This window comes from Equus caballus, chromosome 15 (assembly GCF_041296265.1).
Source record: "Equus caballus isolate H_3958 breed thoroughbred chromosome 15, TB-T2T, whole genome shotgun sequence".
NCBI lineage: Eukaryota > Metazoa > Chordata > Mammalia > Perissodactyla > Equidae > Equus > Equus caballus.
Genome location: NC_091698.1, coordinates 24,315,406 through 24,375,532, shown reverse-complemented (window position 1 = coordinate 24,375,532; position 60,127 = coordinate 24,315,406). Strand labels below are relative to the sequence as shown.

At 41.5% G+C, this 60,127-nt stretch overlaps 1 protein-coding gene across 1 annotated transcript; it reads left to right on the top strand.

Moving 5' to 3' along the window:
* The first annotated feature begins 29,521 nt into the window (after positions 1-29,521).
* Positions 29,522-40,988, top strand: NMS (neuromedin S). Its single transcript, XM_070235928.1, has 10 exons — positions 29,522-29,688; positions 31,825-31,880; positions 32,180-32,218; positions 35,166-35,189; positions 35,285-35,338; positions 36,954-37,028; positions 38,093-38,128; positions 38,743-38,784; positions 39,898-39,947; positions 40,841-40,988. The coding sequence occupies exons 1-9, from the start codon at positions 29,550-29,552 to the stop codon at positions 39,934-39,936; spliced, it is 504 nt and encodes a 167-aa protein (XP_070092029.1). The 5' UTR covers positions 29,522-29,549; the 3' UTR covers positions 39,937-39,947; positions 40,841-40,988.
* The last annotated feature ends 19,139 nt before the right edge of the window (positions 40,989-60,127 follow it).

Here is a 60,127-nt window from a genome sequence, read left to right as displayed (position 1 = left end):
TGGGGAAGGGCAAAATTGCTTAAGTTTGGGATTTCTCCCAGCATTTTCTAATCAGCCTACCTACGGAAAGCAGGACCTATTCTTTACAGAGCCGCCTTCGGCTGACAGCCTGGGGCATGTAACTTCGTTGTCAAGGTGTAGTTGATTCATAAACTGCTATAGGCCCGAACAGTTTAACTTCTTAACCCTATGGAGTTGTAACTTCTTAACCTGCAAAAGTGGATAAAGCATTAGGATTTTAGAGCCTGGTAGAGAAGTCAATCCCAAAGGTGTTAGGTGTTTTATTGCCCTGGAGAAAGTAAACTAGTTTTCTTTTGATCTAACCTACATGTTTGCTGACTTTCTATCTATATCTCTTTAGCAAACAGGGTAATATAGATATGTGTGTACACACACATACACATGCGCACATAAAAGTTTTGTCAAGCTTTCAAAGAACCAGCTTTTTCTGGTCTCCCCTGTTGGTTCCCTCGTTAATGAGTAAAGTATAATATTGTTGGGGCTCACCACTTTTAACAGGATTTCACTTTTAACAGGATTACTAACCTCCATGGTTCAAGATGGCCAGGTGGTTTACCTGGCCTGCTGGTCGCTCGTTCCAATATTTATGGAGCTGTTTCTTTGGGTGCTGTGGTTGACAAACATTTGCCTTCTCCTTGAGGATCTGAGTGGACACACATCCATGGGAGAAGCACGATAACTAAATTTGGAGCTTAGATTTGACATAGAACATTATGCAGGGTTTAAGGGCTCAAGTTCTGGGAATTAGACCTCATGGGTCCAAATCCTTATTCCATCACGTATAGATGGTGACCCTGTCAAGTTCTGTCATCTCTCTGTGCCCCAATTTCCTCATCTATAAAGTGGGGATATATAGCATTTACCTCGGAGTGTGGTACTAAGGAATAATGGAGATGATGCAGGAAGGTACATAGCACAGTTCTCCGCCAGACGTGAACACTACGAGGAGCATTAATTGCTGTGCATTCCCGAGATGCTCTTCAAATATTAAAAGATACAATTCTTTCTAAGGGCTTACCTACTGGCGACTAAGGTAACTGAGAATTTTTCTTGGGTTTTTCCAAATTATTCTAGTTCTTCTTTTTGTTTCTATAAATGAACTACAGGAAAGTCTTTGTATGTCTTTATAACAGGAGGATAGTTCCTAAAGTAGCAGTTCTCAAAAGTGTGATCTGTGGACCCATGGTGGTCTCCAAGATCCTTTTAGGGGGTCTGCAATGTCAAAACTTTTCACAATAATACTAGGACATTAGTTGCCTTCACTATTTAGACATCTGCTCTGATGGTGTAAAAGTAATGGTGAGTACAACTGACGACACAGCACGAATCCAGGCCATGGAACGAAACTGGATTGTAGTCATTGCATTCATCGCCACCATGCACTTGCAGTAAAAACAAACATACAAACAGAAAGTGTCACTGAAGAATGTCCTCCGTGAAGCAGCCGAGCCCTTTGGAACAGATTGGGACATGCACATAAGCACTCCTGCTGCATACCTTGGTCTCTTGGGCCGTGGTTTGCAACGCAAAACAGCTGGCTGCTTTTTTCCTGGAACACCATTGCTACTTGAAAGAAGAACTGACAGACAAACTGTGGTGACACAGACTTGGGTATTTGGCAGACATTTTCTCCAAAATGAATGAAATGAGCCTGTCACTTCAAGGAAAACAAGTGATAGTATTTGTTGCCAATGATAAAATTCAGGCTTCATGTGAAAATTCAGACTTTCGGAAAACCTGTACCTCCCACTATGAGTTTGACTGCATCCCAATATTTAACGATTTTCCTGATGAAATCAGTGGTCATCCTCACGACCATTTTTTAAATATTGTATACTGATAGACTGATGGTGGCACAATAAGAAATATATATTTGGTCTTTTCCCCTGTTCCCGACACAGAGCTTCTAAAATCTTTGTAATTTACCGAATGATAGGAGTGACAGGAGCATCTTTTGTTCTGATATTTGGCCTTTGTTCCTGGTTGCTGACGCAAAGCTCCTAAATTCCTTGGAATTTTCTGGGTGGCAGGAGGGTCTAGTTTTAATGAGGCAACTCTAGGCAGGCCCCTAGGCAGCTTCAGATAGGGACCAGTAGGACCAAACCTTGGTTAGAAGGCGTGAACTTTCAGCCCCACCTCCTGTCCACCTCTCTCTTTTCGAGTTAGTGTTTTTATTTCATACACCTTTGAAATATATTATCAGAAGTGGAATTGCTGGATCATACTGTAGTTCTATGTTTAGTTTTTTGAGGAACTTCCATGCTATTTTCCATAATGACTGTACCAAATTATAATCCTGACCAACAGTGCACAAGGATTCCCGTTTCTCCACATCCACGCCCGCATTTATCTTTTTGATGATAGCCATTCTAACAGGCATGAGGTGGTGATATCTCATTGTGGTTTGGGTTTGCATTTCCCTAATGACCAGTGATGTTGAAATCTCTTCATGTACCTAGTGGTCATTCATATATCTTCTTTGGAAAAATATCTGTTCAGTTCTTTTGCCCATTTTTTAAATTGGATTATTTGGATTTTTTGCTATTGAGCTGTATGAGTTCTTTATATATTTTGGATATTAACCCCCTATCAGATATATGATTTGCAAATATTTTTTTCCAATCCATAAGCTTTTTCACTTTGTTTATTTCTTTTGCTGTGCAGAAGCTTTTTCATTTGATGTAGTGCCACTTGCTTATTTTTGATTTGTTGCTTGTGCTTTAGGTGTCATAGCCAAAAAATCATTGCCAAGACCCGTGTCAAGGAGCTTTTCCCTATATTTTCTTCTAGGAGTTTCATGGTTTCAGGTCTTATATTTAAGTCTTTAATCCACTTTGAGTTAATTTTTTTTTGAGGATTAGCACCTGAACTAACATCTACTGCCAATCTTTTCCTTTTCCTCTTCTTCCTCTTCCTCCTCCTCTTTGTCGTCTTCTTCTCCCCAAAGCACCCCAGTACATAGTTGTATATTGTAGTTGTAGGTCTTTCTGGTTGTGCTATGTGGGATGCCACCTCAGCATGGCCTGACCAGTGGTGCCATGTCTGTGCCCAGGATCCTAACCAGTGAAGCCCCGGGCTGCTGAAGCAGAGCGCACAAACTTAAATGCTTGGCCATGGGGCCAGCCCCTGAGTTAATTTTTTTGAGTGGTGTAGGATAGGGGTCTAATTTCATTCTTTTACATGTAAATATTCAGTTTTCCCAGCACCATTTACTGAAGAGACTGTCTTTTCTGGCATTGAGTATTCTTGGCTCCTTTGTCAAATATTAGCTGACCAAAACCCGAATTTTTAATGGCAGAAGAAAAATATACCAGGCTCTCTTACCCTTCACAGCTGCCAAGTGTATATTCCTAAAGTCAAGGCTGGAGGTGATACTGGGGAATGACTGAAGTTAACCACTGTTTGAACCCAACCAAGGTCCTTCCTGAAGGTGGACTAATCAGACAGATACATCTAGAGAAACCAGATGCCTCTTACAGGGAGTAGGGGCCACACAGGGCACCACTGTCTCATGCAAGTCGGAATTTGCCAGTTCCTCTGAGCATTCTGTGGTATTAAGTTTTTATAAGTTTCTCTCCAGTTCTTCATTTTGAGTTAAGCATATAGGGACTTGGGGTCCTTTGGTGGTGAGTACTAGAAACTGACATTGTTTCCCTTCTTGCCTGTTTCCCAGTGCCAACACCCAGCCATACCACAGAGAGGCTCCCGCATGCTCCATGCCAGCCAGAGCAGGAGATGGTTCCCACAATATTGGCTTTCCTATTCCTGAACTCTCATCTCAGTATACATAGTGGACGCCAGCCGCTCACAGGCTTCCTTTAAAAGGAATCAGGTTTGGAAATTCTTTCTCAGCCTGTCTGGACTGTAAAGGTAATGGACAATTGCAAACAGAGAATGCACATCCCAGTTCCTTTTCCCCAGCCCACTGAAAAATTGCACTTGGCTCCTGTGGTGAGTATATGAGGAGAAGCTTACCAGGGTTGAAATGAGATTTTGTCCAGGTTAAGGCTTTGGGAGAGCTGTGGTGACTACAAGCAGGCTTCTCTATGTGTAGTTCTGGAACTGTGAAATGTGAGTTAGTTAGACTTCCCCCAGACGTGGAGTTGGAGGCAGGAAATATACAAGCTCACACAAGTTGATTTTCCCTTCCAATCTGTAGATGGCTATGTAATTCAGTTTTGTTTTGTTTTTAGCCAGCAGGTGGCTGAGTGGAACGGGCTGGATTCCGTGCTCTGGCCCTCAGAAACCGCTACTGACTTTGTTATGGTCTTTATGGGGGACTGTTTTGTCTTGTTAGTAACTTCTCCTTAATTAACTAAAATATGATGGGACTTCATATTTGGAGAAATTCTCCAAGAGGATTTATTTCATGTTTTAAGTATAAGAGGCATTTATTTCGTGTTTTAAGTATAAGAGGCATTTTCAAGACCTACATTCTGAATTGTTGAAAATATATTTTAAATGATACTAAAATGAGAAAACTTAAAGAGGTGCAGAACTTTTGAGGTAGAAAGAGACCACAAACACGCCCCACTGTCAGATTAGACTATATTCTCGATGTAATTGGCTAAGGATAGAAAATTATATTGGCAGTAAGATACCTACCTACACAGAGTAGGTGTGGGCCACGGACTGGCGTCTAGCCAGTGATATGTGTGCAGAAGTGATCTAAGCCACCTCTGCGGCTTACCCTGAAGTTATCTTCCCCTGACATGTGCCATGTATTCTAGAAGGCAGACACACAAAATGGAAGCGGCTGTGATCCCTGAGTGACCATCTGGAGGAAAGTGCAGTAGCTGCATAGAATAAGATGAACAAGAAATCAATCAGCCTTCATTGTTTTAAGACAAGGAGAGTTCAGGGCATATGCCTTAGATGCACAGCTTATCCTGACACAACGTTCTGGTTTAGTGATAAGAATGCTGGACTGAAGGTCAGGACGCTTAGGTTCTATGAGGCTGAACTGTAAGAAATTTCTGATAATCCATAGTTTTTGATGTTCAAGAATGGCAATTTCACATGATTTGCCCCAATATTTTCATCTCTGTGACCAGCTAGATATATAGCATTGAATAATCCACTAATCCCATTTGGATCTCATTTTTCTCATCTATAAAAATCAGACCTAATTGGCATCTATGGAACACTCCAATACAGAAGTTCTATATCTATGGAATCATCCAGTAACAGCAGAATACACATTCCTCTCAAGGATACATAAAACGTTCTCTAAGAGATATATGCTATATGCCAAACTGTAAAACAAACATCAGAAAGTTTAAAAGGATTGAGATTATACAAAGTATGTTCTCTAACCACATTGAAATTAAATTAGAATTCAATAACAGCAAGAGATTTGGGAAATTCACACAATTACATTAAATAACACACTCCTAAATAACAAATGGGTCAAAGAAGAAATCACAAGAAATTAGAAAATACTTTAAAATAAATGAAAATGAAAGTATAACATATCCAAACTTATGGAATACATTGAAAGCAGTGCTCAGAAATTAATAGCTATAAATGCGAACATTAAAAAGAGAAAAGATCTCAAATTTAACCTAACTTTTCACCTTAAGAAGCTAGAAAAAGAACAGCAAACTAAACCCAAAGCAAGAAGAAAGAAGGAAAACTTACACTCTGAAAACTGTAAACATTTTTGAAAGAAATTAAAGAACACCTAAATAAATATAGAGACATTCTATGTTCATGTATCAGAAAACCTAATATTGTTAAGACAGCAATACTCTCCAAACTGATCTGCAGATTCATTGCAATCCTCATCAAAATTCCAGCTGGCTTCTTAGCAACATAACCATAATATTCACATGGAAATTCAAGAAACTCAGAGTAGCCAAAACAGTCTTGAAAAATAAGATTGAAGTCAAAGGAATCACACTTCCCAATCTTCGAACTCATTACAAAGCTGCAGTAATCAGGAGAGCATGGTACCAGCATAAGAATAGACATAGAGATGGATAGAATAGAACTGACAGTCAGGAAACAAACCTAAACATTTATGGTCAATTGATTTCTGGCAAGGTTGCTAAGACAGTTACATGAAAAAGGAGAAGTCTTTTCAACAAATGGTGTTGGGGTGACTGGATATCCACATGCAAAAGAATGAATTTAGATACTTTCCTCACACCATATTAAAAAATTAACTGGAAATGGATCATAGATCTAAATACAAGAGGTAAAACTAAAAAATCTAGCAGAAAAACAGGCGTACGTCTTTGTAAACTTGAGTTAGACAATGGCTTCTTAGATATGACACCAGAAGCACAAGCGATAAAAGAAAAATAGATTAATTGGACTTTACCAAGATTAAGATATTTTGTGCTTCAAAGAACACTATCAAGACTCATAGAATAGGAGAAAAATTTTGCAAATCATATATCTGGTAAGGGACTACTATCTAGAATATATACAGAACTGTTACAATTCAATAACAAAAAGACAACCCAATTTAAAAATGGACAAAGGATCTGAATAGACATTTCTCCAAAGAAGATATGCAAAAGGCCAATAAGCATGTGACAAGATGCTTGTCATTAGTCAGTATGGAAATGAAAATCAAAATCGCAATGAAATACCACTTCACACCACTAGAATGGCTAGAATCAAAAAGACACTAACAGGTGTTGACAAGCTGTGGAGAAATGAAACCCTGATATATCACTGGTGAGCATAGAGATGGTGCAATTGCTTTGGAAAACTTCTCGGCAGCTCCTCAGAGTGTTACACATAGAGTTACCATGTAACCCAACAATTCTACTCCTAGGTATATACCCAGGAGGAATGAAAACATATGTCTACACAAAAAGTTGTACATGTATGTTCACAACACCACTATTTATAATAGCCGAAGAATAGAAACAACATAAATGTCCATCAAGTGATGAATGAGTAAGCAAAATGTATTATATCCATGCAGTAGAATATGGCTTGGCAAACAAGGAGTGAAGTACTGATACATCCTACAATACGGATGAACTTGAAAACATTGTGCTAACTGAAAGAAGCCGGACACAAAGGAACACATAGTGAATGGTTCTACTCATGTGCAATGTCCAAAACAGGCAAATCTATACAGATAGAAAGTAGATTAGCGGTTTCCTGGAGCTGGAGTCGGGGTCAGGAACTGGGAATCACTACCAACAGGTACAGGGTTTCTTTTGGGAGTGAGGAAAATATTCTGAAATTAGATTGTTGCAGAACTCTGTGAACATACTAAAAACCATTGAACTGTACACTTTAAATGGGGGAGTTTTAGGGTATCTGAATTATATCTTAATAAAAATGTTAATTAAAAATGTGGATGTGTAGTGATTTAAAAAAATACCCTCCCATATATTACAGTTCACTTCAGTGTGTGTATCTAGTGAGCAGAATGGTGGGTGGAAAGAAAGCTCGCTAACAGGAGGTGTGATTTCCATTCTGGCTTTGATATAGACTCTGGTAAATTACTTAACTTCTGGGCTCTGTTTTCTAATATGAAATCAGTCTGTTATTTTGAATGATTGCTGTGTTCCTTTCCAGCTCTAATAGCCTATTATCCTATGGAAGCTAGACCTGAATATATGCAGAGTTGTTGTAGGAAATAGACATTTTTATCTGGGTTTAAGTTCTGTAACAAAAGTAGCAAAATGTGGAAGGAAAAATGTGGGAAACATTCATCCAAGAAGAAAAAATAAGGAGCAAAAAATAAGAAATGAGTAAGCAGATTTTTTTGTATGTAGCATATAGTTAGATAATTAACCACCCATCCAATTACAATTACTTAGAAATGTAATTACTATTTTCTCTAATCATGCAAGAATGAGACCTATTTTTATGTCTTTTACTTATGATAAAGAGAATGCCAATTAAAATAAAGTTACTATTATCTTTTCTCATACCGGATATGCTGCTCAGAATGCAACAGTGGGGCCATCTCTTATGGTGACATAATGTAATGCTAGGTTGGCACTTTGAAAAATTAGTCCTAACTCTCTTCTAATACTGAGTTCACAGAGTATGGAAAAATGTGTCCTTCTCAGAGAAGACCTGTTAATAATAAGGCGTGAACAGCCTGTAAGTATCGACGAGTAACAGGCTCCTGCTGTCTTATTGCTAAAGATCGTTTTAGGATTGTTATCAGAAAGGCTCTATATCAAGTGGAAAGTTGGAAACTCACTATGCACGTGCTCTGTCTTCTTCCAAATCTTCCCCTGGGAATAAGTTAGTGGCAAAGGAGAGGCTTTGATTCTTCAGGCCACGAGGGAACCACTTGGTTCCCACTGCTATTGATTCTCAAACGTGGCTGATCAGCAGGGGAGTGTGTAAAGAAAGTACGGATCCGTGCTCTGCCCTCTCGAGAGTCTTACCCAATACGTACTAATTTTTAAAAGCTCCTCAGATGATTCCAGTGAGCAGCCAGGTTTGGGAACACTGGCCTAGTCGAGGCCCTGAATTACTGGATATCCTTAGCACTTAGATGCCATGACTGTAAGATACTAGGTTAATTAAGGAACAGCTTTGGTGGGGACAGGGCAGAGAAACACTACATTTAATTGTACTAAAATTCTTTTTACTAAGTGAAAATAGTAATCACGTGTCCATACAATTACATACCCTTTCTTTTTCAGTACCACAGTCAAAGTTTTAGCCTAAGTCCTCTTTGTTTCCAGAGTCTAACGATACCTCTGAATCCCTGGCAATGATGCACAGCATCGTGGAAACATGCTGCGGGTATTGACCTGTGTGCATGATCTCGATTGCTTGAGAACTCCAGAGGCTGAGAGATTCGGAAATTCACCAAAGAATACTTGTGTTTTATTTGTATTTCCCATTTAGTCAAAATCTGTTTTCTTCTCCCTCCTCCCCTTAATTGAATCACTTATGATTGGATGTTCAAAAGCTCTTCAAAGTTGACCAGAAGCTTTCGACAGAGAGTAGTTCAAAGGGTTGGAGTAGACTGTTGCAAAGTATACGTTGGTTACGATAACCTCTCCTAGTGTGGGAAATTCTGTGATTTGAGAGGTCTGATAATTCCCCCTGCCTTTAATTGACTGGCTTTGTATACCCAGAGACCCTGTTTCAATGGTACATCATGGTTGTAAGCCTTTTCTTTGTTAATGAAAATTAGGAATCCAAATTCAAGTTAAGATTCAGCCACATTTGGGGCCACCAAAGTACAGTACCTAACTGAGGTAACAAGGGGGGATCAGACAGATGCCTTGGCTGCATGAGCCAGTTTGTACATGCGCAGCCAATGTAGCTACATTACAGCCTTTTCTTCGATCTGGCAGGCAATTTCTTTTGCTATTGATTGTAAAAGGCAAACATGGATCCAGAGGATACCTAGTTCCCAGAAAGAGTCGAGGTAAAGAATGTCTTAAGGGGGGATGCTACTCCCAGCCCTTATTGAAACTACTCTGTTAAAGGCCACAGATAACCAAATTTATTCTCTTATTCATTTATCAAGTGCTTACTATGTGCCAAGTATCACACAAGTGCTGGAGACACATAGATGAAAAATAGTAGTAACAATAGCAAATATTTATGCAATGACCACGATATGCAAGCAACATTTTTCAAAATGCACATGACCACCTATTAATGGGTCACAAAATCAGTTTCGTGCTTCACAGCCATCGAAGAGAATTGAAATAGTAGAGTGCTTCCCTCCTATTAAGAGTAAGAATTGTTTCATAAAACTTTTATTTCGTACAAGTCTATGTGTACTGGGTCACAATATAAAATATTTCTTACTGTTGTGGTCAAAACAGTTTTAAAACCACTGACCTAGAACATTGTTACAAGAAGTATTAATATGTGTTTTTTCACGTTTTTAACTCTTCTCAAACCAATGTGCATTTCACATTACACGAAAAAAAATTATAGATCAGTATTTGTCAAAAACATGGAAAAATCCTAAGTAAAATAACAACAAATTGAACACAGCACTATATCAAAAGGATAATGCATCATAACCAAGTAGAGTTTATTCTAGAAATGCAAGGTGGGTTTAATATTTGAAAAGCAATCAATATAATTCACCATATTAACAGAATAAGGGAAAGAATAATATATCATCTCAATAGATGCAGAAAACACATTTAATAAAGTTCAATACCCACTGGATAAAATTCTCAGCAAACTAGACATGAAAGAGAATTTCTATAATATGTTAAAAGGTATCTAAAAACAAACAACAAAAATAGAACTAAGGAGGTGGCCTGGTGGTGCAGTGGTTAAGTGTGCACATTCCGCTTCGGCAGCCCAGGGTTCAGCGGTTCGAATCCCGAGTGGGATCGTGGCACCGCTTGGCAAGCCATGCTATGGTAAGCATTCCACATATAAAGCAGAGGAAGATGGGCATGGACGTTAGATCAGGGCCAATCTTCCTCAGCAAAAAGAGGAGGATTGGCAGCAGATGTCAGCTCAGGGCTAATCTTCCTCAAAAAAAAAACAAAAACAAAAAAAGAACTGAAAGTGCTACTGAGACCAGCTAGGCAGCCAGCCGAAGGGGCGGATGGAATTAATAGACAGAACACAATCTATATTATTCAATGGGACGAGGGACCATCAGCCTCAAGGACTGAGGTGAGGTCCCTCGGATCGCCACATGTTTATTTGCAGGTAAAGAATCTCAAGCAAGTACAATAGCCAGAACTCATGCCTGCAGGGATACGCAAGCCAAAGTCCAAAGGTTCTATTCTTCATCCCCCTGAAGCACACCAGCCCATCCCAGGTCATTCACTTAGGGAGTATCTTAAGGACAATCAGCAAGGTCTGCAGATTGTGTTCCATCCCTGCAAGGGCCCAGCGTTCCTAAGCCCCTTGCCTTCATGCTCGATAAGATATTCCCTTCCAGCCTTTGATTCCAGGGTACAAACAATCTGGTATCAGATCACAGATCTCCCAGTTACCCATTTGGAATTTATTTTTCCTAGGATTAAAGCCTAGCAAGAATGCTGCTATGATCTCCTGCAGCATGAAAGCAAATACACAAAGTCTTATAGCTAATGCCATGCTTATTGGGTGAACAAGGCAAAGATATACACTATCACCATTTCTATTCAGTATCGTACTGGAGGTTTTAGTTGAGAGAAAAAAGTACAATTACCTTTATTCACACATGAAATGATTGTGTATAGGAAATCCAAAGGATTACACATATTATTAATTTATTTAATCTGCACAACAATCTTATGAGGTAGGTAGAGATTTTGTAATATTGATATTAGTTCTTGCTGAAATGTTTAGAAGACTTCACTAGGGCAGTGTGTTGCTGGGGTTTTCTTCGTGAGAGAGTGTTTAATTATGGATTCAATTTTCTTAACAGATATAAGGCTGTTAAGAAATTTTTTTTTCTACTTTGTAAGTTTTGCTTGGTTTTGTTTTGGAGGGAAATTTTCCATATCGTTTGTTTTCAAATTTATTTGCGTAAAGTTATTCATATTATCTTATCTTTTTAAAATATCTGTGAAATCGGCATTAATGTCTCTCTTTTCATCCCTGATGTTGGTCATTTTTGTTTTCTCTCTTTTTTTCTTGCCCAGTCTTGCTGATGTTTATAATTTATTAATATTTTTCAAAAAACCAACTTTTGATTTTGACTTTCTCTGTCACATGTTTGCTTTCTATTTTATTGATTTCTGCTTTTTCCTTTATTATTTCCTTCCTCCTCATATTTTTATTTACTTGCTGTTCTGTTTAAGAGAGAAGCCTAGATAATTTATTTTCAACGTTTCTCTTTTTTAATATTTACATTCAAAGCTATAAGTTTCCCTCTAAGTACTACTTTGGCTGCATCCCATAAGTTTTGACATAGAAGTACTCCAGGTGATAACTCAATGCTTGTTCTGTTTAGTTTGGCTAGCTTTTTCTGTCAATGCATAGTGTTTCTTTTCTTTCATCTTGGGGAGTTATGACAGCACAATTTTGTGGTCATTGGAGCAATAATCATGTATTTTCCCAAATCATTTTTACTTAAAAAATATCTAACAAAACATCTTCTGACATTGAGTCTTTTGAAATGGTTTTGACCAGGAGAGCCTGCTTGATCCTTCTCTTCTTCTGTAAGATCTATGAGAAGCAGCATCTCAAAGTGTTTTAAAAATATAAACAATTAAGTGTTGCTTGTTCTTATTCTTGTTGTATTTGGGCAAATAAAGACATGACAATGATCCTTTTTTGTCTTAATTAATAAAGCTCAAAGTATTTAAACTTTCCAGAAAATGGAGATGTTAAATATTATAACCAAGACTGTCGTTACTTTTATAGTAACAACTTCTGAAGTCCAGTTACATTTGCAAGAACAGCTTTATTATGCAAAACAGAACCTGTTTTCTCAGAGATGTGGAGAAAAGATGCTTCCTGAAATATCTTTCACCTACTGTTAGAAGGACCTGCAGTCTCAAGGCTAACCACTGGAATTCCATTACAGTGAGAGAAAAAGGCAGGCCCACGAGACTCAAAACTTCTAGTATGAAAAGGGGGAAGAATAGGATTATTAACAAATGGAAGATGGAGCTAGTAATGTTTTGTCTCTACAATTCTGAGCTATTTTATCGTGTATGGAATGTCCTTTAAAGAAGAGTTTTACCTCTTGATTCAGACATAACTTGACTGATGAGGGATAAATACTGACCTAGTTAATTGCAATACCAGGCTTTCAGAAAGGAGCTGGACACTGTCTTGGTTGTTGGAAGTCAGAAAATTTGCTTTGGAAGTCTTCACGTTTTGCACATCCCTTGAGTCAGCAATTTCATGTCTAGGAGTCTTTTCTAAGGAAATGACAATTTACACGTGTGAAGATTTAACTATAAGGATGACCATCATAATGTTGCTTAGAATTCTATGAAAACTGCAAAAAATCAAACTTTTCTCAATTAGGTAATGTAGATTTATTATATTGGAATATGATGGAGCCAAAGCAATGATGCTGCTGATGAATATTTCATGATATAGAAAACATTCATATGATATTTTTAAGTTAAAATATTATATATGATGTAACTCAATTTTTATTTTTTTAATAAAGGGCTTTTGGTATTTTATATATTGCATGCATCGAAAACATACCAGAATGGATAACCTCCAAGTGCTGACAGTGGTTATCTTTTGGAGTGGGGATTATAGGTGATTTTATCTTCTTTTGGCTTGAACAACAACAATCCACAACATGTGGACAACACGAGGCCTGCATGATGCTTCTGTATCGCTGGTGTGGGTGGGGGCAGAGGGGTCGACATGGAGGGGAGCAGTGGGTACAAGGATAAGTGTGGGACACGAGTGGCCTTAGCTTCACTTTCATGCCCCAAAGCTTGTCTAAGAGTCACTCTTGTGGCCTGCTCTAACTGGCAATGTATAGGAAAGGCAATTCTGAGAATTGTACAGATCTGCCAAGTAGACAGGCTTATTGGGGATTTACTGGTCACAGGCCAGAAGCCCCAGAGGGCAGAGGGAAAAGGCTTTGGAGGGAGGTAGTAGGGTTAGATCAGGGAACATACTGAGTATTATGGAGAAAAGAACCCCAGGGACGAGGGGCTGCTGATAAAGGAGCCTTCAGATCCTGGCAGTGACTGAGGTGAGCGCATGTGTGAGATGTTGAGCTCTGCCTTGGTGGTCTCTAAGTAGAAATTTCAAATGTTTGGTCCTGAGTACTTAGTTTGATGTTATAGGGGACACTCTCCTGTACAGAGGATTATAGGGACTGTCTCCTGCACTGAGGGAGGACGCAGTTACCTGGTGAGGGGTAGGGGAGAGGTGGGGCACTCCTCTGAGGGCAGGTGATGATGCGGAGGCCTCCAAGTGCTCTCCTCGGGAAGAGCATCTCTTGATTCACCTTCAAGGTTTACCACCTTGCTGTTTGTGACATGAAGGAACTAGAGGCAGCCTAAAAGTCCAACCAAGGGGATCTGTTTCATATACTATGGTGCACCCATAAAATGGAATAGCATGAAGCCATTACAGATGATACCACGGAAGAATATTTAAAAACAAAAAATGAAGAGTTCTAAGAATATGGAGGTGTTGGGGGCAGCGCATTTTTTCAGTTTCTCAAGATATCCACATAAAAACATACAGAGCAACATACAGACAGCAAAACCAAAATCCATGAACAACATTTACAACAAAACTGAGTGGTAAGCTATTGTCACAAATCTCAAAATACAAGTGGGCAGGGACAAACCACAGGCTTGTGGATTAGCAGCATCTGTGCAGAAAAAAGCAGAGAGAAGCAACTGGACAGCATCTAGAAAACCAGAGGACAAGAGGAACCCAAAGTTGCACAGTGGACAAGTTTGAGAAAAGCAGCCCAAATGCGGAAGGGTCTCACCCAAGCCAGTAGCAGGTGAGAGGCGAGACTGCAGTACAAATTGAAGGGCTGGAGAGGTCTAGTCCTCGGGACCCTCAAAACTGACCTGCTGGGGCTCCCTTCTAGGACAGGACCCACTCTTAAAAGAAATTGTTAGTTGCAGAATCAAAATTGAGTAGGATGGGCACGACAAGGATGAAGGAAAGGAAGATCTGGACCCAAGTTGGGAGGAGAACAGAGCTGGGAACTAGCAGAAAACAAGCTGCCCTGTTTTGGCATTTTTATTGAGATATAATTGACGTATAACATTACATTAGTTTCAAAAGTACAACAAAATGAATCTATATTTGTATGTGTTGTGAAATGATCACCATAATAAGTCTAGTTAATGTCGATCACCATACATGGTTACAAAATTGTTTTTCTTGTGATGAGAACTTTTAAGATCTACTCTCTTAGCAACTTTCAAATATACAAGACAGTCACCATGCTGTACTATTAATGATAGTCACCATGCTGTGCATTATATCCCCATGACTTATTTATTTTATAACTGAAGTTTGTACCCTTTGACCACCTTCCTTCATTTTGCCACCCTCAACCCCTGCCTCTGGCAACCACCAATCTGTTCTCTGTATCTATGAGCTCAGATTTTGTTTTCTGTTTTTAGATTCCACATATAAGTGAGATCATACGGTGTTTGTCTGTCTTCATCTGACTTATTTCACTCTTCATAATGCCCTTGAGGTCCATTCATACTATTACAAATGGAAGAATTATTTCTTTTTTATGGCTGAATAATGTTCCATTGTATGTATACACCACATTTTCTTTATTCATTCATCCATCGATGGACAGTTAGGTTGTTTCCATGTCTTGGCTATTGAAAATGAACATGGGGGTGCAGATACATTTTTGAGCTAGTGTTTTCACTTTCTTTGGATAAATACCCAGAAGCGGAATTGCTGGATCATATGGTGGTTCTATTTTTAACTTTTTGAGGAACCTCCACGTTGTTTTCCATAGTGGCTGCACTAATTTAAGCAGCCCTGTTTTTGAACATACACAAAAATGACAGAAAGAGGCCAAATTTTGGAGTTAGAAAGGCTTTCCTGAATGCTTTCTTCATTCCAAAAGTTCAGAAAAATTAACTTCCCATAAAAATGAGCCACAGGGAAGGATCAAGGTCAAATCCCATACACAGGTAAAGGGAAAAAGAGAATAAGGAGCATAGTAACATCCCTGCTGACGGTGAAAGCGTGCATAGAAGTCTTCCACAAAATGGAACAAACGCATATGCTTGTATTTCAAAACGTGCGAAAGACATTAGGAAAATCATACAAGATATGAAAGAACAAATCACAATTAGAAAAACTCAGAAATGAGGTGATAGAATTCAGGAAGGAATCAGAAACAAAAGAAAAATGTCACTTCAGAACGAAGAGCAAATTAGAATAAACACAGAATAAATAAATAGTAAACAGAAAGATAAATGGAAGGTAAAAGAAATTCATACTTGATTGGTTTCAAGGCATTGCAGTTCACAGTATTGAAGCTTATACTGTCTTATCTTTGGTCATTTGGAGCCTCCTCAAGCCGGCTCCTGTGTCCTTTAGACATGACCCTGGTAGTCTTCGGGAGCTTCATTGCCATCTGGTGTTATAAGATGTTCCAGGCGCACTCTGTGCATTTCCTGTCTCAGATATGGAGTCATTTCTCAAAGAAGCTCTGGTTTCTTTTAGTGATAAATAGAAAGGTAAGACCGCTATTTGGGATCTAGAGATGCTCACTGCCATTGGGTTACTCGTTGTCTTTTGACCTTTTCAGCAGCACTAAGAAAAAAAAAAATATGTATAATACATATATAAAGATATCAAAAAATACATCTGTATATAATATGTATACTTCATAAATTCATACAGGTCCTTCCAGTTTTAATTTGAGACTAGAACTTTTACTTAGTCTTGTGTGTATTACATCTGAATTTTCTTTCTTCCGTATTGAGAGTCCTGGTTGTCACCTTGAGCTAGGAATATGTATTTGGGTGAGAATACTGTGAAGAAATACAGGGACATGATTACCTTAGAAGTCAGGATAGCAGTAAATTATGTGGAGTGGGGAGGTGTGACTGGGATGGGGCGCAGAGAGGGCTTCGGGGGTCACTACCAAACTTCTACTTCTTGACCTGAGTAGTGTTTGCCTCCTAAGAATTTACTAAGCTATACCTTTGGTTTATGTGGTTTTATATATCCGGTTTTTTTTTTTAAGGTTGGCCCTGAGCTAACATGTGTTGCCAATCTTTTTTTTCCTTCTTCTCTCCAAATCCCCCCAATACGTAGTTGTATATTCTAGTTGTAGGTCCTTCTGGCTGTGCTATGTGGGACGCAGCCTCAGCGTGGCTTGATGAGTGGTGCTAGATCCACCCCCAGGATCCCAACTGGCGAAACCCTGGGGCACGCAAACTTAACCACTCTTCCGTGGGGCCGGCCCCCTTCTGTGTCTGTTTTATTGTACAATAAAAACATTTAAAAAGCTATGCAGTGAATCTATATACTTTGTTGTTAAAAATGAAAGATACTGGGCCGGCTCCATGGCTGAGTGGTTAAGTTCGCATGCTCCGCTGCGGCGGCCCAGGGTTCGGATCCTGGGCGCAGACATGGCACTGCTCGTCAGGCCACGTTGAGGCGGCGTCCCACATCCCACAGCTAGAAGGATGTGCAACTAAGATATACAACTCTGTACGGGGCGGGGGGGGGGGGGGGGGTTGGGAGATAAAAGCAGGAAAAAAAAAAAGATTGGCAACAGTTGTTAGCCCAGGTGCCAATCTTTGGGAAAAAAAAAAAGATTGGCAACCGTTGTTAGCTCAGGTGCTAATCTTTAAAAAAAAAAAAATGAAAGATACTGAACAGTGTTTATCTGCCTAAAAAACGATAGATTGTGAACGTCTCTTGTTTATATAGAAAACACACACACGTTACAAAACAGTGGACGCATAGTACCTTCCTATTTGTGTTAAACTACCGGGAGATTTTAAAAGAATCAAACTTTCAAAATTGTATCACTCAGAGACTAGGTTATCCATGAAGCTGAGATTCTGGTGGGATGCTAAAGATGTCTTGCTTGCACCAGCTCTTCTCACAGCCTTGCAGAAGTGAAGGGGCACACTGAGAAAGCCAGTGACAGAGATATGCTACAGAGTCTGACAAGATTTACCATCATGTGACACGAGAGGCATAGAGTGAGCAATTGTAAATTACAGAAATAGCTGTGACAGTTTCTTTATAAATTTCTTTTGACTGTATATTCATATATAGCCTACTTACTGAGTAGTACATTTAAACACAATTTAATTCTTTTTGAATTACCCTGTCTGTAGGCATAGAATGTAATAGGAAGATATTCAACACAATGCTGACCATGATTATGGTAATGGGATATGGCAAAATCTGGATATTTCCCCCTGATCCATCAGAGTTCAATCAGAGAAGCACAACCACTAGGAGTGATGGAAAACATGGGATTTATTGTAGGGATCTGGCCTTACAGAGTTGTGGGAGCTAGTTAAACAGCCTAAATAAGGAGGTTGCTTCTGCCTTTGGAGCTGAGCCTAACGTCAGACAGGCAGGCAGTCGGGAAAGAAAGGTGGGTGTGAAATGAGAGAGAGAAGGCGTAAACTGGAACGTACAAGGAAGAGCTAAAACCCACATCCGTCTTTCACTGCCTCCACTCCTTTGACGTTAGTTATGCAGGTGATCTGCAGGAGACGCTTGTGCCCTTTGTCGCCGAGCTAATGTGTACCTGGCTCAGGAAGTGGAAAGCCCAAGGAGAAATCCAGCTGGAGCTGGAAGAGTTGTGGGTCCAGCCGCTTACTCACACCAAGGTGGGCCAGTAGATCTGCAGCCACATCTCCCACATCTCTCTATCAACCAAGTAGAGATGTGCAACCAAGCTGAGTAGAGCACACACTTCTGAGTGTAGGCATGGCTGATGCTTCACTTCAAGCCCCACACAATGTCTCCTGTGACCCTAGGAAAGGGAATTCTGGCCATACAGCTTGACTGAGTTGATGTGGTACAAGCCACCATGGCCCCTATTTACTACTAACCCACTGAGGATCAAGGACAAGTGTCCAGTCCTCTATGGCTTCCTAAACCTCTCCAGCATAATAAGAAAACAGCACTAGCTCGTTCTTGCTTTGTGCGTATGGGGTAAAGATGAGAAAGATTAGACTTGCAAAATTATTGGGTGAATGTTAGGACTAATTTTGTATCATCACTTTTAAGTTGTTTTATGTTCATTGATTATTCTCTGAAATAGCCCTTCCTGTGGGTGTGCTGCTTACTGTTAAGCCAACTATTAACACACATAAAATATTAAGATTCCATAGATAGAAGTGTGTGTATATATGCCAAGAATAGCCCATAAAGGCCTGTCGATATTTCTAGAGCTAATGAATACCTTGAGACTTTTTCTTCCAAAAGGAAGCAATGAAAATGTTTCTCTAAACTATGTACTAAAAAAATAACTTACAACTCTCTCCTCCACAAAGCTGCAAACAGATAGCAAGCAGATTCCGTTTTGTAATAACGATGCCCACTGACCCTAAATACTATCTGTTAGCACATGTTGAGTGCCCACTATGTGTCAGGCCTGGGCCAGATGGTTTTTAATACATTATATCTAATCGTCACATTAACTCTGAGAGATAAATATTCGTATTTCTGTTTTATAGATGGGAAAACTGAGCCCCAGAAAGATTAAATGATTTTCCCAAAGCCGCAAAACTAGTAAGTTGTCTAGCTCGAATTTGGACAGTTCTGCATGGTGCCAAAGTCTAGCCTGTGTCTTCAGGACTCCAGTGTGGTCCATGCACCAGCAGCATCAGCATCTGGGGGCTGTTAGAAGTATAGGATCTTGGATCCCACCTAGACCGCCTGGATCAGAATATACAGTTCAACAAAATTGGCAAGTAATTTGCATGCACATTAAAGTTTGAGAAGCACTGTTCTGTATATAATACCACCCTTCTCCATAAAATGGGGTTGGGAGATCAGATACGCTCATATTCAATTTTGAAACTAATTATTTGCATGTTTGATGGGAAGCTGGCTTTGTTGATTTTCAATGTTTACGTTAAGCTTTCAGAACACGATCTATTCCGTCTGTGTGCTCAGAGTAGCATTCCTATGAAATAAATTCACGTTGAAGTCACGTGATTGAAAGTTCCATGGACATAAGCAACATGTTGATAGCATCTCCCTTTAGAGAGATGTCTCTAATCTTTTCCTTACTTGTTAATCTGATGGATTATCTAAAATCTTGAAAATGGAACAGGCTAATACAGAAAAATTTGAGGGGCCAGCCTGGTGGCGCAGTGGTTAAGTTCGCATGTTCTGTTTCGGCCTGGGGTTCACTGGTTTGGATCCCAGGTGCAGACATGGCACCGCTTGGCAAGCCATGCTGTAGCAGGCGTCCCACATATAAAGTAGAGGAAGCTGGGCACAGATGCTAGCTCAGAGCCAATCTTCCTCAGCAAAAAGATGAGGATTGACAGCAGATGTTAGCTCAGGGCTAATCTTCCTCAAAATGAATAAATAAATAAATAAAACTTAAAAAAAGAAAAATTTGATCAAAGCAGATAAAGCCTACTCCATAAATTATTTAACACACCATCTCTCCAATCCCAAACTCCTGAGGGTGTTTGCATTTTAAAAGAGAAGCTTAGAAATCAAATGAATCTACAATAGGTGGATTATCTGCTGGAGCACGTATTTTTTGAGAAGACAGATAGACATTCCTGTTGTCCTTAGCTTTCCTCCCTTAGCTCCAGTCTCCACATTTTATCAGCCATGAGAGCAGTAGGGTCAGCGATTAGCACTTCTCTTCTAAGTTTACAATGGCAGGTAAGAATACAAGGTCCATTTAGTTTGCTCCTATGGAATAAATTTACCAAAGGAAGGGCTTTTTGTATGTAACCAAACTAGAACATGCTAACTTTGACACAAGGAGCGCATTTCTAACTAGCATTTGTCCAGTCCTCCGGGCTCTGACTCACCCCACCTTTCCAGCCTCCCTTCCTGGCCGAGCATTTTCCTTTTCATTCTCCTCGTCACCCTGACTGCACGAGCCCGTCAGCCCTCTGCGGTCCTCCAACTCTGGGGCTTGCTCCTGCTTCTCTCCTCCTGAAATGTCTTCCCTCCACATTTCCTCTTGCCCCAAACCTACTCATTCTTCATGTCCAATGTCAGTTATGACACACTGTCTTTTCTGATGAATGGTGGATAGAAACTCTAAACCCCAAAGGACATTATTTTCTCCCTGTTCGGACACTTACCTCTTTCTATCTTGACATAATATTTGTCTGAGACTTTTTCTGCCCTAGAAGACTGTGACTTCCCTGAGGGCAGGATCCTTGTCTCATTCATCTATATATTCCCCACAAAGCCTAACACTATACCTACCACACTAGCCCTCAAGGTTCCTCTCTTCCTTCCTGACTAATGATGTGGAACACTTTTCATGTGTTTAATTGGCATCTGTACACCCTCTTCATTGAAACGACTCTTTGTGTCTTTTACCCATTTTCTAATTGGACTTTTTGTTGTTGTTGAGTTTTCAGAGTTCTTTACATACATTAGATATTTTGTTATAGTGTCAGGCCCCCGAGACTCTGCTCATTCTTTTCAGTCTATTTTCTTTCTATCATTCACATTGGGTAGTTTCTATTGTTCTATCTTTTAGTTGACTGATTCTTTCCTTTCTCCTCTCCATTCTGTTGTCCAGCCCACCTGTTGAGTTTTTAATTTTGGGTATTGTGTTCTTCAGGTCTAAAATTCCTATTTGATTCTTATTTAGATGTTCTATTTCTTTGCTGAGACTTTCTATGTCTTTCATGAGACTCTCTATTTTTTCATTTGTTTCAAGTGTGTTTGTAATTGCTTGTTGAAGCGTTTTTATAATAGGTGCTTTAGAATCTTCGTATGATAATCCTAACGCCTCTGTCATCTTGGTATTGGTGTCTATTGATTTCTTTTCATTCGGTTGAGATCGTCCTGGTTTCTTGGCATGATGAATGATTTTCAATAGAAACTTGGACATTTTGTGTGTTATGTTTTAAGTCTCTGGATCGTTTCAAACCTTTTATTTTAACTGGCTTCCTGTGACATTGCTCTAGTAGGGGAAGTGGGAGCACCACCTGTACTTCCAGGTCAGGAGTAGAGGTCCAGGTTCACTGTTTGGCCTCCATTGACATCCCAGTGGGGGTGCCTCTGCATTATGCTGGGTGGGTGCGGGAGTTCTGGATCTCTGCTAGTCCTTCACTGATGCTTCCCTGGCTGGGTGAGTTAGGAGTGCTTTGTTACTGCTCCCCACTTGGCTCCCCTTATACTGCAAGATGGGGTGGTGGTGAAAGCCCTGACTGCCAATTAGGCCACTTCTGACACAACTCCCCTGAGGAATGGGAGGTTTGCCTAATTTCTGCCAAGTGGGGTGGAATTCCAGGTTCCTCACACGATCTCCACTGACACCATTCAAGGGGTTTGTTACCACCCAGTGGAGAGGAAGGTCCTGGCTCCCTACTCAGTCTTTTCTGACATCACCATGGCAGCAGAGTTGGACATCTTATGGTCTGGAGAGGGAGAAAGTCTAGGCTCCCCAAGCGGCCTTTGCTTGCAGGAGTTGGGATGGGGCCACAGTATTTTCTGTGGTGTTTTGCTGCAATAAAGTTGTTATTTTCTAAAGTTTTACATCTTTTAGATCCACTTATAATGACACATTTAGAATGAATTCATTTATCTAATTAATTTCTGTATAGTATTCCACTGTATGACTAAACCTCAATTTATTTACCTATTCCCCCAGTGATGGACATTTATGTTGTTTCAAACATTTTGCTCTAACAGAACTTCACTGACTATCCTTGCACGTGTTTCCTTGTGCACATGTGAATTTCTCTAGAGTATATACCTGCACGTAGTGTTGCTGAGGCATGGGGTGTGGACATTTTGAGCTTTGCTAGATATTTCCAAATTGTTTGCAAAGGAGTTGTACTAATTTACTCACCCACCACTTCTTTGCCATACTCAGTAATGTCAGACTTTTTGATTTTTGCCAATCTGATGTGTGTGAAATAGCACCGAATTGTTTTAATTTGTACTTCTCTAACACTGGTCTACTGGTCATTAGATTTCTTCTTCTCTGAATTGCTTGTTCATATCCTTTGCTGAGACCTGGCTCAGGCCATTACCAGCTGTGTAATATTGAACAAGTTATCTAAATTCTTTGTGTCTAAATTTCCTTATCTGTAGAATGAAAAATGTATAATAAGATCACTTTATAACTGTAGGGTGATTATTAGGATAAAGCGCCTTCATGTATATTTAAAACTGTGCCCAGCACATAGTAAGCTCTGTATAATTGTTAACAATTATTAATTCACAGCATACATTAATTTATATTTGGATATAAATTTCTTGCCTCTTCTGTTATAAATATGTTCTCTCTGACTACGGCTTGTCTTTAAACTTAGTTCATAGCCTATTTTATCATATAGAGGTTTATCATTTTTATAATAATACATATCAATATTTTCTCTAATGTCTTTATAAAAAAATCATCTTTCCCCCAAATAATGATATATTATTCATACTTCCTTCCAATTGTTTTAAAAGTTTTTTTCTTCATAGCATTTAGCATTTTCTTTTTTTTATTGAGGTAACATCGGTTACAGCATTATATAAATTTCAGGTCTACATTGTTATATTTTGATTTCTGCGTAGACTACATCATGTTCATCACCCAAAGACTAATTACCATCCATCACTGTACACGTCTGCCCAGTACCCCTTTCTTCCTCCTCCTTCCCCCTCTCCCCTCTGGTAACCACCAATCTATTCTGTGTCTACGTGTTTGTTGCTGTGATTGTTTTTATCTTCCACTTATGAGTGACATCATACCTATTGACTTTCTCTGTATGAATTATTTCGCTTAGCATGATACCCTCAAGGTCCACCCAGTTTTAAAATTTTGAATTTCACATTTAGATATTTAATCTACCTGGATTATTTTTAATCTACGTAGTTTATTTTTATATGGTGTAAAGGAGCATAAATCTAATTTTTTTCTCATCTAATTTTTTCTTGGAAAGCTGAGCTAGGCCAGACCACAAGTGCTGGCATGGAAATGAGGACTGGTGAGGATGGTGACCCCACTTAGCCTGGGTTACTTTCTCTGTTGTTTGCTAGTGAGCCAGTCAAGACCAGGGCAAAGGATCACAGGAAGTTAAGGGCACTCACTGGAGGAAACAGCTCACCAAAATGCCCTTTGTTATTGAGGAACTGTATCTGAGTATTTGGCAGTCTCAGCAGCCTTGTGGGGAGGAAAAGTGCCCGAGGCTGCAGAATCAAGACAACCCGCCTCTTCTTCATCTTGGAGGTTGAGAGGGTGGGGGGGAGTTTCAACACTTAAGGATGACCCTGTGATGTCATAAAAATATCGGTCCAGCGCGTACCTTCCATTTCATTTCTAATTGGGCCTCCTTGAGGTTTCGGTGCCATGAGACAACACAATTGTCCCAGCCCCATTTATTGACCAGTCTTTCCCCATGATTGGTAACATTTCCCACGCCAAAGACCCCTAAAGGCCAAGGTATCTCTGAATACAATAACTAATGTAATCATCCATGTAAAACAGACAGCTTCAAGTGTCGGCCATCTTGATTTTGGCTTGTGGATTCCAAATGTCCCATGCCAGAACTTCAGAACCGAAGTGAAAGAAAAACAAATCCCTATTTTCCTTTTGATGACACATTCCAGTTTTTAAAGATTCATAACATAGCCCAGAGTCTTTTTATACAGATGCTTAATGGTTTGACATGGGCTTACGCTTGGATTCGTGCCTTCTGATAAATATGGTGGTGTCAGAAATTATAGCTGGGTAATTATAAATGCAAGAATTCTGTAGCCTTTTCACGGTAGGAAACTGAGTTAGTCCATGAATTAGTGAGCAAACTCTCCAAAAAGAGAATTACTAACACGAGAGGTGGAGGAATAAATGTGTAGTTACAGTCCAGTTTTATTTCCTGTGAACTGATTGCTTCCTCAGTAGTGGGCAATGTGTGTGCCTCAGTGCCTTCTGGGAAGCATGCTCCTATGGTGTCATGATGCATAATAAAAACAGAATCCTGAGGAAGAACATTGCCACACGGTATTAAAGTATGGCCGCAGGATGAAAAAAAAAAATGAGCTTGTGACATCTGACTAATAGGGATATGAAGCACTGTGAGAATTATTCATAGTGGGTCATAAAATGGAAAGGCCGGGATGCCAGCAATACTTGGGTGTTGTTTGCATACTGCTTCTCTAAATGACAAATTTTAGTCATCAAAACTTCCCATCCACCAGGGCTGCTTAGGCGAGTATGCAAATGATATTTTCACACATACAGATGGCTGTGTACAGATCACATGGATGCCAGCAGCTGTGATGGAGCCGGGCTGTGGCACAGACCCCTCAAGACATTCCACACGGTTTCTGGAGAGTCCTCTATTACTTATTTATTCAGGGCATAAGAGTTATCTTTGTAAGTGTTTTTCCAGAACCAATAGACAAATACTTTTTCATGTCCTGAGCATCTCTAAGGTGATGGCAAGAGGAGCCCAGAATCATGCTGGCTAGAGACAGTAGGCAGAAAGAACCCAAAATGGGCTGAGAATGAGCTGTCACGTAAACAAGAGAAATTGCTTAGCTCTGCTTGAACTGAGATTCTCACCCTGGGGTTCCTGAACCCGTAGGCAGGAGTTCTCAAACTCAGGTTGCTGCAGAATCCCCTGGGGGAGCTTGTTTAGCACATGTTACTGTGCACCACGGCCAGCCATCCTGATTCAATCTGAAACAGACCTGCGAACCCGTGCAGCCCAGGTGTTTCTGGAGCCTGTGGTCTGGGGACTACACTCAGAGGAACCCTCTCCTAAGGGTGGGCGGTTGTTTGTGGTGGGGGTTCATGAAAAAGGACTGTGGAAAGAACCAGGGGCCTGAACCCCTGAAATGGCCTGAACAACGGCTCCAGATGTGCCTGTGTGCTTTTCAGAGCTGAGGGTCCATGGCTTTCCTCACATACTCAGAGGGATCCACGTCTCGGAAGTTATAAACCACGGTAGCGTGTGGTCCCTATGAAACTAATGATCGGATCTCTGTTTCCACAGGGGATGTTTAACTCCTCTCCACTTCCAGCCTCCCATAACTCCGCAAAATCCATCCAGCATCTCACAGAAGTACGAACATACTCGGCCCTGAGAAGGTTCTGGTCAGAGAGAACAGCTGGGTCCCTGTGACTCTATCATCACTATTGGGAAAGTGACTCAAAAACGACATCCCACTGAGGTGGATAGGCAGCTTGTCTCTGCAAACAAAGATAATGCAGTTCCGTGTGCCAGACACCTTGCTCCCAAAGACAGCCAGAGAGGCAGGGCCTCCCCTGGGAGCTGGTTCTGCTCAGTCGTGCCTGGGAAATGACTCTCAGTGGCAGCCTGAATCTCTGTCAAAGGTCTGCTTAGAAAAAGGTCTCTTTAGTCCTTTGGCTTCAGTTCCAGAGCCCCCTCCACAGCTCCTTGAGCTTCTAGAACCTTCCTTTCCTGCCCTGGGGCTGAGAAAAACTGTGAAGAATGGCCCACAGTTATGCAGGGTGTCCCCATTACCATACTAATCTTAACTCTTAGCTTTGCCATTTTGCCCTTTTTTTCATTACCCACCTGGCTTCTCAAGCATATATTCCTGTTAATTTACTTGAGTTGTTCTTTCAAACTCTTTGTTTAAACAAGATAACAAAAGAATCGTAGGGTTTAGTTTATTATTATTATTTTACCTTTGCACAAATGGAAGATGAGAGAAGTGTTCATAACCCTCTTCTGCCTTAGAAGACTCAGAAATATGTATGCCTTTCAGAAAACAGATCTCAAAACAGAACATTACCAGAGCCACACGTTTATAAGCAAGACCAGTGAGGATCACCACTTTCATGGAAGCTACAGTTATGTCCGCAAGCCATAGCAATAATCTCTGAAATTCAGAGGTTTTATGACACCTGCATTAGAAAGAATATTGACCAGCATAGCCAATGATGGAGAAGAACATTTCTTTGTGTTTTCCATTTGTTTTGTTTGTTTCTGTTAGGGAAAGAGGGGTACATTGTCTTCTTAACTAGCTGAGATTTCTCTCCCCAGCAGTTAGAAGGGTCTATTCTTTCTTTCTTTTTTTTTTTTTTGAGGAAGATTAGCACTGAGCTAACATCTGCTGCCAATCCTCCTCTTTTTGCTGAGGAAGACTGGCTCTGAGCTAACATCCATGCCCATCTTCCTCTACTTTATATGTGGGATGCCCACCACAGCATGGCTTGCCAAGCGGTGCCATGTCCACATCCGGGATCTGAACCAGCAAACCCCAGGCCGTTGAAGCGGAACATGCAAACTTAACCACTGTGCCACCTGGCTGGCCGCTCTGTAGTACATTTTGACACTGGCAAAGTTTCATTCTTTTTTTCAAAAATTTCATGAATATTCTTGAATATTTTCTGTCCCAAATTAATATCAGAATCAGTTTTAAAATTCCTTGAAAAGTCATTTTGCAATTTTAATAAGCATTGTGCTGACTTTATAGATTAATTTGCCTGCAGTTGAACCTTTAGCAACCCTGAATCTGCTTGTCAAGGATCATGATTTGCCTTTTCATTTACTCACATATTCCTGTATGTCCCTCAGTAAAGTGGTGTAGTTTTCTTTTTTAATACATTGCACGTTTGTTCTTTGGTTTAGTACTCAGTATTTCATAGTGTTAAAGCTATTTACATTTTCTAATACATTTAAAAATAGTTTTCTTTAAATCTGTCCATTTTGGTAAACTCTTATTCATGCTAATAATTTGATTCCTTTGGGTAGATAATCATATCATTTGAAATAATGAGAGTTTACAAATTTTACTTTTCATTTCATTATTTTATTTTGATTTTTTAAATTGAATTGGCTAAAAAAAACTCTGTGTTTTTATTAGTCTGCTCCAGCTGCCATAACAAAAGACCACAGACCAGGTAGCTTAAACATCAACAAAATTATTTTCTCACGGTTTGGAGTCTGGAAGTCCAAGATGAAGGTGAAAGTGAGACTGGTTTCTGGTGAGAATTCTCTCTTGAGATTTCGGGCAGTGCCTTCTCCCTTGTCCTCATGTGGCCTTTTCTCTGTGCGTGTGCAGAGAGAGAGGGCTTGCTGGTGTCTCTTCCTCCTCTTATAAGAACACCTGTCCTATTGGGTTAGGGCCCCAACTTTATGCCTCATTTAACCCTGATTACCTCCTGAAAGGCCCTGACTCTAGATACTGTCAGGTTGGGGCTCAGAGCTTTGACAAATGAATTCGGGGAGCACACAATTCAGTCCACAATAAAGTTGTTAAATGCAGACTTTTTCTTTTTTTTCCTTTTTCCTATTTCTAAATTAGCATTAAAAATAATATTTTTATTTTTTATCCTGAATATCTGAGAAATAATGTGCAAAGGAAAAAAGATGCAAAGGAAACGTGAAATAAATTTGATACCAATCAGAGTTATCATAGATTTGTTTGTGGTAGACACAGACCAGATGTTCAAAAAGTACTTGCTGATTGTCACTTAACAGAACTGCCACAAACCTTTGCTATTATGTGTGTGTTGTGTCTAAAATGTCCATTAGTAGTTGTGTTTAATACCATATAGATAAATGGTTTGTGTTCAAAAAGCATTCGTTCATTTTTTCCTCTCATTCAGTAAAGACTTGCTGTTAGGTAGTGGGTGTATTTTAAAACAAAGACATAATCTCTGCTGATGTTTAAAGACCTTGGGTTATTCTCACGAACCAAAGTGATAAATACTGTAACAAATAGAAGTCTCTATTTCTTGCTGGCTCAAGGAAGTAAGCAAAATATTATGGCTAAAACTAGTTCATAATTCCCACTCTGTTATGAATTAGAAATTTTTTAGCAAAATGCCACCTTTTAAGTCATGAATAAACAGTCCATTTTGAGCAACTCCTACCCAAAATTATTCTTAAAAAGTTCACTCATTTAAAAAATTATATAAGACAACTTAGGTAAAGTGTTAACATGTCTGAGGCACCTTGTAAGCATCCAACAGCTGTTAGTTACCTGCTAGTCCTTAAAAGAGCAAGATCAAAAATAAACATAATGAAAAGAATGGAAGGATATGTTTCACTTACGAAAAATATATTTCCACTTTTGCAAGAAATAGCTGACTTCATTCTTTCTCCTTCTTTCTATCCCATATTCAAGCTCAAGGAGGCTCTTTTAAGAAAAAAATGACTTATCAGCTAAAATTTCACACTCTTAAAGACATGACTGGGCTCAGATACCCTTGGGTCCAAATTCCTGCTCTGCATCCTTGATGGCTTGGTGACCTTGGACAAGTTCCTTAATCTCTCCCAGCCTCAATTCTCCCATTCATAAAATTAAGATAATAATACATTTCTTTTGGGTTTTCCATGAGAATTACATGAAATAACCTACGTGAAATGCCTAAAACAGATAAGAGCTGAGTAGATGGAGTCATTTTATTATTGCCATTATTATTATTATTAAACATTATGTTTTCTTGAATACTGATTTAATTGAAATATTTAACTTGTTGATATAAATAAATCTGGAGAAAGCTTTAAGAGTCTAATTTCCAACCATGATTTAAAAAAAAAAAAACAAAAACCTTAATTGAACTTTTAAGTTTCATTTGATCTTATATCCAGGACTCCAAATTTTGTTCTCAGATGCACGAACGACTGCAGAACATCCTTTGTTAAAATGGAAAATAACCTCTTTGGAAATAAGACTTCATCATGCAAGAGTTTATAGACATATGTCCAGTTCTTTGATTTAAAAAAGGAAAAAAGCTTTTCTTGAGTTCAAAATGTTTCTCACACCACTAGGGAATAACAATTATGACTCTCTGCTTTTTATTTTTATTGCTAGGTTGAAAAAGATGATTGTCTACAATGCCTACACTAGGAGAATATTATTCTACAAATAAAGGCCCAGCATGACATTTATGAGAAAAGCAGGGTCCTCCTGTGCAAAGCTGATTGGTACTCCGCCAATGGGCTCCGGGGCGTTGCACATAAAGGTCCCTTCTGGACTGGGCCGATCAGATGCAGGGAGGAGAGTTGCCTCCGCCTGCGGAACTTGGAAAAATGCTGTATTCCTGTCCTGGCAGCACTCATCTGTGGCCAGTAAAGAGAAAGCGGACTTTGAAGATGAAACATCTTCTTCCCCTCTTCTCTTCCACCCTGGCCATCTATTGCTTCTGCATGTTACAGATCCCCTCTTCAGGTAAGGGGACCTCTTCATCAGACCCCAGCTGGTCTGAGCTCTAAGAAGGACTGAGACAGCCCTCGATCCTTCAGGGTGGTTCAGGGGCAGGCAAATGTTATTCCCTCACTTACCCCATTTCCACCCTCTCATCTGTCTCCAACCTTTAAGAGATAGTGGACAGAGCCGGGTGCCGCAGCCTTTTATCAGAGGAGGGGACATCCCCCATGCAACTGTCTTTAAACAGCTCCTGCCCTAGGACTGTCCAGAGGATGCCACGCTGAAACTGTGAGGAATATGAGTTCGGGAATGACTCCAAATTAAACATTTGTTCTTCTGGAGTTCTGAAGAGATGAGAACAAGGACTATAAAATTTAGTTTACAGACCCAAAGACTGAGGAGTGAGGGACAGTTGGAGTGGGGCGGCTCCTGAGGGTTTTTTCTCTGGGGCTCCTGGGAGGCGGGATCTCAGACAGCGCAGCAGAGGCACCGAGTCTTCCAGGGCTGCGGCGCTGTCCGAGGTGCTGACCGGACGCGGACGTCACTTGGCCAATGTCCGAGAACCAGGCGTTTACAGGGAATCAGGGGTGAGTCATGGGGTTAGCAGCCAGAATCTGCTTCCCTTCACCAGCTAACGTGCCTTATGATGCAGGGAAGGATGTGGTGCCAGAATAGCTACGGTTGGAAACACGGATTATTTTAAAATTTTAGATTTTTCCATTAGAATTTTGATTTAGGGGAGTAGAAACTATATTCAAACAGAAAATATATTTCAAGCAGGATACTTCTTTTGCCACCCTGCAGTGTGATCACAAAACCTAGGTATTGCAAAGAACTGTGGAGACCATCTAGTCATCTACTCGAACCTCTCACGGAGAGCAGGGATCCCCTCCGTGATTTCCCTATTTGATTACTTTCAGTGACATGCAACTCACTACCAGACTAAGACAGCCTGTAGATGCCTCCTCTGGGCCTCAATAGAATCTTGTTTATATTACACTTTTGGAAACTTGTTATTACCTTTTACTTATCTGTCTATATATTTGTATCCATCTCTCTCTTTTTCCTGTTTGATTTTATGTTCTCTGAGGGTAGGCCCCTGATGGTCTTTCTGAAGGTACTGTTAACATAGAACCTCTTAAAAGGATTGGTTTAAATTACTTTGCATTTTTTGAATGGCTCAAATCATCAAAAACTTGTTTACACTAAGCTGAAACCTGATCACATGCAACTTCTATCCGATAGCCCTAGCTGTGCCCTTTGGGGATATAAGATTAATATCTCTTACAAAAGTTCTCAAAATATTTGAAGGCAGTTAACATACACTTCGTAATATTTCTCTTTGCCAATGAAAACTGTGCTTGGTTCCTCTAACTTTACCACATATCTTATCATTTTAAATGGCGTTATTACCTTTCAATGTTTGGACCCTGTTATTTGAATACAAGACAAGATTACGTTAGCTTTTTCTTGGCTCATAGAAGATTGCAGGGAGCAAAATATCACTCACTATATATATGTATATATATGCCAGATATTCCATGTCCCACATTTTAAAAATCTTTCGTTTTATATTCATCCCATTTAGTTTCGTCTTGTTAGTTCTGCCCTATCCGACTGATTCTTTCAACTGCAGTCTTAGCTACTCCTCCAAGTGTTCTCTCATATGCAAATGAGGTAAAGACTTCATTTAGGTCAGACACAAGTTGACCGGCGCAGCATCCAGCTGCATGCTGGTAGCAACCTTCCCCACAGCCCTCCCCCTGAAGAGTCTGATGAAGCAGAGAGACAAGAATCCATATTTTGTAAAAGTTCTGAGGGTGATTCTGATGCACGTACTTTGTTGAACACCATTTCCTGATGTTCCATCCCTTCAAAATACAAATCAAGTTTTTACCTAGGTATTTTTTCCCTCTTTCCTGAGTTGATAACTCTTGTATTGTTATCTCCTGGTAAATAAAAAAACATGCCATTCTAAATTAATGTTAGTACAAATCTCAGGTTTGCTAGCGGTAGGTAGAAGTTTGTTTTCCTTGTAAACTCTTTTAACAACATTGTATGAATAGAGTCTCTGTATGTTTTTCATGGTAAAGATTTAAAAGGCAATGCTATGACCTCTTTTCTCCTAATTGATATTTTTATGATTTCTCACAATAGGATTTCCCCGACCCTTAGCTGATCCTCCGGATGGCTTGGATATTGTGTGGCTTAAGGTATGCTGTTGTTCGGTAATGTGAGACTTTTATTTAGTCTTGGTCTTGAAAATATCATGTGGATAATGTTAAAACTATTTTAAGATAAGATTCTTGGCTGCAGCAGGAACTCACTGTTGCCACTTTCATGGCCTCACTTAAGGCATCCTGGGAGTTGTGTTGAAATTCACTGCCATTGTGTGAGAAGATAATGCAAGGTTCATAAACGGGACAATTTTAGAATTCTATTTGTGTTGTAATAGAATTCTGTTGACTAAGAATTTATACTTATCTTTGATTCATTTCCTTCATTTTTTTAGCGGCTGCCATATTGGACAACTCTTTCTGGGCAATCTAAGGTAAAAAAAAAAAACATTCCTATGATAATTCTTCTGGTTATAACAATGCACACGTTTACGCCATAGTTGATGTTTGTAATAAGCATGCTCTTTTGCTACCTACAGGCGTGTGTATGTATAAGTGTGTGTGTAAGAGTATAGTTTTAAGAAATAAGTGAAACTCTTAAATATAAATTACCATAAAATATTGTAGTTCATATGTATTCCTAAAATTATCATAATTATATATACATATATAATTACATCAACTGTATATGTTATGACGTATCATAACATACATTACAAACTCATATACCATGATATAACAATTCTCCAACACAATAGATCTCACGTAAAGGACCTAATCGTAATTATAGCAACCACAACAGAAATATTTCAATGGATGCAGAGTAGATGTTGATTCAATCAAAAGTGCAAGGGGATGGTATCAGAGTAGAGTCCATGATTCTTATCATAGACTGTATGTTTTCACCTTGAGTCACATCTCTTCCTCCCTCCCCTGCCTCACCCCGCAGCACAGCATGCTCCAGCCACATTGAACTTCTACTATTCCCCAAACGCAGCAGGCACTATACCCACAGGCTTTTCCTTAGTCAAAAATGCCTTTACCTCCTTCACAGGCTGTGGTTAACAGCACAGACTCTAAAACTAATTGGTTCGAAACTCAGATCTACCTAACCTTGGAAAGTTTCTTAATGTCTCTATGTCTCAGTTTCCCCATCTCTAATAGGGAATAGTGGTGGTACTAGCCTCATAATGTTATTGTGAGGATTGGTTCCTTTAATATTTGTGAAGTGTTTTCAACAGTGTCTAGAACATGGTAAATAAGAGCACTTAAGTGCAAGCTGTTTCCATTGTCTCTTGATGCAGCTAATTTTCACCTTTCAAGACTCAAACATCACTTTCTCTCTTAAACTTCATAAACATATCAGCCTATTTCTTCTTATTTTCAGTTTACAATTATGCATGTGTTTGAAAGCAATTGTCATCTCTCATCTTTACAACTAATCTTTATAGCCTTGGTACCTGGAGCAAAAATTCAGGACAAGAACTCAGAGTTCTCCATCTCCTTACCACTGCCTCCTCACCCCACTCTGGAGGGGCTTCCCCATCCCTCACATGAATTTCCCTCCACCTTCTCCATTTTCCCAAACTGATCCTGTTCATTGTTTCCAGTTGCAGAAGGCTAAGGAGTTGCTCAGTGAACAAAATTACCAATATTGTAAAGCTATTAATAGAGAGACTGTGGCTCCTCCTGGTCTTGCTGCTGCCTTCATATGTGACCTCCGGCATGTCACTTCCTCTCTTGGGGCTTTGGGTCCCTCAGTTATCCGGTGTCTGGATGAGTGATCTGGGCTCTAAGTCCACTTGCAGTTCTGGTCTCCAGAGGAGTCCAGCTCTCTGTCTCCAGAGGACTTTCATCTTGAGGCAGCTCAGAAAGCAGTCACGTTCTGCAAATAATGGCACCTGCAGAAACTCTTGGTGTTTTGTGTTTCTGGTCTTGATGTGGGATCAGAAGAAGTTTAGATGGGAAAAAGGGCAATAGATTCTTATGAACACAACCCTATTATTCATCCATGTGAAAAAAGATATTTATTGAGAGCATCCATGTGCCAGAAGCTAGAGATACAGCAGTGAACCACCTGCTCTCATAGAACTTATATTCTAGTTGGAGAAATAAATAATAAACAAGATAGATAAGTAAAATTTAAAATATGCTTTTTCTCTAAAAAGAAAAAAGCAAGGAAAGTCCATATGAAATGTTGAGAGTGATGTTTAGCACCTGAAAAAGCATCTTCAAATTCCTTGGTATTTTTTGGCCTAAAAAGTAGTGATATAAAGTTGATGAACATGGTACAAAAAACAATTGTCTGCTCAATAAGTGTCCAAAACACACACACACACACACACACACACACACTCTCACTACACTGTGAACAGAAGCTGACAAGGAGACCAGGAGCTGTAAAAAGGGTAAATACTTTCTGCAGATTTAGAAGCGGTGATCATAAGGAAATAGTTAATTTCTGCAGAGCCTCTGCTATTAGTAACGTTGGTTAATTCTAGTGTGTATCTGTGTGTGTGTGCCCATACGTGTGTGTGTGCATATATGTGCATTGGCTGCTTTCACCGCAGAAGCTATCCACAAACTATGCGGGAAGATGTAATTGTATTCACAGCAGCAAAATTAGCAGTGTTATTAACAACTTTCATTTTCTGTCTTGATTGAAGTCTGAGCTGCTTCGAGAACGTTTAAATGTGAATGGGGTGCGGCTGATCAATGTAGCCAGAGCAGCATATTTAAAAGATCATTCACAGTAATCATCTCCAGCAATTTGATATAACATACAGCCATGGAAACCTGTGCCGTTGTTTTCTGAGATGCCTTCTTCAGAGCCTGTGCAGCTCTTCCTGGGCTGTCATCCACGCAAACGAGGGCACAGCGGTGCTCTGACAAGGATGCGGAAAGGAAGAGCGGGGCTTTCTGCAAGGAGAGTGAGGATTCGTGTGGAGACTTTTTTGGGGAAAAAAGTTTGGTCAATTTGAACCACCTCTAAAAAAACTGAATTCTAGGGTATACCCAGCAGCAAATTAAAAATTGCAATCATTATTTTATTCCACCTCAGAGTTGGATAGTTATCTGTGAATTGATTGGGGTGTTGCTTTGCTGAATCGTAGAGTACGTTTCTCTCCTGAAGATCAAAAAGGTGAAGTGAGATTAAATTTTAAAATAATGATGTATTGCTGGCAACTTTCTTTTTTTATTGGGCACTGCATTGACTATAGTCTTATTCAGTTTGTGTATGGATTTCTTTTTAGATTGGCAATTTATTTCATAATATTCAGGTAAATCTGGTAAGGTCCCTGGTGTGACTTACACTGAAACCTTGTCAGTTGCCTGCCTCACTAAGATTCCATGTAGCTTTTCTCACAATTCTCTTTCCAGGATGATCAAGATGTACGCAAAAGGGTGAGTGCCGCCCAGCCCAGTAACTAAAGCATGCGACTTCCACGCTCGCGGCAAGTGACACTTAGTACTAAAATCAACTTCCTTTTCTCCTATAGTTTTTATTTCACTACTCCAGAACTCAGGAGCCGACACATCCAGTTAAAACTGGGGTCAGTATTTTATCGTAATCATCTTTCTGTAAAGTCACTCCCCTCCGCATGCATTTTATCCCTTCCTGATTAATATGTGCAGATAGCAGAACAGCAGGGCCTCCAGACACTGGCTAATGGCTTCGTCAGTGCTCATTCCCGGGCTGCAGGGTGGGGGTGCTGGGAGGCTGACAGACCTGAAAAGTTAGAGAATAAATTATAGAAAAAAAATAAGAAATAACTTTTTGGAGCCGGCCCTGTGGCTGAGTGGTTAAGTTCATGCACTCCGCTTCAGTGGCCCAGGGTTCCATGTGTTCAGATCCTGGGTGTGGACATGGCACCACTCAACAAGCCATGCTGAGGCGGCGTCCCACATAGCACAACCAGAATGACCTACGACTAGATTATACAACTATGTACTGGGGGTGGGGGTTGGGGGAGAAGAAAAATAAAAGCGGGGAAGATTGGCAACAGGTGTTAGATCAGGGCCAATCTTTTAAAAAAAAAAAAAAAAGCCAGAATGCTGAGGCTAACTGAGCTCATCTTAAAAAATAAGTAAGAAATAACTTTTTATTATGCACTTAAAGAGATGTACAAGAAGAACCTGGTAAATAGTGAGCTCTGTTTATGTTGTTCCATGTCACCTTCCGTTTTTCAAATTTTGGAAAGTGTCAAGCAGCATTTCCTCCATAGTGGTCAGGGGTGTGCACCTTCCGTAACTGCCATGCTGTGGACGTGCGATGGGAATGAGAGGCATCGCCTCTAACTTTCTTATTATAAACTTGAGTCACCCTTGGGAGCAGGTCGTATAAGACACTTTCCGCAGGGTATGATTTGAGGAATATTGGGAAGGTCATGGAATATGATTTTTAATTCAGGTGCCCAGTCCCAGCAACTGAAATTCTTCCATTAGAAAGTCACTTATTTATGCAATCAAGGCTTTCCAATCTTCAGGAAGATCCTTAAAAGAACATAGACTCAGCAAAATAGTTTTTCCTTAAGAGGCAAAGACTCATCAGTGGTATAGGTCTAGGAATGGGGATCAGGTAAGGACGAGGATATTGTCAAGAAGGGCCATGGGCGCTGCAAAGGGAGCAAGGACAATGGAAGGGGAAAGCTAAGCTCTGTCTGTGACACAAATTACCCTTTACTCTGAGTCAGAGTACTCAGGGAGGAGTCAGAAAGACTAGATAAGATACAGGTGTGTACGTCTGTGTGCGTGCGGGCAATCACAGACAAGAACAGGGAAATGAAATGCACCAGGGAGAAGCTTATGGATGCTGCCCTTCCACCTCACCCGTCAGGTGAGGAGAGCACACCTGCGAGAAAGGATCTGCCTGGAGATGCTTCTTTGGGACAATGCACTCCACACCAGAAGGATGGCATGCTTGGGGTTCATCCACATAAAAGTCTGATTTACTCTAAGGGAATATTTTTAAGTGTTGTGTTGGAATTGAAACCTGCTATCAAGCAAGCGATTCTTTATTGAAAACATAAAACTTCAAGCTTAGGCTCAGAAATGGATTTTGCTCTGAAAATTAAACCCATTTGTAAGGGAGTGAGTGGAGAGGACTGTGCATAGCCCTGGGCTGTGTCCCAGTGCTGTGTCTGACCTCATGGCGCCTCTCTGTTGCAGTTTCCTCCCGTGCACCCTTTAATGCGTCTGGCTGCAAAGCTCGCCGATAGAAGGATGAAAAGATTCCTGCAGCGCGTATGTGCTTTTTTCTTCCACCATATTTTTGTGCCACTAAAAGCTCATGTAACCATGGTAAATGCGTGTCATTGCCTTGGGGCTCGCTTGCATTCTCTCCTTGACTCTAAGTCTCCGCCTTGGGAGGGAGCTCTGGCCCTTTGACCTCGCACAAGTCCTTTAACCTTCCCGCGCCTCAATCTCTCCACTGTAACCCCGCATGGTGGCTGCAGGGCTGAGGGAGGGCCTGTGGCTCAAGGTAGTGACATCCTCTCTTTTGCTCTCTTCAGCTACATGTTTCATTTTGGTTTTTGTGTTGTTTTTTGACTTTCCCTGGCCCTTCCTCTGCCTCTTGACATGAACATTTGCCTTGGTGATATTCTCTGCTTCCCATTGCCCCATCTGACCTTTTGTCTATATCTCAGAGCTTTGTTGCTTTATAAATTTTTTTTTAAGTTTATAAATTACTAGTTTCAGTAATAGCTGAATCTGTTAAAATGTCAATCAAAGTTTTGTTGCATGGTAGCAGAAAAAGAAATTTTTTTGGACACTGAGCCAAAGTAGGATGACCATCTCATCCCAGTTTGCCCAGGATTTTCCTAGTTTTTGCTCTGAAAATGCCAAGACCACCAGGAAACTGCTCAGTTCCTGGACAATCTCTTGGTCATCGTAAGCATGGGCAGTAGTATGTCTGATCCATTGCTCCCCGCAGCCTTCCAGGTTGAGTTTGACTCCATTGTTAGGCCAGACCCACAGGCAAAGACAATCTGAAGAAGCTGAAATGGCGTATGCTGGAACACTTGCCAAAACCGGGGGATAATTTCAAGTTGAGGGCGTTGGGAAGAGTGAGCAAACTTAACATTGTCCTGGACACAAATGGTAACTCAATCAAGAAAACACGCTAGCCTGCCCAGGCAGGAAATTATTACTGGCTACATGGTTAGCCCTTCCCATGAGCTGCTCTTTTGCACTTAACTTCTGGCTACCTTGGAACAGAACCAGGGAGGTGCAGGATCACACAGAACAACTGTGAGCCTTGGGGACACGGTTCCCGTTATATTAACCTGTGCCTCATTCCCTCCCAGGACTCGGGGGCTGCGGCAGTGGACTTTACCAGGAAGGTATGTAAACCCCGTGGAGAACACAACCCCCAAAGAAAGATAGATTCGAGAAGGACAGGGAAGGGCATGCAGCTGGGCCGCCTTGCAGCCCCTTTAGATCACTTCTGGAAAGAACTGTCTCATGATATGCTCCTGAGATCTTCTCTGAGGCTGAGCATTTAATTTGGGTTTCCCTGGGCTTATCCTGAGGCAGAAAGGAATCATGGGGCACGGCCTCTGGCTGTTTAAATTCATCTCCAGTCTCACAAATGAGCCGCCTGGGGCCATCTGCTCCTGAGGATTTGCTTTCTCTGGCTCGGGGGTGCACAGGCCAGTTGTACAAACTTGGGGAGACATACTGCAAGTGGCATGAAGCCCGTATACCAGTGCATCTCCAGGTGGACTGTGCACCGTAAACACCCGGGGACCTTGTGAAAATTCAGATGGTTGGGCCCCAGCTGGAGATTCAGTAGGGGCCTGAGAATTTGCGTCTCTAACAAGTTCCCAGGTGGTGTTGATGCTTTTGGTGTGGGGACCTCATTGTGAAAACTGCTGCCATAGGCATCTCTTAACGATATTTGGCACAACATTTGGCACAACGTGGTTGCAGGATGGTTTGTGTTTTTATGTTTCAGGATCACGCTGCCACCTTGGGACGAGCATTCTTCCTTTTCAGGGTATAACACATTTCCTCTTTTCTGTTTTTAACCCCGATTCCCCCCTGCCACCCAATTATGGATTTCCTGTAGAATGAGCACAGCCAGTGCCCTATTGCGAACTGGTGAATAATTGTGAGGACTCTCTCACCCTTTGCTTAGGGGATGACTCTCAAAGTCTCCTCCTAGAAGCTTGATGCTTGTAAAGGAAAGGGCATCCAGAAGGACAAGGGCTGAGAGAACTAGGGCTCTGGGAGCCCAGGGGTGGGGGGCGGGAGTTCTGCTGATGGACAGACATGGGGACCAATCAGAGTTGTAGTCCGTGTTCCTGAGCATAAAGGTCCAGGATACTTGGCCCCAAAACACACTGGAAATAGCAGTGTAGGTACCATCCTCTGCTCTTTCCCAGAGGACTTGGAGCCTCTTGCAAAGGTCACGGAGTCAGAGAGCTAAAAGTTTGTGATCTGCCACTCACTAGCTAAGCTTCACCTGCTAGGTCCTCAGCGTCTGCCTTGGAAAGATGTGTAAATCAGACTACTGGACTCGTGCCCCTCAGACTGCCTTCTGTGGGTCCTTGGTGCTGAGAGATGCTCTATAGAGATCAAACAAGATTGGAAAACACTGCACCCAACGTTCTCGAAGGTTTACAGGGCACAGCAGCAGGTCTTGCAGGAAACAACCTGTTTAACACGACTTAATCATATGTTTCTCAAACTTTCACCACAGAACTGCTTCCCACCCCACCACGTGCACCATTTTAATTTGCATGACCGTGATTAGTTGTTCTTCGGAAAGTGCTTTGAGAAACAGTGGGTGTCCATGATGTCTTTGGGTGAGAAGTCCTGTGACAAATGGTTTGAAGATCATCCTGCCACCTAAACAGAGGCTAAGGGGTGGAGCGGTGGGGTGGGGGCAGTGATGGGGCATAGGAACAGCAAGGGTCCTGGAGCCCTGCCACAGGGGACCAACAGACTAGAATGGGGCTGGAACTTGACAGGAGAGCCCCAAGGAGGCTGCTGACATCCCAGTTAGGAGAACAAGGCCTTACGGCCCAGGAGAGAAAGAATCTGAAGCCAAGAAATAAGTTCCAGGTAGTTTTGTCTCAGTATCTGTAAGCTGCTCCTTTTTTTTCAGGCAAGGAATGGAAGAAGCATTGAAGATAATGCCGGGTAGGATAGTCCAAGGTCAGGCTCATTGCGGCTCTTCTCCTCCAAGCAGTGTCATGTGTCCGACTAGGGGGCAGGAGAGGCAGCCAGAGAGGTGATAGTCCAAAGAAACGGAGGCCATGTGGAATCTCTGAGGACCCCCTGCCCCTTCTTTTCCTGTTCTCAGCACCACAGGGACCCTCCCTGCAGCCTGGCAGAAGCAGGCTATCCAGGCAAACAACACAGCCTTTGCTTCTGTGCCGGCTGTTTGCAGGTGTGCTGTCTCAGCAGCTGAGGGGATGAGAGCTCCATGCAGCCCAGCTGGTCCCCAGGACTTCTCACCTGACCCTTCTGAGGAGGGAAGAAAACGCCCCTGCATGCTTGGGGTGGGGAGCTCCCAACAGTGGCAACATTTCAGAGTGTGGCCAGGCAAGCCTAGCCCCTCCATTCAATGGTGCTCTGAGACCCAGAGTTTGAATCTGGGGAGATTCCTTGGCCTTCGGGCCTGTGGAAGCAGAAGTCCATGCACCGGGGCAGCTCCGGGCCTCCTCTGTCTCCCGTGATGACCAGGCCCAGGGACAGGAGGCTGCTGTCCTGCATCACAGCCCCCCTCCTGGAGCCGGACCCTGACCTGCTGGCAGAGCCCAGGGCCCAGCCAGGCCAAGGTGCCTGAGAAAGCGGTCCAGATGCTGGGAAACAGAGCCACTCAGGAGAAAACAAGGCGAAGAGGCTCCCGGAGGCCACAGCACTCACGCAGACCTAATGGCCTAATTAGTTACAGCGAAGACAAATAAGTACCCATTACGGGCATTTATGACACGTCAAATTGAGGCATAATTTTAAAATATGTTATATAATAACATGCCCATGGGCCTCGTCTCGATTCTGAGAACAATTTGATCTGAGCTGTACATTTGTCTTCTCTTTTTCAGAATTCAGTGGCAAAGGAAAGCTGGATCAGATGAGGCAACGGAGCAATTATTTTGAACAAATGTCAAATTTTTCTGTGAACAATACTTAAAGATGATTCTCTCACTCTGTGCTCACTAGAATATTCAGTTGTATAAAAAATAAAGCAGCGTTGACACAACATTTTCATTTCTTAATGGAAGTCTTGGGGGAGGGATCAGGGATATTTTTAAATAATGGGATATGTATTTTTCACACACGCTGGTTTGGGGTATTGTTTTAGCGTGCCCCAATGATCTTAGTATGGAGAATTGAGAGCGTGGGCTAGGGATAGACTGGCTGGCTTCAAACGCTGACTCCTCCACTTTTTAGCTGGGGGACCTTGGCCTGGTCACTTCCCGTCTCTGTGCCTCAGTCTCCTCCACAGTAAAATGGGGTTGGTAACAACAGGACCTTCACGTAATTTTTGCGCTGACTGAGTAGATGACTATGGAGAGGGCTTACTGTGGTGGTACAGCGAGCGCTCAATGAGAGTTGGCTCTAATTAGACTTCAAAGAGGATTTCCATCACACAAACAGCACCAAAGGGACTTGCCCTAAGGAGAGCTGCTTCCATATTGCGACCAGGGCCTTGAGGTCCAGCATTAACACATAACAACTCCAGACTTCTCCAGAAGCATGAGGCTCAGCCCTTTCCCTTCTCAGGCTCCTCCTCTGTAAAGAGTATCTGATTCGCAGGCCTCCCAAGATCACCCAAAGGAGCAGACGGTGACGCAGAAGACAGGCAGCAATGTGGGGAGGGAGTCTATGACACACGCGATGACCCTAAGCTGCACTGGACCTTCCTTCTTTTAAGATTCTCAAGCTTTGCATCAAATTCCAGTCATCCTTTTAAGATGTAATTTAGACATCACACTTTAGGATTAGTTTTTATTTTAGCGTTTATAAGCTTTTGCAATGTCTCAAGTCTATTTTCTCAAATAGAGTATTTTACGACGGTAGATCTTGCCACGCAGAGATGAGCTGAGCAAACCTAACTCCACGTGACGTGTTGCTGAGTGCAGGGTGCTGTTGCAGGGGTCAAGGGCTGGCCTGAGGCCGTGCAGTAGGTAGGGAGCGGGGCGGGTTTGGCCTCCAGGTGCTTCCATGCCCTGCCAACACAGGCAGCGCCGACTCAGCGCCACACATCCCAGAGAAGGTGGGGGGAGCACAGCATTAGTATGAGACGCTGCCAAGGCAAGTCTTCAAGGCAAGTCTCAAGATTTTGCGGTGACCAAGGTTGGCTGTTTCTACCCCAAATCATGCCCAGAATCCTCTTTGCTAAGCCAGTGATGATAAATTCCGCCCCAGTGGAGGATCATACCCTTGGCACCGGGCCTGCCTGGCAGATGATGGTTAAGGGGGTGAGGGGTGGGCGGAGAGGACCACTGCTTCTAAGGAATGCTATTTGAGCTAAAAACTCTTCCTTTGCTAAGCCAGACTCCGATGATGGGGAGGTGGAGATAGACTTTGCAATCTCAGACATCACCTCACCCCCTTTCCCCACAGCAGTGCCCAGTGATGCACAATAAATCCAGAGAAGAAACTGGACTATAATTCACAGCTTCTGCCCTGTGAGAAGGCATCCTCCCTGCATGTAGTGCTGGGCTGTTTTTAGCCTGGTTTCCCATGAAAAGGAGCCTCTGAGGTCACACTACCTGGGTGTCCCTTCACATAAGTTTGAGTCTTAGGCCAAATATCAACCACTGGATGGGGAAGGCCCCGCCTTCTTAGCACTGATGGTCACTTTATGGGGAGAGGCCACAGCTCAACCCAATGCACAGGGTCACTGACAGCCTCAACGAGATCAGGGACATGTCCAGCCAGCACAGAATTGTGAAAGGGACCCTTAGAACCCTGGAGTGGGCATGGGCCTCATTGATCATTCAGCCCCACCTTCTCATGGGCTGCTGAGGAAAGCAGCCCAGAAAGGCCAAGTGACTTGGCCAAGGCCACACAGCTACTGGCAGCATGTCCAGGATGGAGCTCAGGCTTTTCAGTTAAAAGCCTAATTGCTTTCTTCCCTCTGATGTTACTCTCCTGCATTAGTTTTCTAGGGCTACCATAAAAAATTTTCCCAAGCTTAGTGACTTCAAACAACAGAGATTTATTCTCTTACATTTCTGGAGGCCAACAGTCCCACACAATGGTATCACTATGGCCATGCTCTTTCTGAAGTCTTTAGTGAGAATCCTTCCCTGCCTCTTCTAGACTCTGGTGGCTCTAGGTGTCCCTCTTGGCTTCTGACAGCATCACTCCAATGTTTTCCTCCATCTTCACAGGCCTAGTTCCCTACGTCTCTGTCTCTCCTCCTTTTCTCTTCTCTTACAAAGATACATGTCTCCGGATTTAAGGTCCATTCTAATCTAGGATGATATCTTAATCTAGGATGATTAAGGAGGAAAAACTTAATTATCTCTGCAAAGACCCTTTTCCCAAACGAGGTCACATTCACAGATTCCAAGGTTAGGACATGGACACATCTTTTGGGGGCCACATTCAAACCATGGCCTGTCATTGCTCTCCGGAGCTCAGAGCCCTCTTGCTGACCCTGTTCCAGATGCCTCCCTGCAAGCCCTCACATCCTGGCTTCCCCTCTACCTTTTCAAATAGGTCTGCATGAATCTCACTGTACAAACAATCATTCATTGACTCATTTGACTCTTGAATGCCTGCCATCTGCCAAGCCCTATTGGGATAATAGAGCTACATAAGACATATTGGCTCTTAACCAGGCCAATCTTGAAGAAAGTGCAAGAGTTTTTCATGGGTGAGTTGTGTTCTTTCTCTCCATTTATCCTCAGAATCATGGACTCTTAGAGTGAGGAGAAACCTTCAAGGGCTTTGCAAGTCCAAACCCATGGCCAGTGCCGCTGGGGCTCACCAGTTCTGATGGGAGGTTATCCATACTCTATTCAAACACTTCTGGGGCATGAAGCTCACTGCTTCATGAGGCGTCCACTTTGTTCTTGGACAACTAAAAGCAACGGACTGTTCCCAGAAACTGATATGACCTATAGTATCTACTTTTCTTTTTTTTTGGTTTGTGTTTTTTTTGTTGTTGTTGAGGAAGATTAGCCCTCAGCTAACTACTGCCAGTCCTCCTCTTTTTGCTGAGGAAGCCTGACTCTGAGCTAACATCCGTGCCCATCTTCCTCTACTCTATATGCGGGACGCCTACCACAGTATCTACTTTTCTTATTTCCCCAAGACCCCCTCTCGCTCCAGTACTAGGATTGGCCTAGAACCAGCCTTAACACGAGTTTTCAGATTCAGCTCATTTGGAGGCAGTTTCCACCCCCTTCAAATCTCCCCTTAGACTCAGGATCCCTTTTGAGAACAGCTCAAACAGAATGAACAGAAAAATATTCATATGAATGCAGCTAACACACTGCTTTTCGGGAACTGTGTGGCACAGTGAACAAGAACAGGCCTTTTGTTCCCATCCCTGCTCTGTGGCTCACTCTGTATGTGATGCGACCTTAGGCCAGAGGCTCACAGCAGAGGGAGTAAGACCACAGGACCTGGAGTCAGAATGATGAGGTCTGAACCCCGGCCGTGAGACCTTGATCAAGTTGTTTACCTTCCTTTCCAGTCTGCCCCTCACTCAACTTCTCCATCTTTGAAACAGTGCTAACAATAATACCCAATCCACAGGCTTGTTGTGAGGGTTACTAACAGTTAACATGCAGTGTTTGCTGTGTGTCATCTAAATGAGATACTGCACACAAACGGCTTTGAGTAGTGACTGGCTCATTGATAAATGTTAGCTATATATAATAATTAATGTCTAGAGCAGCTTTGTCCAATACAACTTCCTGTGATACTAGAAATATTCTCTAACTGCACTGTCCAATATTGTAGCACTAGACACATACGGCTATTAAGCCCTTGAAATGTAGCTTGTATGACTGGAGAATGGAATTTTTAACTTTTTAAATTAAAAAAAATAAACTTTTTGTTTTAGAACAGGTTTAGACTTACAGAAAAATCGTGAAGATAGTACAGCGAGTTATAATATACCCCATACGCAGTTTCCCTTATAATTAACATCCTACACTAGTATGATAGATTTGTCATCATTAATGAATATTGATAGATTATTACTAAATAAAGTCCATAATTTATTCTTACTTCTTTGCATTTTACCTAATGTCCTTTTTCTGGTCCAGGATCCCATCCAGGACACCACATTACATTTTTTCATCATATCTCCTTCAGATTCTCTTGGTTGTGACAGTCTCTCAGACCCTTGTCTTTGATGACCTTGAAGTTTTGAGGAGGACTGGTCAGTTATTTTGTAGGATGACCCTCTCCTGGGTTTTTTCTTATGTTTTTCTTGTGTTAGACCAGGGTTATTGGTTTCAGGAGGAAGACCACAGAGGTGAAGTGCCATTCTGATGACATCATATCAAGGGCGTGTACTATCCATGTGACATGCCACTGTTTTTGGCCCTGATCACCTCACTGAAGTCATTTGTCAGGTGTCTCGACTGTGAAGTGACCTTTTATCCCCCTTTCCATCCTGTACTCTTTGGAAGGAAGTCGCTGGGTAACCCATACTTCAGGAGTTATACGTTCCACCTCCTTGTGGGTGCAGTACCTACACAAATTATCTGGGCTTTTGCACAGGAGATTTCTCTATTTTCCCTCATCTATTTGTCTATTCACTCATGTATTTATGTCAGTGTGGACTTATGGATTTATTTTATACCTTGGGTTATAATCCAATGCTATGTTATTTATTTTGTTGCTCAAAATATTCCAACTTTGGCCATTGGAAGCTCCTTCACTTGGTTCCTGTGTCCCTTTGACATACCTCCATCATTGTGGGTTTGATTTTTTTTTTTTTTTAGCACTTCCTTGCTTTCTGACACTACAGGATACTCCAGACTCATCTTGTATATTTCCTGCCTCAGTGCTAGAACCAGGAGTTTCTCCAAGGAACCCTGGCTTCTTTTGTTGGAGGATGGTATTAGAACCCAAGATCTGGGGGCTAGGTGTGCTCATTGCTACTGGGTGTCATTGCTTCTAGGTTCTCTCAGTTGATAATTTTATTTAACTTTAATTCGTTTAAACTTAGATAGCCACATATGGCTAGTAGCTAACCGTGTTGGATAGCAAAGGCCTTGAGTAACTACTTTGTGCCGGGCACTGTGTTATGCATGTATGAACACTGTGCTTTATCTCACTTAATTCTCACCTCAGACCTTTATGGTATTTGTCATGCAGTCGGACTTGGAATGAAATCCACAGTGTTATATCATATAGGCTGGGAAACAAACTGTAATGGGCAAATGTATCACTCAAGGGTTGCAGGAGAAGGATGGCCCCCAAGTCTTCAATCATCTCACGGTGTGCCCAGGCCAGGCCCTGATGCTCACATAGGGTCCTGTGCTTTTCTGAGGGACACTATCCTTCAACCCCCCTCCGTGGAGTTCTTCCCTTCTTAAGGGACAGGTGTGACAACAATCAACCTTGTCAGTGGACAGACAGACAACTTGGGTGCTAGGCAGTGTGAGTAAATAGACCGGCTATTTACAGAAATTGGGAAAGCAAGGGTCTCAGCATCTGGAAACCTGGGAACCCCTGAGTATCTCAGTTTGACTGCATCCCCTCCCGTCAGAAAAGGATCCAGGTAGCTTATAATCCAGGTCACTCAGACTGAACTCCTGGGGTTACTTTTGGATAATTTTAGTACATTTAAAAACTTGATTTAATATTATATATATAAAATAAATATTAGTATTACTTCACTTTAATATTTTATGATTTAGCTCATTGCTAAATTTAGTATCGTCATCTCTGCTTTACAGGTAAATAAACTGAGGATGAGAGACTGTGTAACTTGTAAGGACATCCAGATAGGAAAACCCTGGTATATTCTTCTAGTCCGTGAGCTTTGAACCATCTTAATAGATCTAACCTCCCTTTCCTCACTGCTTTCTCACTACTGCAGTGAGAATTATGATCTACTCACAGAGTTGTGGTGATGATTAAATAGGATAATGCATGTAAAATACGTAAAATGGTGCTTGGCCCACGGTAAGCAAGCATCCAGTAAACTTTGGCTATTCCTTATTATTTTGCCTTTCGCCATGCTCTGTAACTAGCATGCCCTCGCATGTAGCACAGACTCAGTGAATACGTCTAGGATGAATGAATATTGAATGAAGGTAAGGCGTTCCTGCACAAGGAGACTTCACGGTGAAGATAGGCAGCAGCAAAAGGAGAAACATTTTTTTCTTTTTCGTTTTTTTTTTCCCTCTTAACAATTTAAAGGAGCAACAGAATAAGAACAGAATTTCCATTCATTGCAAAGAATGTTCTAGTTGCTGTATGTAAAGTTGTATATTTAAATATATTAGACGTGGCTCTAGCAGTTTGGTCTGTGGCAATGAAAGAAGTAGGTAATGGAACTGAGGGGGGATCTGTCAGGAACTGTGAAGGGTCTGAGGTTTTACTCTACTTGCAAGCTGACAAAACAGTCTAACGGTTTTATGGATGCTGATAGAAGGCTCAGGACTACTGGATCAGAGACAAAAACCTTTTTTACTGACAGCACAGCAAGCAGCGTGATGTTCTGTGGCTCAGTTCTCTTTGCCCCAAAGCCCGTGGGGGTGACATGGATGAACTCGGATAGATGCCTGCACATACAGAAGGTTGCATTACAGAAGAAGAAGCCTGAGCTGTGGAAACCAGAATATTTTCTAATAGGCAGTAAGTATGCCTTGCCCTTTGCTCCTGCGTAGACACCATCTCAATTTTCCAAGGCATCTATCCTCTGTACGAACAACCTTGAAAAGACAGGAACAAACGATAGTCAGTGTCTCTGCTCCCAAGAGGTACAGAAATGCCAGAAACCCAGGGAGAATTGTCTCCCAACGGTAACAACCTTGTATTAATCAGTATTCTTTCCATTACAAGTGATGGAAATTCAGCCCAAACTGATGTAAGCAAAACAAGGAAACGGACAGACTTCTATGGTTGGGAAGATAGTAAGATAGTTTCTAGATTCAAAGGATTAGGTTAAGAACTGGAACTGGAAATCAAAGCTGCCAGGGATCTCTGCCTCTCCATCATTCTCTCCTATCATAGACAGCCTTATCTGCATGGCATCCCAGTTTCGCAAACCTAGTAGAAAAAGAAACTTATTTTCTGCCAGTATCCATATGACCAGTTCAATCCCAGGAAGTTGCTATAATTGTCTCAATTTGGATCACCCTCCAAAGTGGACATCACCCTCTTGGACCAATTACTGGGTCCAATTACAGGGGATTGGGTAGAGTTCCTTCTTTTGCTATTCCCTGGAAGACTTTGTGAAAGATGGACATTATTTCTTTCTTATATATTTGATAATACACCTGAGAATCCATTTGATCCTAAACCTTTCTTTAGGGAAAGGTTTTTAATTGAATATTCTATTAAAAGAAAAAATAGGGGGCCGGCCCTGTGGCTGAGTGGTTAAAGTTCCACGCACTCCACTTTGGCAGGCCAGGTTCCCGGGTTGAGATCCTGGGTGCAGACCTGCTGCACTCATCAGCCATGCTGTGTAGACATCCCACATACAAAATGGAGGAAAGATGAGCACAGATGTTAGCTCAGGCTGATCTTCCTCAAGCAAAAAAAAGGAAGATCGGCAACGGATGTTAGCTCAGGGCGAACCTTCCTCACCAAACAAACAAACAAACCAAAAAAAATAGTGCAGGACTATGCAGGCTATGTATTAGTTTTGGTAATTTGGATATTTCCAGCAAATTTATCTAAATTTTCAAATTCATTGCCTTAAAGTTGTTTCTACTATCTTCTTACGATCTTTTAAAATACCATTTGGATCTATAATGATATGACATTTTTCATTCCTGACATTGAACATTTTTGCTTTCCTTTTTATTATTGATTAGTCTCACCAAGGTTCATCAATTTTATTATTCTTTTCATAGAACCAACTTTTGGCTTTTTAAAAATCCTATTGTATCTTTGTTTTGATCCTGTTGTGTCTTTACTTTCTGTCTCTGCTTATATCTTTATTATTTCATTTGTCTACTTTCTTTGGGTTTACTTTGCTGTCCTTTATTAGCATATTGATTTTTCAGACTTAACTCCTTCATTCATACTTCATTTCTTCATAATATGAGTATTCCTTCTAAGCATGGCTTTGGAGTTGCATCCCACACATCTTTATATGCCATATTTTTATGATAATTCTGCTAAAATATTTTTCAATTTCCATTGCAATTTCTTTTTTGACCAATGGATTACTTAAAAGTATGTTTTATAATACCCAACTATATGGGGATTTTCTAGTTATCTTTTTATGATTGATTTCTAGCTTAATTGCACTGTGGTCAGAGAAAATACCTCTTTTGGACTGATCAAGTATTTTTTATTATTATATTTTTCCTTTCTTAGTTTAGTAGGGGTTTATTACTTTACTATTCTTTCAGTGTTTAGCTCGGAGATTATAATGTAAATTATTGACTTACCAAAGTCCAATGATGCTTAGTACTTTTACCCTCTTCCAATACAATGCAGTAACTTTAGAACACTTTAAACCCACTTCTCCTCCTCTTGACTTTCATACCATTTTTATCATGTATTTTAATTCTATTAACATTTAAACCCAACACTTCATTATTATTATTGTGTACAGTTAATATTCATTTATATTTCCCACATATGTAACCTTTTCATTATTCTTTATTCCTTCCTACATTACTAAGCTTCCAACTGAGATTTTTCTGTCTACTTGAAACACCTTTTGATTTTTTTTTAAGTATAGATCTGCTGATGAAGGTTTATTTACATTTTGTTTGTCTGAAAATATCTTTATTTCCCCCTCTATCTTGAGTGATATTTTTACTAGGTATAAAATTCTAGGTTGGATATTATTTTCTTTCATCACTTTGAATGCCTTCCATTATTTCAAATGAGAAGTCAGCTTCCAAATTGCTGTTCCTTTAAAGGAAATCTGCTTTTTCTCTAGTTGCTTTGAAGATTTTCTCTGCGCTTTGGTTTTCAGTTTTTCTTCTGTGGCTAATCTGCCTAAGTGCAGCTTTCTTTGTGTTTACTCTGCCTGGAGTTTATAGGGTACCTTATATCTATTGCCTGATATCTTTTGTCAGCTTTTGAAAATACGCAGACATCTCTTCAAATACTGATACTGGCACATACTTTCTCTCTCTTTTTTCTCTAATCACGTTTATATTAGTTCTTTTCACCGTAATCCATATACCTCCCATATTGTTTTGTCTCTCTGGTATTCATTATGGCTATTTTCTTTTGATCTATCTTCTAGTTCACTAGATTTCTATTCAGCTCTATCTCTTATGTTATTGAAGTCCCCTGCTGAGTTTTAAATTTTGGTTATTATAAGTTTTAGTTCCAGAATTTCTATTTGCTAATTTTGTATTTTATAGCTTTCTGATGAATTCTTAATCTTGTCTTTTTTCTCCTTTAACATGGTAATAAGTCTGTTTCTGATAACAAAATTATCTAGATCCCCTTTATATCTGTTCCATTGTCTTTTATTTCTCTTGGTTTTCACTTGTCATTCACTCCTACTCATAGAACATAGCTCTTCAGGGTCCTGACTGAAATAGTTGAGAGTTTATCATGAGTTCCTCCATTGCACACCCTAGAATCCAATTTTTCCCCTTAGTCCCAAGAGGATGGCAAAAATTGATGCCCAGTTTTTCAGTCTTACAACTGCCTTCCTGAAACCTGCAGACATCTCCAGAAGAAATGCACCAGTCCCAAAATCTTAGTTTACCTTTCTGGGTTTACGTCTTAATCACATCTTGGTCCTATAAGTCTTCACTGCCATGTTATCCTTTCTGATACCTATTTACCAGAGAAAGTCTTACGAAGTCCATGAGGACACCAGTACAAGAGTGTGCACGTGGTTTGTTAAAGTGAAAGAGTTAGAAAAAAACAAGATTTCCGTTAGTAAGAGAAGAGATAAATGAATACTGTAATATTCATACAAATGAAATTTATATAGCAGTGAAAAATGAATGAACCACTTGCATGAAGTTAGAAGAGTCTTAAAATCATGATGTTGAGTGAAACAAGCAAGATGCTTTTTATGGCAAGATAACATTTATATAATTTGAACTTGATGCTGAGAAAAAATACCAAATTTAGGTGAGCAGTGACTCCAGAGGGGAGAAAGGCTGACACACCACGAAGCTACAGCAGAGCTTCAACTGTATGGTAACGTTTACATTGGGTATTAATTGTGCAAAAAGTAATAATTTAAAAATGAAGAAAATAATTTATACATGAATTTATATGGAAGCATGGAGAAAAAAGAAATTGTTTGTGCCCAGGAGAACCAAGGAGAGAAGTGGTTCTTGAGCTGTCCCTTAAAGGATCTGAAGGATTTTTATAGATGGTGGTAGAAGAGAGCCACCCTGACAGAGAGAATAACACAAGCAAAGGTAGGAAGGCAGGAAAACGCAGGGCATATGTGAGGGACTACAAGTAGCCTGGTCTGACCAGCGGGTAGAGTACGTATCTGGGTGGCTTCTTCCTGCCTTCTTCCACCACAAACCTTCTTCACTCCAACCCACAACACATACAGAACCAGGAAACAATATTTCTTCTCCCTGCTAGGCCAGTAGACACTTGTTGAAACTGCATGAAGCTAGATTCCAGGTCAACTTGGAGATGAGGCTAGGGCCCAGGTTGAGGCGCAGTGACAAGCCATAGTTGAGCTACATCAGCAGTGCGCATGGCCTGGCAGCCAGGTTGCCTGGGTTCAAACTCCACCTTTGCCACTTACTATTTGTATGATCCTGGCACGTTACTTCACCATTCCGTGCTTCAGTTTCCTCACTATTAATGTGAGCACAATAACAGAACGTGCCTTGTAAGGTTGTTCTGAATATTAAATGAATAAATTCTTGTAAAGAATTTACAATGGTACCTGATATCTCATAAGTGCTCTATCAATATTTGTGTTTATGTTCATTATTGTTATTACAGCATGAGCAAAGGATCTTCTACCTCAGGGACACTCTGAGACGTGTTGCCAGGGAAGGTGCCCTGCCTGGGCTCTGAAATCTCTCCCTCTCCTAGATCAAATTAGTGATTAGCCTCTGTGTACTCTGTTGATTTCTAGTTTCTGAAATTTTTTAAATACAGTGGCTAAGAGCTGGGTTAAGGGCTGAGCTCTGTCATTGACTACTCCCTGTGTATAATACCTTCTTATAATCTTGAATGACTTACTTAACTTCTCTGAGCTTTAGTTTATTCACCTGTAAAATGGGGCAAATGATAGAATCTACCATATAAGAGTGCAATTATGATTAAACGAAAGAATGAACGTAACCTCTCAGTAAGTGTGGTGCAGACACAATTTATAAACACATATCCACATGCTAGTTACATCACAGATATCTTGTGAGTTTCCATTTACGGAGACCCAAAAGAGTTCTATTTCCTGAGTCTATGGTCTTTCAGGAACTATAGTGGGGGCATTATATTAATCTTTACAGTCCTACAAAGTGGTGTATTAGAGTAACGCTGACTACTGCAACAGATAAATCTCAGAATCTCGGTGGCTTAACTCAGTATAATTTTATTTTCGGCTGTCACATAGTCCACAGCAAGTGTTCTTAGTTGCTCAGGGTCCAAGTTCCTTCTACATTATAAACTCTACTAGGATGAGCTGAAGGGACTCCAAGCCCTCTCCATTCAGTGAGTGGATGGGGAAAGATAGGCTGTCAGGAGGGAGAATTTTTAAGGCCAGGTCATTTCTTTTAGTAGAACTCATGTGGTCATACAACTGTGCCTGACTGGAAAGGAAGCTAGGAAATGTAGCCTACCTCTGTGGCCTGGAAGAAGGAGAGGCAGATTTGGTGAATAGCTGGTCAGAATTCAAACCCAGTCCAACTGGGTCCAATGTCTATCATTACAGGCTGTCTCCTAGGGACATGGAATAGCCCTTGGCTGGGTGCAGGAGTGAGATGGGATGAGGGTACAGGGTTGAATTGTACATGAAGTTCCAAAGCTACGATCCCTGTCATCTCACCTTTTGACTCGTTAGATAGAGATGATGTACCTAGTTCAAGAATAGAGTGAAGCAAGAGTTCACCATGGCCAAGCAATGCCAGGGCTGTGTCTGACTTGGGGCCAAGGAGAGATCTGGATAAGCTGTAGAATTGGGGAAGGTAAAGCAGGGATCTTCTCCCAGCTTTGCTTGGGGTTTTAGATTCTTTTTCAATTCAACATGTTAGTTATTTATCTTGTGTATCTCAATGTCTGAAAGAAACAGTTATGACTGGCCTGAACCAACCTCTTCAGAGAGCTGGAAAAATTCCACTTCTGGACAATTTTGTTTTTTGCTCAATTCTCTGATCTCTTTGCTGACTCTTGGTATTTCTGTTTAATATTAAAACCATCAATTTGCCTCAAGAGATTAAGTCACAGTCAATAGAAATGCTGAAGGACAAGGCAGTAGGACTTATTTTATTTATATTCTTAGTCTTTGTCTTTCAGTTGTTAGTGAAATGGAACTTAGGGAATTGCTATAACACAGCAGAGCCCAGGAGAAGAGGCTTTCAGTGCCTGGGAGCTGCGAGGATGCTGGGACACTGGGCAGCGAGGTGGTAGACCACATGGCTGCAGACTTGGAAGGAGAGGTAGCCAAGGGAAGAACTACCATTCGTCACCATCCCTCAGGGAAAACTTGCCATGACCTCAAGCAGGTGAAGAAGAGTGAGGAGTGTTTGTGGGAAGGACAGCCACAAGAGAGTAATTTTATTCTTGATTGGCACTTAAATGATGGACCTTATTGTAAAATGTACCTTTTTATCAGGGGATAGGGTCTTCTCCCTGTCAACTAGAAAATAAAGAGACGTTTTGGTAATGAGACTTATATTACTTAAAGTCAGAGACCCAACGATACTGTGGTTTGAAGAGCAAATAAGTTCTTCTCTCTCACTTACAGTCCCAATGTGGATGACCCAGATCAGTGGAGGAGCTCTTTTCTTTGAACCATTCACCAGTGCAGGATCGTGCAAATCATTGCCCCACTCTACCCTGCATCATGAAAGCTGGATTGCCACCAGTCCATGCTCCAGCTTGGGGGGATGCAGGCACAACATTTTAAGGTCTAAGCCTGTAAATGGCAAACCTCACTTCCCTCCCTTGGAGAAGAATCAGCAACAGGACCACATTCAGGGAATGTAGTGCTTACCTGGGTGGCCATGTCCCACTACAACCCTGCTGCCTTGGATGTAGAAGAGGAGAAGTTTCTTGGGGGACAACCAGCTGACTAACACAGAACTCAACATCAAGGAAGAGGAAGGGATTCTTTTATCAAAGTGCTAATGGTGTGATATGTTAGGGGGAAGAGGATGTCCATAGTGCAAAAGCGTGTCAGGGGCTGTAGACGCTCTACCAGCAAGATCCACCACCTCATCCAAGTGGAATTTGATGAACTGAATGGCTGTCTACTGAAATTGGAGGCCAAGGAGAAAAGGTAGAGTCCTGTGAACCAGACTTCCCGGAAGAGGACAGAGAGGAGGTCTAAAGGAGAGAGGTTCATGGCCCAGTGACTGCAAGAAGGGCTGGATATGTGGAGCTGCCCCGGAAAGCTGGAGCGAAGGCCCATGTCTGTTGCAGAGATAGTGGGTGAGATAGGACAAGTTGAATGATGAAGAGGCTCCATTCCTGAACATTCCTGTGAATATCCTCTGAAAGGATGAGAAGGCATGACTGGAACCTGAAGAACTGCTTTGAAATTCTTCTGGATCTTGAATGTGTGAGTGACTTGTTTAAGAATGGATGGTTCCACGCTCATCCACTATGGTGTGCGTGGCGGCAGCACACTGCGGGATGTACTTCTCTAATCCAGCTTAATGAGGAGACTCTCAGCAGGGACTCTGTTGACCCACACAAGGCAGATTTCCCTTGACATTCTCCTCTAGTAACCTGTACTTTACCCTTCTACCACTCGCTACTCTAATAATTCCTGATTTAATGTCTGTTTTCTCTTCCAGACATTAAAACACCATGAGGGCATGAGGGCCTGGATCCCAACTGTCTAGGTCAATGATGTATATACAGTTCTTAAGACATGCTCAACACATAGTAGGTGCTCAACTAATAACTATAAATTGGATTTTGGCAAGGCCCTATGGCTTGCTGCCAAACAGGAAAATAACTTGTGAGAATGCTAATGGATAGACTGAGATCTATGCAGTTGAGATCCCTCCCGGGGCAGCCAGAACACTCCAGGGGCTTCAGAGCCACCTTTGGCCTCTGCCTGCAACAACCCCAGGACTTTAGACAGGGCACCTGATCTACCGAGGTCTTGAACACCCCACCAGGCCAAGCACTGCTAGCTGCTCAGACTGACAACCTAGCCCAGTGCCTTAGCTGTTAGGATTCCTGAAAATAGCCCAACCCCATGGACCCATAACAGCACTCCACATATACATGGTCACTGCATACACTGCCAGCTGCTACCACCTCGACTAAGAGGAGATCAGTACCGTACTGCCCTGGGATCCTCTCCTTCTAGCCATCCTCCTTCTCCTCCAAAGTCACCTCTCCCTCTGGGCTCTCTGGCCCTTTCATCCACAATCTCTTCCCTGAATGCTGTACCTCCACTTCCTTTCTCTTCCCTGAGGACTTCCTGGAAGGGGGTCGGGTAGGAGAGGCTGCTCAGTGTCCAGCACACCAGGTATTCCGGGGTGCCTTGAGGGGAGATCCTCTTCGCTACCTTGAGTACTCCGACTCTCCTTCATGCTCCCCTGAAACTGCATACTTCTCGGTGGCTCATTTCTTCCGGCTAAGCCATCCGACCCCTCCGTAGTTCTGTCATCTGCAGACATTCTGGCCGCACTCTTTCTTCCCTTGAGGGATATGGTAAATTGGTCATGGTCCTCCTCTTGACCTTCTGTCCTATGTCATCCATTTGGGCCTCAAAGCCCCTGTGGACATCTGTCTGACACTCTGGGCTTGGAGTTCTTGACCTCCTCATCCCCAGAGCTTTTTACCTCTTTACTTGGGCTGCCAACTGGTTCTCTCTCCATCCTCAGTGCAAGCTTCCAGAAGGCAGGGGCCGTTTCCAATTCATTTTAAGTTCTGAGACCTAGAAGTGTGTTTGGCTTACAGCAGGCTCTTGAAAAATGTTTGAGTGAATGGATGAATAAACAACCATGTAAAAGGTAAGTGCCTAGTCCACATCCAAGGTACTGAAGTAATACACTAGCTTAACAATTCAGAAAGACTGCATTAACCAAGTCATAAAGCTCTCAACTCTAGTTTGCTGTAATTATTAGCACAAGTTTCTAAGGTGGAGAATGCTGGTATTATTAATAACGTTAGAGATTATAATTTGATTAAGCAAAAGATTGTTGTGCTTGCTTCACGACCGATAATGCCAGATCTTTGTGTGGGACTGTCACAAGAAAATATTTAATGATGTGGGGAGACAGAGGTAGAATCTGGTTTGAAATGTAATGAGAAGTAATCATTGACAATTTCATGATGGCCAGTCGTCTGGGTTCCTTTCTGTGACCTGGCATTTAAAATTGGTAATCAAGTCAAATATAAACAAACAAACATCACCACCACTCCCTCCCCCAAATACAGGGCCAAAGGACCCTTTTCCTTCTGTTAAAACTTAATCGGACGAAACTCCCAGGGACTAGCCTGTAGTACAAAACATCAGATCTATCACTTGATGCGATGAGAGAGGCACTCTGTAGGAGCCATGAAGTAGTGCTCAATAAGAGGGAGAGAGTTGGAAGGTCAAGTCTCCTGCTAAAAGGATCTGAGGAGGGCCTAAAGAGAGTAGGGATCATTTCTGTACTGGTTGCAGTTTCTGAGGCAGGTTAGGAGAAATGGGGATTAACTAAGGGTTGGGTACCATCACGAGCAAGGATGACGCAGCATTTGGGTATCCCTAGTAAAAGATGGGTTGTAGTAAGACAGGTCTAGGAGCATCATCTTCTGTAAGAAAGCGGTGGTCATTCAAAGTGGGGCATGTTATGGCATTTTACAGCTGCAGCCCGACTGCGGGAGAAATGCTATTGTCTATGAACTTTGCACTTGGCTTCCTGAGTCTCTGCTCTCAGCATGATTAACAGCAGGGCAGCTTTTACTCTTTTTCAGTCCAAGCTGGTTTTCACTCTTTCAGTCTCAGACAAGTTTTAATTCAGTTAACTGGATTTAGCCAAATGTCCACATTTTTCTCTGCACTATGCTTTTAAATGATGCTAAAGCCAAATGTCCACATCTTTCTCTGTACTATGACCTTCAACTACACAGAGGACTAAAGGTCCTGCAAAGCCTAATGTGGCCACATGCAGGGCAACTGCAGAGTGGTTCATTAAAACAATTAGAACCAAATAAAATTCAGATCAAAATCAGAGGTGACACAGGGCTGGCCCTGCAGTATAGTGGTTAAGTCTGGCGTGCTTGGGTTTGTGGGTTCGGATCCCAGGCGTGGACCTACGTCGCTGGTCAGTCATGCTGTGGTGATGACCCACATACAAAATAGAGGAAGATTGGCACAGATGTTAGCTCAAGGCTAGTCTTCCTCAAGCAAAGAGAGGAAGATTGGCAACAAATGTCAGCTCAGGGCAAATCTTCCTCAGTCAAAAAAAAATCAGAGGTGACTTAATCCTAGCAAAAGTGGAACATCTGCCTGGTGTAGCATGACCAGCTTCTTGAGGCTGCTCTTGGGGAACTGTTGTCTCTAATAAGGGCCCAAAGAATTCACTAAGAGAAAGTATTTATCAGTTCCTTACCTCTTATTTCTAAAAACACCCCCCCGCCAAAGGGAAAACCACTTAGAATTTGGACACATTAAGAGCCCAGCTATTGTAGGTGATGAAGAACAACTCTTCTACTCCAGAGGTCCTCAAACTTTAATGGGCTTCAGAAATACCTGTAGGGCTTGCTGAAATCCAGATTGCTGTGCTTCATCCCTAAGGATTCTGTTTCAGTAGATCTAGAGGGGGGCCCAAAATTTGCATTGTTAGTAAGTTCCAAGATGATGCTGGTGCAAGGACCACACTTGAGAACCACTTCTCTACCTCAAATCTTCCTCTGTACTTCCACCTTCCATACTTTTGTACTTCCGGTTCCTTCTGCTTGGAAGGCCTTCCCTGCTCTCCAGCTAACTGATTGCTTGTCTTAGTTTAAGTTTATCTCTTTCCTTTGCCTTTATCTTAGTTATCTATTGCTGCATAAGAAGTTGCCCCAGGTAGGACCTGGGGTAATGTAAGAATGGTAGTGTAAGGAGTTCAGGGAAACCAATCCCTGAGAGAATCACTTATTAAGCTGGTCAAAATTAATAAGGACACTCATTCAAAATCTCTAGATATTTATTGAAAGGTTTACAACAAATTGAGAAACATGAATCGACAAAATTGAGGAAAACAGCAGGAATAGTGGAAATCCATGGTATTCAAGCTAAGGACTGCATTCATCTCCTGACAGCTCTACTTTGTGGAAGAACTGTTCCAGTGAGCTCAGCAACCAAGTGGCGGTTCACACCTCCCCCAGCTCTCTGGGTTGGAACAGGTATTCCAGGCGGTTTGGGCAGACAATGAACATGGACAGATCCATTATCTGTATTTCTATGCTGTAGAAGCCCTATATCAAGTGAGTGCTGGCAGCTAGTTGGCATTCACTCCCTTACTCCCAACTTCCACTATGTATGTGGAGAGGATCCTGGCAGAGCAGACAGTGAAAAGTAAACCTTCCCTTGCCACCACAGCTCTATGTCACAGTAGAGATGCTCTGGTGGGCTCAGCAGATGAATGACAGCTCCCATCTTCCCCAGCTTCCTGGAGCTGAAGACCTATTCTGGGTGGATTTGGCAACCAGTGCATTTCAGATCTCATTCTGCTTGGATCTGTGTTGTAGAAGATCCATACTAGGGACATACTTGGGAGTGGCAGCAGCCTGGCATGGGACCACCTTCCCCACTCTTCCCCATCCCTGCCGTCAATACACACAGCTCCTGCTCCATAACGAGGATTCAGGTCGGGTAGTCAATCAAGAGTGAGTTCCTCACCCCTTTCTCCACCTCCTGCTTCAGAGCCTCCACAGTGTAGAGCTTCACCCCAGGGGGACATCAAAGAAAATCTCAGACTGGCAACCCCGTGCTTTTGCTAAGGGGCCTGACTTCAATTGGATCAGATTGTGGAGCAATTTATGCTGCACAGCATTGTCAAAAACAATAAAGCATTCAGCCGGCAATTAATGGAGAATAACGTCTGAATGTGACATTAATAGAAACAGATTCATCAGAATCTTAATGGAAAGATCAGAGAAGGAGATAACAGAAGGGCCCAGATGAAACTACAGTTATCCCCTCTGGTCAGAAGGACTACATGAATCCCAGGCTGTACCATCTGAGAGGTAACATTAGAATCTACACACTGCTGAGAAAAGGGATTTTATTAAACTAGTCCAGCCAAGTCACTAAACAAACAAGCAAGCAGCAAGCTCCAGTGGAAGATCAGCACCCAGAGTTTCTACAATGTATTACCTAAACGGTCCAGTTTTCAACAAAAATTACAAGAAATGGGAAAGTATGACACATATACAGGGAAAAAAAGCAATAGAAATTGCCTTTGAAGGCGTCCAAATGCTGGACTCAGCAGATAAAGACTTCAAAACAACTATTATAAATATATTAAAAGATATAAGAGAAAACATGTTTCAAGATTAAGGAAAGATATGATGACTATGTCTCATTAAACAGAGAATATTAATAAGGAGATAGAAATTACTAAAAAAACAACCAAATGGAAATTCTGGGGTTGAAAAGTATAATAACTGAAGTGAAAAATTTACTAGAGGGGCTCAACAATAGATTTCAGCCAGCAGAAGAAAGAATCAGTGGACTTTAACACAGATTGATACAGATTATGCAGTCTGAAGAACAGAGAAAAAGAAATGAAGAAAAACTAACAGAGACTGAGAGAAATGTGGCACCCCATTAAACACATCAACGTACATGAAATGAGAATACCAGGAGAGGAGAGAGATAGTCAGAAAAAAATGTTCAAAGAAATAAGGGCCAAAACCTTCCAAAATGTAATGAAAAACACTATTCTACACATCTAAAAAGCTCAGTGAACGCCAAGTAAGATAAAAACAAAGGGATATTTCTTCAGTCAATCATACTCAAAATGTTGAAATACAAAGGCAAAGAAGAAATCTTGAAAGCAGCAAGACAAATGAATTAGCACATACAAAGGAACCCAATAAGATTATAAGATGACTTCTTACCAGAA

Excerpts from the sequence above, each read along its gene's own strand:
- NMS (XM_070235928.1), top strand. The coding sequence starts at position 29,550 with ATGCTGTATTCCTGTCCTGGCAGCACTCATCTGTGGCCAGTAAAGAGA. Across the intron at positions 31,881-32,179 it reads TGGATATTGTGTGGCTTAAG|CGGCTGCCATATTGGACAAC; the intron begins GTATGCTGTTGT and ends TCATTTTTTTAG. Across the intron at positions 37,029-38,092 it reads TGAAAAGATTCCTGCAGCGC|GACTCGGGGGCTGCGGCAGT; the intron begins GTATGTGCTTTT and ends ATTCCCTCCCAG.